This window comes from Lytechinus variegatus, chromosome 5, assembly GCF_018143015.1.
Source record: "Lytechinus variegatus isolate NC3 chromosome 5, Lvar_3.0, whole genome shotgun sequence".
Taxonomy (NCBI): Eukaryota; Metazoa; Echinodermata; class Echinoidea; order Temnopleuroida; family Toxopneustidae; genus Lytechinus; species Lytechinus variegatus.
This window is the reverse complement of record NC_054744.1, coordinates 20,390,364-20,462,452: the sequence shown is the minus strand read 5'-3', so window position 1 is coordinate 20,462,452 and position 72,089 is coordinate 20,390,364. Positions and strand designations below refer to the sequence as shown.

The 72,089-nt window shown below is 36.8% G+C and overlaps 1 protein-coding gene across 1 annotated transcript; it reads left to right on the top strand.

Moving 5' to 3' along the window:
* Positions 1-57,819: 57,819 nt before the first annotated feature.
* LOC121415688 lies at positions 57,820-71,195 on the top strand. The gene is made up of 9 exons (XM_041608996.1): positions 57,820-57,866; positions 59,897-60,009; positions 60,505-60,561; positions 64,229-64,298; positions 65,360-65,404; positions 66,662-66,915; positions 67,373-67,432; positions 68,845-68,953; positions 69,212-71,195. Exons 2-9 carry the CDS (start codon positions 59,914-59,916, stop codon positions 69,691-69,693), a joined length of 1,173 nt encoding a protein of 390 aa, XP_041464930.1. The 5' UTR covers positions 57,820-57,866; positions 59,897-59,913; the 3' UTR covers positions 69,694-71,195.
* Positions 71,196-72,089: the final 894 nt, after the last annotated feature.

Here is a 72,089-nt window from a genome sequence, read left to right as displayed (position 1 = left end):
ACCTGAAAAGGGATATTTTGAAAACTTTATGGAATACACGAAAATAATAGGTACCTGATAAATCAAATTCTCGAACGCACAGCGCAATTGGAAAATGTTAATTGATCCGCCTATGCATGAAGAAGAGGCAAATGAATAATGGATTTATAATGTGTTCATGAATAAATGTAATATCACTTATAAAAATAATCAATGCGAGCGGGAAACTCGAGCGATTTGCATTTTAATCATTTGATGCTTTCAATTTCGTTTAATTTCTCATCAGAGTAGGCCCTGCTAGAATTATGTGAGCGGGAGCCAGGCGCGGATCCAGGATTTCTTAGGGGGCCCTAATTTCAAGTCAAGTAATAATCGTGCCGAAATATTGACTCCCATTGCCGAATGGGTAATGTCTAGTTCAGTTAATTCTAACAGAAACCTCTCTTGCATTGTAGGCATTCTTCGTTCCTGTGGGTACTCCCATTTTTTTTCTACTTTTTGTTTCAGGGTTGAAAAATCTTAGGGGGATGACACCCCTGTATCGCCACGTATGAAAACTGGTTGTGCAATAACTAAATTGCATATTCTGCATGAAAGAAAATTAATATTTTATTTTGGGTAAGATATTCTTCAAAAGATATAAATTAACATGCTTTTTATTATATAGTTGAGGTAGACTCCGTAGTCAGCACTCAGCATTTACTAATTGGGAGTGCACTGCCTACTTAGATCTGTGTTTGGATTTATTATATAATCGTTTGTTATTCGCTTGAAATCCATTCAAAACAGTGAGTTGTCTTGTCAATCCTAATCAACAAACATTGGCTCTTCCGCTCTTGCAAAAATCATATAAAGTATCAAAAGGTTATGTATCTTATACTCCAAATAGATTTTCAAAAGAAACAGAATGCGTGTAAACGGTGTATATAAATAGAAAATAAGATACTAAAGATAAATATACTGTAAAAATATTCTTTATTATCAGTGTCTTTATAAATATGAAAACAATGCTCTTAAGTTCGCATCATTTTGGACGATAAGTTCTAATCTCTCTCTTTCATACGATACTAGCGAAACATGAATTCCAAGGTCCCATGTATCTTGTATACATCAACTAGTTCAAGATGTAACAATAAATGTAAATGATAGCAATGCAGTTTAGGCCTGAGTAAATACACAACAAAAAAGTAAGTCCCCCCTAAATCAAATTGCTGTAACTTTTGAACAGAATTATTTTGAGATATGATATTTCGTAGGTGGTTTTCTACACTCATTAAGCAACTCCTGGTGAAAAATGAGATTGATCGGTTGTGTCATGCATGAGTGATTAAAGATTGAATTGAAAATGACTATTTTTGAAAGTCACAAGAATCGATTTTCAGATTGTGCATATGCAAAGTTGGGCAAAAATTGTTTTTAGGTGAATTTCATGGTGTTATGCTGTTTTACTATCCATTTAGCCACTCCACACACAATTTTGATATTGTATGTTCATGGTTGAGTGAGCACAGTGTATTGTAGGGGCCTCGGGGGGGGGGGTTGCTGGGGGCTTCAGCCCCTCACTTTTTTCCAAAAGCATGTACACAAATGTAAAAATGATCATACGATTGTGATTTTCTGGATGGTCAGCCCCCTTCCCACTTTCAAAACCGTTCCGCGGCCCCTGTATTGTGACGTATCATCATAGGGGTTTATGGTGGTATCCTCTAAAACTTGTTAGATCATGTTAAAATTTGGAAATGTTGATGTCTTCCCCGATTATAGGCCCCTCCCCCATTTCGAAATTCTGGATCCACCACTGACAGACTGATTTGTCCATAAATTAAACTGATCATGAGAAATTGTTAGGGAAGTATGCATTTATGCAGTATAAAGAGTATTCATACCTAAGTTTTCGAATGTGCTCGCTCAACCATGAAAATATTTAAAGTTCGGAACGTGTGTAGTGATAGAAATGATGGATGATAAGACAACAGCAATTAAAGTCACATTTGAAACCGAATTTGCCCCCTAATATTCACTTTATTACCCTTTAAAATGAGTCTTTGACATTGAAAATACAAATTTTCCCACTTTGATGCGTGCTCGCTCATCCATGAATATACAAATCGATTTCATTTTTGCACAGAAAGACTGCCCATAGGTTGATAAACATTACTGCCAAGTGACATTGCTAAAGACAGCCGTGAAAAAAGTTCCACCATATTGAATAAGGGCTTACTTATTCTTAAATATATGCACCTTTAATGTACACAAGTCTATGAGAGAGGAAGTCAAAATTTTAACAAATATGAAATGAGGGTTTGTGTCATGGACGGTTTTTGTTACTTCTGCCAACAAATATTTCATGAAACTTCGCACATGGCTTCAAGGTAACACTATCTAAAAGCCGCGCACACCAAAAGAATCATTCGATACGGCACAGAGTGGGGCTAAGGCCTAGAACTTTCTTCTCATTTGCATAATTTTCGAATATTGTGTGCTCACTGATGCATTAAACATCGGGATTTTCATAAGAATAAAATCAAATGAACTATGCAAGGAGGTTTGTGAAAGATATACAGAGTTACAAATTGCATTTTTCTAATAACGTAAAAACGAGCTGATCACATTCCACATGTTCATTCAAGCGTGAATGTGTAATTAAACGCCTTTGAATCATTGAAGCATGTTAATTGGTCATGAACATAACGAAAATGTTGAGAAAAGATAATTTTCAGTTACCAAAATGAAACAATACATGCCTATGATATTTATAAAATCGTATTTTTGTTTTCAATAAATATTCATTGAACCGTGAAACGATGGTTTTTGTTGAAGATGCTCTCCCCCAAAATAACTGTCATCATATTCTATCATTTTTATTGATAGGAATGTGTACAAAATTCAATTATAGTAATTTTGGACTTGTGTTTATTCAACCGTAAAATTTAGTCAGAAAAGTTGTATCATCTTTTAGAAAGTACCTTTTACAAGCCTTCTGACCATTTTTCATGATGAAATCTGGAATTAGCTCCAATAAAATGGAATCAAAGTAATGATATTTGGCTTGTGACTTTTGAAAAGTGACATTTAGCATTTTTGCCTTCTGACGGTGCTCACTAAAGCATGACGTAAAATACGTCCATAACATTTACTCAGAGGAAAGCTTATAAAATTACTTACACGCTCATGTAAAAATATATTAAAAACTCGCATTGGTTCGGAAATTATTGATGTTTGTTTAAGGGGGACTTACTTTTTGTTGTGTATAGTTTCAGTGGAATTCGTTAAAAAATAATAAAACGTGATTTCCCACTGTAGGTTGGAAACGAAAAGGTGTCGTATCATGAACTGTATATAGCTCTCTTTTACGCATTACTACATGAAACAACAATATAGGAACGATAAAAACCATACAGTTATTTCAGTTATTTGAGTATTTGACGATTCGTCAAAAAATAAAACACGCATCCGAAACTTTCACCTTTACAATGAATGTTTCATTTATTCTTTTACATATTGCACACCAAGAAATAAAGGTTCAAAATTGAACCCCGACAGGTTGATGCAAAATCAGCACCCTATGGGTTAAAAATTTGAACCCCTGATTTGGGGTTCAAAAATTGAACCCTGCGGTTGGGTTCATTTTTGCACCCTGCGGGTTCAAAACTGCACCCCTAAATTTCAAATTGAAACCCTAGGGGTGCAGTTTTGAACCCGCAGGGTGCAAAAATGAACCCCAACCGCAGGGTTCAATTTTTGAACCCCAAATCAGGGGTTCAATTTTTGAACCCATAGGGTGCTGATTTTGCATCAGCCTTTTGGGGTTCAATTCTAAACCTATATTTCTTAGTGTGTGCAAGTAAACTTCAAAATTTCTGTAAATAATATCTATCAATATATCCATCAGTGTTGTAGACAAGGCTCAAACCTCCAAGGCCAAGGCTTTAATACCCAAGACCAAGGCTTCAATCCCCAAGGCCAAGGCATGGAACCCCAAGGCCTAAAAACCTCAAGGCCAAGGCATTTAAAAACTTTCAATATATGGAACAATGAGCCAACAACAAGGCGGCAGTTCAAATATCAGTACGGCGCGGCGCCCCTACATGTAAGTCGATCATCAATTTGCCCCCCCCCCCCGTTCGAACATCAATTCGGCCCCCAGTTCGAACATCATTTTGGCATCCCTTCGAACTCAATTTACCTTCCCTAGTTCGAATATCATTTCGCCCCCCCCCCCCCTAGCTCGAGTATCAATTTTGCGCCCCCCCCTAGTTTGAACATCGATTCGGCGCCCCCCTAGTTTGAGTATCAATTTGGCGCCCCCACTTCGAACATCATTTCGGCGCCCTCCTAGTTCGAATATCAGTTCGGCGCCCCTACATGTAGGTCGATCATCAATGTGCCCCCCCCGCGTTCGAACATTAATTCGGCGCCCAGTTCGAACATCATTTTGACATCCCTTCGAACTCAATTTACCTTCCCTAGTTCGAATATCATTTCGCCCCCCTAGCTCGACTATCAATTTTGCGCCCCCCCCCCTAGTTTGAACATCAATTCGGCGTACCCTAGTTTGAGTATCAATTTGGCGCCCCCACTTCGAACATCATTTCGGCGTCCCCCTAGTTCGAACATCAATTCGGTGCCCCCCTAGTTTGAGTATCAATTGGCGCCCCCCTAGCTCGAACATCGATTCGGCCCCCCTCCCCAGTTCGAGTATTATTTTTGCGCCCCCAGTTCGAACATTATTTTAACATCCCTTCGAACTTTATTTCGGCGCCCTCCTCGTTCGAATATCAATTCGGCGCCCCTACATGTAGGTCGATCATCACTTCGCCCCCCCCCCCCCAGTTCGAACATCATTTTGGCCGCATCCCTTCGAACATCATTTCGGCGCCCTCCTAGTTCGAATATCGATTCGGCGCCCCTACATGTAGGTCCAACATCAATTTGGCGCCCTTAGTTCGAATACCATTTCGCCACCCCCTAGCTCGAGTATCAATTTGGCGCCCCCTACATCAACTTGGCACCCCTACGTCGAACATCAATTCGGCCCCCTCCCTAGTTCGAGTATCAATTTGGCGTCCCCACTTCGAACATCATTTCGGCGCCCTCCTAGTTCGAATATCAATTCGGCGCCCCTAAATATAGGTCGATCATCACTTCGGCCCCCCCCCCCCCGTTCGAACATCAATTTGGCCCCCAGTTCGAACATCATTTTGGCATCCATTCGAACATCATTTTGACGCCCTTCTAGTTCGAATATCGATTCGGCGCCCCTACATGTAGGTCCAACATCAATTTGGCGCCCCTACGTCGAACATCAATTCGCCCCCCCCCCGTTCAAACATCAATTCTGCCCCCAGTTCGAACAGCATTTTGACATTTCTTCGAACATTATTTCAGCGCCCTTTTGGTTCGAACATCATTTTCTTTCCCCGTCTTCCTCTCCCCTTTTCTTTCTCTTCTTTCCCCCTTTCTCTCTTTCTTTTTTCATCCCTCTTTTCTTCCCTCTTCCTCTTTCTTCAGTTTTCTCCTTTTCCCCTCTTCCTCTCTCTTCCCCCCCCCCTCTTCCCCCCTCCTTTCCCCCCCCCCTCCCCCCCCCTCTTCCCCCCCCCCTCCCTCCTTTTCTTCTCTTCCTCCCCTCTTCCTCTTTCTTTCCCTCTTTTTCCCTTTTTTCTTCTTTTTTTTCCCTCTCTTTTTTTTCTTTCCTCCCTCTTCCTTTCTCCTTTTCTTTCCCCTCTTCCTCTTTTTTCTTCCCCTCTCCCCCTCCCTTTTCTTCTCTTTCTTTCCCCTTTTCTTCTCTTCCTTTCCCCTTTTCTTCTCTTCCTTTCCCCTTTTCTTCTCTTCCTTTCCCCCTTTTTTCCCCTTCTCTCTCTTTTTTCCTCTTTTTTCTTCCCTCTTCCTCTCTTTCCTTTTTTCTTTTTTTCCTTTTCCCCTCTTCCTCTCTCTTTCCCCCTCTTCCTCTTTTTCTTCTCCCTCCCCTCCCTTTTTCTTCTCTTTCTTCCCCCTCTTCCTCTTTTTTCTCTTTCTTTCCTCCCTCCCCTTTCTTTTCTTCTCTTCCTCCTTTTCTTTCCTCTCTCTTTTTTTTCTCCTTTTCCTTTCCCTCTCTTTTTCCTTCTCTTTCTTTCCCCTTTTTCTCTCCTTCCCTTCCTTCCCCCTCTTTCCTTTTTCTTCCCCCTTTCCTCTCTCTTTTTTTCCCTCTTCCTCCTTCCCCTCTTCCTCTCTCTTTTCCCCTCTTCTTTTCCCCTCTCCTCTCTCTCCTTTCTTCTTTTCTTTCCCCCCTTTTCTCTCTTTTTTTCTTCCCTTCGTCCTTTCTTCTTTTTCTTCTTTTCTTTCCCCTCTTTTTCTCTTTCTTTCCTTCTCTCTTTTTTTTTAGCCGAAGGGGGGGGGGGGCCGAGGCCCCCTCGGCCCCCCCCATGGATCCGCGCCTGACCTCATCCACTTAACGCACTCCGTACGTAACTTGATTCTGTTCTGAACGGCGATCGTTTGGTCCGTTCGTTCAAACTTTTTTTCTTTCCCGCGAAACGGAGAGCTCTAAAATACTAGTATCAGATTAATCCCGTCGCACTTGATCTAGGGACCCGTCCAATCTAAAGTAACCCGATCAGCTTTCAGCTCATACGAAGTGTGTCACTTGTACCCAGATAATTTCTTTGTGTTTTAGACGGCATTGCTGTTGAGGAAAAGGCATAATGAGGAAAAGTGATTTTTAGACCATGCTTCATTTCATCGACAAGATCGAGGAAAGTTAATTCGAACGACGCGATGTATATTCTTTACGTGTTCGGTTTATCCACCTTATAAAAAGCAGAATTGGAAAGAGTTTTGGAAACATCACTATGGTAAAGGATTAACACGTACATCGAAAGATTGTTGCTGCTATATAAGGTGAGTACAACTGTTCCTGTTATCAGGAGTCGCCAGGATAATTTAAAAAGTAAGATGATAATTTCATTCATGCAATATAATTTTAATGAATGTGACAATATTAAAAGGATGTAACTGTAGTTTTCGTCATAATCTAATTTTCGTCTGGAAATAAGAGTTGTTCTTAATTATCTTTCATTGTTGTATACATACATTCTAAGGCATTAATGTACCCAAGATATACTTGCAAAGCTTTATTAATGAAAAATACACAATGCAATGATTATATCACATAAACGTAACGCTTGAAGGTATCTGATATAAAGGTAAACTACATAAACCTTGTCATCATTTTATTTAGTTTAAAACATAGGCAGTATAGGAACACGGGGGATTTTCTTTTACCACGTTAATACATGATTTTAAAATCACCCTGCTTACTTAAAATGTTTGGCAACATCCACTGTGTTGGGTATATTCTGGGAAATTATCATTGAGCAAATTTATTACCCCATTATTATTTCGTATTACCCAATGTACACAGATTTTTACCACTAGTTGCGTGGAGAGTATGCTGTCCAAGTGATGCTTAAAAAATTTGTCTTTTTTTAAGAGTGTACACTCTTTCAAATATGCAATTACATTTTTTTTAAATTGATATGAAGCACATCCACTCCCCTGCTTCAACTATCAACATTTACATGTGATCTGTCTCTGACTCTGAGCTCCGATGAATATTCCCAAGGAGAGTATCAAACGATGAGTTTGATGGAGTCTAGAAAAGCTGACAAAATCTCTTGAACATTTTAAGCTCCTCATCTCCTTCAATCGATGTCTAGACATAACATGGCTCATGAATGTATAGATGTCTCGTCTCATCTTTCGTGATAAACCCCCCAAGATTAGACATAAACGATTCCATCATAATTATTTAGGATTATGACGATATCAGTGTCGTAATGAATGCAATACGAAGTTAGGGAAGAGAACATGGCGTATACGAAGGGGCCGGGGGGTCTAACACGAACGAGCAAAGTGAGCGAGCGAAACTTTACAAGCTTTGCTTTTTAGTGGATCCCCTCATTTCCATTTATGCTCTATATTATACTGTTTTTTGTGTTTGTTTTACGAAGTAAGAATGTCCTTCTGTAAAATTGTACTTGATTTGTATTACTTTATATTACTTTGTCTTATGTTTTGAATGGAAATGAAATAAAATAATTAAATTGAAAAAAAAAAAACTTTTTTCAAATGAAAATTTTATTTTTGTTACAAATTTCAACTTCATATAATCATTAACTTTTATATTTTACTCTTTTCACTCTTTCGTTTTCTTTTCTTTTCTTCTTTCCCCCTTGCAATTGTTGATATTTATTTCCTTATCAATTTTCTTTCTCGCTGCCGTGATTCTTTAGGGGAAGCTCAATAGCTCCAAGCCCACTATCTCTGCGCCAGTTATCAATATCCTTCAACGGCTTTTACAGATAATGAAATGTATGAATCTAACCAGTTAGGCATCCAGCCGGCTTTGCTTTTTCCAAGGCATATTTGAAACTGCGAAACTATGATACTCACACTTCGTTCCTTTGAGAATTGTAATATTCTATGAACTTAAAAAGCCAAAAGAAAAATAACATATAAACGTGAAAAATAGGGAAGTCTATGCTGTAAAATGCAAGGCATAGATAGTATTTTGTTACCCCCTGGCTGGTTTAAGTGTGTGATGCAAATTCTTGAACATTAGACTTCAATGTGTGTTCGATACAATTATACATGCTTATCAATTTTCAAACAAGAATTAAGCCAAAACATCCAGATTTTTTTTTCTCAAACAACATCGTGCACTGACAGATTATAACACTTATTATCTCGGAATCTCCTACCGTCATTTTTATTAAAACATTAAATACTCTGTTTTGCTACTTACCTGGATTTCCAGGTCATGTACTAATTAATGTTAGCACCGTCCCGTTCGCTGGACAGTAACACGTGCATTGTAAATGAAGTGATTTGACAGATGCTTAATTAAGTTCGGAAGAAGTGAATTCACGGGTACCTCGTCGACCGTCTTCATTTCCTATCTGAAAACGTAAAATTATGGCAAAAAGAGCCATACCTATCGATCATCGACCAATGCGTGCTAGCTCAGTTGGTATACATCAGTGGTTTAGTATGCGGTGACACTATCGCTTCGAAGCCAAATGGATACATTGAATTACTGAGTAATTAGCATTTGGTATACTGCACATTAACGTCTGTACATTCATTTTAATTATCACTGTTTACTGTAAATCAACAGTAATATTAGGAACACACAGGTGAATGATTCATGTGCAGTCCACATACAGATATACCACCAGATATAGCTGTCAGTTGTATAGAAATTTCGTCATTTTCTCAAGTCCTTACATTTTTTTCCTTCATTTTTTAAAGTCATTCGATAGGTCGGGATTGCGTCAGAAATATACTGATATCTTAGCACACTGATTATAATTACCACACGAAATCCCGTTTATTCTGAGGGATTTGTTAATTTCTGCACACGTGCCAAATTAACGAATATTGACAGGGTCACGTGGGATGGGGTCGAGGATGATGGGGCCGAACAGGATATGGCCGAAATAAAGATAAAGTTTATACAGTTACTCATTATTCATCGCAAGATCAAGTTTTGCGTTGCACAATAAAATTCAATTTAATTTAATTAAATTAGTGGGTTACGACAAAACTACTGAGAATATCGTTATACACATTGAATGCAAGAGCCAATGGCTGAATGTAGGTGTTACCACGTTTATAGTCGTATGCTTTATTGAACAAACATTCCTAAAACAAGTCAACATTTGTCGATGAACATGAAATTTGTCGATTAATACAACATCACAGATTTGCAACAAGAGCAATATTGAAAGTTTTGTCTTTTACATACACTGCAAAAACTCCGGTGTTGATTTAACACCAGCCCGGAATCTATTATGTCCACACCAGAGAAGTATTGAAACAACACCAGTTTGGAATCAAACCGATGCTGTTTTAATACTATAATTGGTGTAGTATTAACACGTATCTGGTGTTGTTTAACACTTCTCTGGTGTGGACATATATAGATTCCGTGCTGGTGTTAAATCAACACCAGAGTTTTTGCAGTGTATTATTGTCTTTGTTAATTCATTATTATTTTGCGAAAATGTCACCTTACAATATACTTGTTTGAGTTGACCCTTTTCTTCGTCGATTCAATATCAGGATAGATTTTCCCTTTAAATACCGTATCACCATTGTGAAGTTGGTGACATGTTACATTTATAAATCGGTTATTCAATTTGTTGAGTCCATTTATACAGCTGTTATTCATAAAAGCTAACTAATTACACAATTGAAAACACAGAGATAATGGGAGGCACAGATTCGTTCACACAAAGCTCTCAAAGAATATCGCCGTTGGCGACAATTATGAATTAAATCAAAGTTTAGTGTAAATAATTCAAGCAGTATTGGGACTAAAACTGACTCGTTTATTTGAAATCGTGGAGTTACAGTTTGTATTCTTAGCTTTTAAAACTTATAAAAGTCTTTTGATTTTTCCTTTCTTTCCAAAATAATTTAATGGCTAGCTCGATTAAACTGAAACATTCGCTTCATTATTATACTTTGCCAACATGGTTTGGGCTATGTTCCCTTTTCTTAAAGGGGCAATAGTCTTATCATTTATCTTGAAACATATTAAAAGCAACATGATGTAGCCGAAAACCTTTTTTTTTTTTTTTTTTTCAAATACGTGAACCAAAAACAGCAAGATTCGTCCTATAATCAGTTTAGGGCGGCGCCATTATCAATCTGCAATAATTTAATTCGCTCGAAACAGACGTGGGGACTTCTGATTCTCGTAAATCACTTATTCTGATTTTGTACGACTTCATGATTTAGGTCCAAAGATTGATTTAACCACTCCTTCATTTCGGCGATCCACATATAGGCCTTTTAAATCGATTAGCCTTGTAATATTTGAAATTAAATCATCAAAAAAATCTATTGCGACTCTCCGCAGCTGTGATGTGAAATAAACAGTATATTGCCAATGTCCGGTCATCGGTAGAGGTTTGGTAGATGGAGGAATTCGGCTGGAATACCAGTGGTTTATTAACCAACCGTGAATACTTTTACCCGATGCCTTCTTGGTCTGCTAATCGCCCAATCAGACTGCCCAATTATCGAATTTCGGAGATCAGTAATGAAGCAATTTACGCCGCCAGGAGGAGGAGGACAAGAGGAATTCCTCGGACTCGCCATCCACCATGACCGTCATGAATTAAGTTTGCCTTTTCTTTTCTTGAGACTGTTTCATACAGGGTTCAGACAAGAATTTTTTCCTTTGCCATGTTTGCGTCAGGTTCTTTATTTGAAATTAATTAGCAGCACTAGCGTACCGACTGCCCCCCCTCCATGATGAGCTTGAAAGACCTTTTTTGCCCCCCCCCCCACGAGCTTGAAGACCTCTATTGCCCCTCTGACGAGCTTGAAGACTTTTTTTTTTTGCTTGTCAAATTGTTTGGCGGACGGTGTTGCCCCCCTGTGGAAAATCCTAGGTATGCCACTGATTAGTAGTCTGTGAAAGGGTTAGGGTTCTCCTTGTGAGAAATTCACAATTTAAGGCATTTTCTGGTATTTCTCTTAAGTTGTACTGTGAAGGTGGAATTGTCATGATTAAGGCCTGACTGCATGTGGGCTCTGTATAATTATTATAGACCTTTCATTCATGATATTGGCCATCACTTGTAATCTTAGAAGAGAGTTACCGTAACATTAAACTATATATGTCAGAGAGATAGCGATAGGAAGGAGGAAGTGTTAGGGGATGGAGAGAAGTTGGGATGGGTGGGGGGGGGGGGGTTGTGGTCAGTGGATAACAGATGACTGAAAGAATGAGGAAGATGACCATAATGAAAATAGTAATTCTCGTAGACATACCATACAAACCAAGATGGCATCGAAATGCATCAATTTGTTTGTTGACATGCTGACTGCCATGTCTTAGAGCAAGATAGTTCATCGCAGAAAGTAAAACAAGAAAGCACTTTTCTATTGTTGTCGTTCTAGTTTCCATTGTCCCCTTCCGCACTTTTCGTGACCTTGTATATGTAGGTCATCCATCACATCTGGGTCGTGACCTACTTCTTAATGACATGGTATTCTCGTGTTTCTGACGGTCAAGAGGAAAGGAAAACAATCTGAATCTCAACTGAGGATAGGAAGATGAAATGAAATCTAGATGACAAGTGATTAGCTCGTCTCGCGTTTCACCCCTGTGTGCGTGTGTGTGTGGTGTAAAGGATCTGGTCGGAGGATCTTCCCATTGTGACGTCACCGACGTCAAATGTCAGAATAACACGCTGTGAAATTATACATAAAGAATGAAAATGACACGTATCATATTTACAGTAATTTGGAATTAAGAAGTAAACCAATACAAACACACACTAACCATGCATTATACATTCTAAAAAATGAAGTGCTAATTTAGCTCTTAAAGAGCGTGTATAGTGACTGCACTTCGAAGGGCTGATTTGTCTAGTTCAAATTTGAACTAGACAAATCAGCACTCCGAAGTGCAGTCACTATACACGCTCTTTAAGAGCTAAATTAGCACTTCATTTTTTAGAGTGTAATAACCCTACATTCATTTGTTTCTTTAACGAATATTTACTTGTTTTCTCTTCTTTCACATTTCTTAGGCCTATGTTTAGTGAATTTCTGTAATAACTCTATACTTCCAGGGGGGGGGGGCTGGGGGTCTTCAGCCCCCACTTTTTTTCCAAAAATGTGTGAAAAACGTAAAAATGACCATATGATTGTGATTTTTTGCATGGTCAGCCCCCCACTTTAAAAACCGTTCCGTGGCCCCTGTACTTCTACGCACATGCAACGACGTCTAATAATACACCTAAGCTTCTACTTCTACACCCCTGCCAAGAAGTCGACACCCAAGAAGGTGACCTAGAAGACAGTAGCCAAGAAACCCATCCGAAGGCTTCGAACCCCAAGAATAAACCCCGTTCTATTTGTTTTTTCTTCACTATTCATACTCCACCCATCCTTACATCAACTCATCGATTTCCCAACTCCTATAAAAAAATTGATTATGAGATATTCCGGTTTGACTAAAGTAATAATTGCACCCTTCTGACTATTCCAACTAGTAAGTTTGACTAGTTTGTTTGTAGAGTGTTATTTCTTTTTGTTATATTTGTTCTGTCTCTACTTCTACTTCTGCTTCTATTTTATCTTCTATACTTCAGTACCTTCAAATCCGTTTTAGCTTTTTAATTTCCCTCGTATTTTTCTACTACTTTTGTGTTCTCAAAACTTTCTCAATGTCATAATCTAACTACTTCCTCTTGGACATGTTGAAAGCAAGGTACTGTTCAACCATGCTCATGTACTTGATCTTGTAGTCCAGCCTATATTGTAATTCTACTCCATCGTCACAATCACATTACTACGATTACAGAAGCTCGCATGTCTTCATGATGATAATATCATCTGGGAAAACAAGAGCTATGGGTTCATCCATCAAACTGGCAGATGGGGGAATGGGGGGGGGGGGCGATTTGTATAATGTAATTCAGTATATAAAGACATATCTACTCCATTTTATCCTCCCAATTTGAAGCCTGCAACAGATAAAGAGTTTCAATAACTGCCTGATGCTCTTATGTCGCGTTATCTTGGAATATTTCTCCCACCCTTGTTCATGGGAACCCCACATCCGCCTCAAACATTCATCAGTCTTCACAGGAACTACGCTCTTGTAGAACATGGCGTTCAATATCTTCGAGTGTTATGAGAAGCTTGATTTTAAAGGACGTGAATCACGTAAGGTAATCGAGCTCACTAGAATCACCGCATGCTGCATCGCAACTCAACGTCCACACTGTACAATGTGCATACACACTATAGAAAATAAAATAAAATAACACGCTACATAAAGTACAGATCCAGATCCTGTGGATGTATGTTTTAAAGGAGAACGAAACATTATTAAGTCTTAAGAACACGAATAGGCCTATACAAGACTCGTGGGAAACTTGCACATTTTCGTCAATGATTCAAGTTATTGGCAAGTGGGATAATATTTTGAATTTGAAATGATATCTTTCTCAGTTTGCATTTTGTTTTGATAAGATTGTGCAAGTTTGAAGAAACATAAGTGTCCCTTCTGTAACTATTGTTTAGAAATCATTCAAAATATTTGATCTGAATATTGTGCATGCACCTATAGGCCTGTATATTTCATTGAAAACTCAATAGGATTTTAGACAAAAATATCTTTCAATTTATTATATGACAAGATTGACCTTAAATGACAACCACATCACTCAAACCAGTCTGTGAAAACTCGCGTGACGTGAAATATCCACTTCAAAAATAGTACTCGTCTTCCCGATCTAGAGTCTAAAAATCTGTGAATTTCCTTCAGTTTTTCCTCGACTGAAGTTTTGAAGGGAAGGAGAGAGAGAGAGAGATAAAGTAAGGGACGTTGGGTGTGGATGTGATGATAATGAGTCAAAGTCGAGTTTCAGACAAACTTCGAATTATAACATAAGATCTTGATATAGGCCGATAGTTCTATAGACGGGGGCTTAGTGTGTGAATAAGAAAAAAACCCTTGATAAATAACGAATCGTTGGGTTTTTCGTTTGTTGTTGCGGCGTTTCTTTCTGAATATTTCAGATGTGACTGTAAGTCGGTGTAAAATGATGGTAGATACTGCCCACATTCTCGAATCTTTTACCATAAAGTAAATAAAAACTCACTTCTTTACATGTCATAAATTGTGTTAATGTTTGTGGCAGTTACATGAAACCAGAGGATTGTAATTTGGTGTGGGCCGCAACGTAACTAAAGAATCAAAATACAAGTTTCCAATGTGCGCTTCTGATCAAGTGTAAATCAAATTGTGTCTGATCGATTAAATTAGTTGTGTTTGATCGCAGCCGTTTCTACAAAAAGCCCCTGATTGCCTATAAGCCCCGTCCCTTCTACCATGGTCTGCGCTCATTTAGCCTTATCTCCATTTGGTCTAATACTGGCGAACAGATGGGGAGAGAACCTGGGGGTCATCCCTAAAAGTTTATGACCAAGAAGGGCCATTACTTTTACGCTCGCTCACTTCGCTCACCCGCAACTTTTAAGATATTTTCCCACTACGCCATGTCTTGCCCCCCTCAATCTTATGAGCTCATTACAATACTGTACTGTGGTCTACCAATGCTTAGTTTATCCGATTCTAGATAGACCAAACGGTATTTGATCAAATGTTAGAAAGTATTCGGAGAAGCTTGAGCGAAGACGAAATGACCATTAGATTTTTGGATCAAGACTTGGTTGAACCAAGACGACTGTTCGAAAATGATAGTGGACCATTCTTTGTGTTAGACGATTCGAAAAGTAAGCCAAATGGTCTCATATATATATATAGGCCTAAATGATAATTAACCCATGAAAACTGATTTTAAACTACTATGCTAAGAATGAAATCTCCATACTATATACTCAAAATAAATTGTTCCATTCTCTGTGGTCATCTGGTCAAAACACATTGGTTCAACATCAAATTGCAAGCATGATGAATTACTCGAAACCTGGAGGCGGCCCAAGTGGATTAATACAATCTAATCCTCGATCTATATCTTAAATTGTTCACCAAATATCACTACACCATTTATGTTGCTAGATATATTCTTACAGATAAAAACATCACAAATAAAAAAATGATAATATGTGATACGAGCTATTAGATAATATACATCATGTGAAAACGTCTTAAAAGCATTATGAATAACCTTTAATCACTACGTTACACATCGGATACATTTATCGGTAATTACCATTATCTCATGTTCTGCCTTCCTCAGTATCAAGCCAACAATGATGAGGTAATTTGGATAGAGTCCAGTTATGACAGGGGTTGAGGTGATATTTCACTGGCAATTGTCCTAACGACAGTTTGAGGACATTTATGATGACATTTTCTGCAAACAGTTTTGTCATTTTACGATTGCATGACTCAGAAACGACCCTGGGCAATATAGGTATTTATATGCATTTCAGTATGATTAATTTTATTACTATTATGATTATCATTAACTGACTAAGTTTGATATTGTTGATGATGATGGAAATTCTATTTTCATCGATAATACATTACTTCCAAGAAACACCTTCAAACAGAATCATGCACCTCACCCAAGTTTCCGTCGATTTATTTTCAATTGGTCTAATATGCCTATTCGTCCAATTACCAACTCCTCTACTATCATTTGGTCTACCATCGGTTCGTCCATTATGCACATGGTCTAATAGCCATTATGTCCACTCACCAATCCATCTACTAACCAGGTGGTCCAATAGCACCATTTGTCATTATACATGGTATAGGACTAAATGTAAATTGGGCGGAATGAATGAAAGTAAAATGGACATTTAAAACCAACTGGTACACTGTGAAAAAATTGGGCAATATTTTACCCAATATTTTGCCCAACGTTGGGCCGATAGTCAACCCTACCAACTACTGGGCAATATTTTACCCAACGTTGTTGGGGCATTAATGTGCCCAACTGTTGGGTAATATTTTGAACTACATTTTGGGGGACATTAATTTGCCCAACTTTTTAATAAAGTTATTAACCCAACATCTGGGCAAGGCCTACACTCACTTCGTGTACCTGGTCCGTGTCGATCCGGAGACCTTATCCGAAAGTGCTTTGCATGCACAATAACGCGGCATACAAGTGCAAGTGCATATCTCAAGTGAGTGAAGCAAAAACAAAACAGCGTCAGATATATGTCATGTATGTAGGCCTATTCTGACAAATTCCTTACAAATTATGCTTAACGTAAAGTCCAAAATAAAAAAAATTAAAAAAACGTTTAAGCAACTCATCTATGAAAGATTCAGCGAGGCTCCCCAGCCCCCAGTCATCTAGAAGCTCCTCCATATCTTATCGACCGTGTGTAGCATGCTGCAAGCGCAACTCGTGATCGTAAAGTTTCGCAACATTTACCACTCAGCAGGGCAATTACTAGCCCAACAATTGGACATCTGTATTTTGGCAGCGGCAGAGTAAAAATTTGCCTAAGTATTGGGCACATAATGCCCAACAAAACAATAACCAACGTATATATTACCCAACAAAAAAATGACCAACGTAAATTTACTCTTTTTTTTCACAGTGTATAATGAGACGAAATGGTAATAGACGAACTGGTGACTAGACGAAGTGATGATTGGAACAAGTGGTTATTGGACTAATGCTGTCGCTTCTGGTTCCCCAACCCCTACCAAATTCTCTTCCTTCAATGGTCTCACCCCCTCCCTATCTGTAAAGAAAAGTTTACCCAATATTGGGTAAAATGGGAACATACATGTTTGCTAGGTAAAATGATACCAAAATTGGCCCTACTTTGTTAATTGTACGCAATGTTGCGTCGAAATGTACCCTTAAAACATGTCATTTTGCCCAATATGGGGAAAAAATTACCCAATATTGCATGTTCCCTTTCTACCCAATATTGGGTAATTTTTTTTTACTCAATATCTTTTAGAGTGCATTGAGGCGTCCTCTTTGTGCTACAGTCGCACCTACGAAACCGATTTCAGAACATTCAAATCATAAACGTTATTCCGAACGGTATACGATCGGACGTTCTGGGTCCCGTAACAAAAAGGTTAACGATTAATCGTACGCTCGATTTTCACGATTGAATGTACATTGTAGTCAATGAAATCAATCGTAGAAAATGTTCTACGATCATTGCTAAGATTTGTGTCACGGGCCACTGGAGTGGGTTCCGTTGGTGAGACTGCAGCTTTACGGACTTAACGCTTCGACGACGCTCGACGAATTCAAGAACACAGTTAATCTATTGAAAATGCCGGTCAAATGACAGTATACAGCTGGGAGGTCTTTGTCGAAACATCTTAAACACGGTCAACAGTTTCGCTACGGTTTCGGAGCTGACGAAAAATTTCAAATATGTCGTTTGTCCAGAGTCAAGGACGAAACTGCCGTTTTGATTCACCGATTATCAACAAAGACTCTGGGTTGTTCACTGTCATCATGAAAGGCATCTGATAATACATTTTCTATGTTCTTTAATCCGTCGTGCGCTCGTGCATGGGGAAACTTCCTATTAGAGGAAAGGGTGGACGGTATCACTTGTTCTTTTGGTTCCCCCACGTCAGAGAATGAACCCCTATCTAAGGGGAGCAGCATAGATACCCCGCAGGGGGTAAGATGTGACTCATCTTATTTTGAAGGTTTGTTTCTGAGGTTTGCTGATGTCAGGTGTTGTTCCTCTTCCTTTACTTGCTCTTTCCTTTTCAGCGGTGAAGAGATTGCTGTTGTTTACTTTTTCTTGATATATAAATGTTTTTCACATAATATTTCATCCAGAAATTAATTCCGTACTAATCATATTCAGGAAATAGATAATTTTAGGACTTAAAGGGTTGCTCCGGCATGAGTATATTTATATTTCAATAAATGGAGTAAAATTCACATAGCGGAATGCTCAAAATTTGATCAAAATCGGATAACAAATAACGAAATTGTGGAATTTTAGAGATTTGCATTATTCCGGTGAATCAGTTCTTCATGAATATTCATTAGGTGGGCTAATGACATCATATCCCCACTTGTTCTTTTGTATTTATTGTATGAAATTAGGTTTAATCTAAAACAATTGGATTGACAACTGATTATGTTTCTTGCTGCAACTTATTTCATCACATCGGATTTACAAATATATGAATTACAAACGACATATTTGCATTTTTGTCATTTCCTATACTTAGGACGAAACTGTTGCGTCCCCATTTACAAAGTTTCTACAAAGACCTCTCAGCTGTTTATAGTCATTTGACGGGCATCTTCGATACATTTATAATGGAGACACATCATTTACACATTTATGAAAAAAGTGAAACAATTGTGATTTTATGTAATAACATGAGAAAAAGGATAGTGGGGATGTGACATCATCAGCCTACCTGATGAATATTCATGAAGACATGCCTAGAACTGTTTCACCAGAATAATGCAAATCTGTTAAATCAATGACTTCGTTATTTGTTATCCAATTTTGATGAAATTTTCAGCATTTTCCTTTTTGAATTTTACTCTATTTATTAAGATATAAATATTTTCAGCTCGGAGTATCCCTTTAATGCGATACTGATATTCTTCACCCTCAATGTTCCAAATGCAGAGCTTATTTCGTTTTGAATAAAAAGAGCATATAATTAATGTTGCTCGCAGTACTCTAAAATGGTGCATAAGTCTTCATAGGGTGCAAAGATTCTTCTCGCATGAATCGTGTTGTATTTTGAGAATGCAAAATTGAGCCTTCATTTCCTAAAAGTTTTTTTTTCCCAACAATGTACTCATTATGCATGTCTCGTATCCCAAGCACCCCCTTAAAAGTTGCAACAAACCAATTTCGAACATTTGAAAAGAATGAATAACAAACATCTTAGGCGACATCAAATGACCTTCTTCAGCATTCTTTGTCTCACAGCTGTAAACATTTTATCTTAAGAATAGCAAAATACTGACCTTAGACAACAATTATAAGTATAGACATCTTTAATTGCTATCTTTAATAAACTTTATAAAACAAATGTTGTCTTAATTTGAAATGTGGTCGATCTTAATTGGGATTTTGTTTCGCTGAGCCATGTTGGGCTCTGTTATGATGACAGGTACATGACGAAGTGCCAAGTGTGTGTTAATGGATTAATAGGGGTTTAAGCAAGATTATCGACATCTCATTTTTTACTACGTGGTTGTGTCATCGATTCAAGGATAGCTCGAGGAACGATCTCGTACGCTATGTGCGCTTTGAGTATATGCAGTATAAGCCTCGATACGGTGTCCGTTCGTTATTACACGTAGATTAGTAATTCTGAAGGCTCGTTATTGGAAAGATTAGTCATTCTGAAGGTTCATTATTCCTGAACAGGAAAATGCATATACCAAGATGTTTGTAAACTGTCCGAATATTCAAACTGATTCTTTCATCTGAACATTAATCCGAGGTTCTTAAACTTCCGAAAAAGAAATAGGGTTTGTTTATTTCAAAAGTTCGTTAGTCCGATACCGGGGTCCTAAAATGAAATTTGGTTAATTGATCAAAAAATACGTAAAGAACAACTACCATAAACTTTCTTTATATTCGGACTATCAAACTAGGGAAGTGAGAGTGCCACTTCCCTTGTCGAACCTTCAGAATATTGAGCATTACTTTTTTTCTGATTAACAATACGTCCGATTGATTCAATTTACTTTATCATCGGAGTATTAAATATTTGGAATATAGAATATTCAACAGTCAGACCAATGAAACTGACTCCAAACCGACCTATGGTACATCATTAGTTAGTAATAACGTAACAGATCCGGGCCTGTAACACAAAGCTTACAGCGATGGATTGCAAATATGAAAGAACACCTCCGATAGGTTCCTTGCCAGTACGTTGAACAAAATTGACCTTGACTGGTCAGTACAATTAACGGTTGATCGCTAATCTTTATGTTACGGAGCTAAGGAGAGCGTTTCATCAACATTTTTGTCCGACAAGTTGTCAGATCTGACAACTTTCCTCGAATCTGATTGGCTGATAGTCACTGTTACTATGGCAACAGGGCTTGTCGGATAAAACGTCCAGCGAGTCCTTTGAATTCATGAGACCTTCCCTGGAGTTGGTTTTTGCCTGTGTGACTTGGACAACATGGCATGGGCTTTGGTGCGCGACTGCCCGCATGGCCATATACAGTGATGACTAAAGGCAGGAGATTCCTGTAGCCATCCGAGAGGCAGGTGCTTTGGGCAACAGTTGTTGAGATGGCGCGACTGTCTTCCGTGTCTGAAGGGTTTGCCTAATGGAAGTCCACGGGTTTCTACTGCAGTCTTTGCCTCCTCGTTCACTTGAATGCCACGGCTATTGCAATCGGATTACTTTAAACTAAGATATCCTTAAGGCAATTCTGCCAACAATACGAAGTGAATACTCTCGCCAATAAAACTTTTCAGAATTTTCTCAACTGGGGGGGGGGAGGTTAATATTGTACATACTGAAATAGTCATGTCGCCATAACAATGCTGCTTTCTATACTGTTCTGAATCGAGAGGGTGCTTTACGGAATATATTTGAAGACATAGTTGTCTGCCTCGAACTCAAGTTATTCCCTTACTTTGTGTAAAATCTGAAATCTAGAGAAGAGAGAGCGACGTTATTGAGTTCAGTTGGTAAAAATATGAAGATGAAACAACGTGAAATTCGATTTTTGGGGATTTTTTATTTAGCTATATTCTAAAGAAACGTGATATCTTTCCAATTGTTTCCACAGGTTCACGTGTAGCGAAATGTGTTGAAAAGTTGGAAAAGGCGATGAGGGATTCCTCGCGCTATTCGATTTGTGAAGGACGATCACTAACACCCACCATACCCATCGGCCAATTAAAGTTGGCACATTATTTCGTTGAGTTCAATGGACTATCATCTCCCGTTGATAGACGACTAAATTCAAATCCATAACACCATGAAGGTGGGGTGTTTTCATTTCAGGGTTTTATGGAACGAAACACATCGCAATTCATCAAAATTAATAAAGAGTTGTTGAAACGCACAATGTGCTCAGGGCGAGTATACGAATATGATTTTCATGGGCCTTCTAAATAACCTCGATTTTCCCTTCTTTTTTTGGGGGGGGGGGCGGGGTGTCTTCGTGTATTTTTTTTCAAGGGGGCTTCACGTTCGTCTTGGGCTATAAAATATCTGACAGTGGCAATGAAAGAACTGTCGTCGTAATGAAGAAAAATTCGAATTAAAAGGATCAGAAAATAAATGTGTAAAAACAAATAAAACAGTAACTGTAAAAATTGGGGACATTTTCGTTTGAATGAGGAATCGAACTTGGTGTTGATCGATTTTTATCACTGGTTATTTTATAAATGTTTTGTCATAAAGAGACCTTTGCAATGTTGATGATGTTAAACCCAAACAAACCTAATCTTTTTGGCTCACCACTGACGCTTCAAGGTTTAAAAGTTATGCTAATGGGGAAAATCTATACACTTGCTTCATAAATCTCGATCGGTTGCATTGTTCAATTTGAGGGGGGAAGGGTGAGTGGACTTTTTAAATACCCCCTTCCTCTTTTGATACCATTGAATATAATAAAGATCCGGGGTTGTGGTGTGAAATCAAAATGATCCACGATTGGTTTCGTAACCTTCCTGCAAGGTATATGTCCATTTATTTTAAAACGCTAAAATGAATCATCTTCATTCGAAATAAAGGAACTATTCAACGACCCTAAAACAACCATTTACGCCATAAAACGAGCTTCCTTCCTTTTAAGCTAAAAATACAAATGTGTAAGATGGTTTGAAGAAAGTGTACACTTAGTCCTCATGCTCAACAGAGGAACTTTAAACTTTCAATCCCCCGATTGGTTAGGAGATGTGGTCCCCATGTGTAGCTTTTGTGGTTAGGTGACGAATTGGGGCGATAATAGAAAACATGAAAAATTTCCGATAATTGTTCCATTGTTGTATGGTAATGACTTTCCCTTTTTTACGACCTCGGAATTCCGTTGATTTGATTATGTTTATGTGACGTGACATCGGGCCCTGGAGATTAATCTAGCATTAATGCTCACGATGATGATGCAATTTATGAGCATTTGATATTCACCCCATCAAACGTGCACTTTTTGGACCCACTCGACTATTGCATAATAATGTAGACATATCATGGCATAGAGATGTTTAGCTTAAATGACAACGCCCGCATTCCGTTCGAATATCACGCTGCAATAAATAAAAAAAGAGTGACACAGGGCCGGTCCATGACACTACTTCGTACCCCAAATAAAACTGTAAGTGTTTCTGACTGATTTATTTAAATATTTGAAAATACATATATTTTTTAGGGTGGTGGGAGATAAACTTTCTGGTTCAGGTAATCACGTGTAGGGAGAAAAGTGCATTGGCCCATCGGTTAAACTGATCAGTCACCAAGGAACACTACACGATGCTTCTAATATATTGTCATCAATATAGGCCTGACAGGGAAATAACAGATCCCTGGTCTGAGCATAATGAGTAACCAAAAATGATTTGGATTTTCAACGCCAGGCTTGTCCTGCAGCCATGGTTTGTGGGCGTTTGTAGGTTTGTCACCTGTTTTAACCCCCGAATCTTAAGATACAATTTACCCCTCTCTTTAAACACAAAGTAGGCCTATACAGTGCGTCCCAGAAAAAACGAAACCGAGATTAAGCGATGATTGATCATAACTTAATCACAAATACAATAGACAAATGACCTACCAATGTAAAGCTTAGAATCTCCTCTTTCATCTGAACTTATTTAGATTATTCCTCATCCGCGCATGAGTGAACAAAAACAATTTGAAGAGGGGATACCAAAACTCATTTGGCGGGGGGTATCTGAATTTTAAAAAGAAAATCACATGCCTAAAAAGTTCAATATCTGCTCTTTTATTTGATACCTTAATCACAAAAAATGGTCATGAAGTACAAAAGTTATGTTCCCTCGAAACAAGGCTTGTATTTCCATAATTTCATTAAATAAACGTGTTTTCACCGGTTTCCCACAGAAGCTATCGCTTGTTAACAAAAGGCATGGCTGATCGTCAACAAAACTGAGTGTCGGGTGAGTTTGAACGCTAGCCTGTAAAACCTCTTCATTTTATGAAATTAATGAAATTCAAGCCTTATTTCAATTAACCAGAACTTTACTATTTCTTTATCATTTTCTGTAATTGAGGTATCAAATTAAAGAGCAGATATTGAACTTTTTAAAAATGTGGTTTTCTTTTTGAAACCCAGATACAGCCCGCCGAATGACTTTTTGGTATCCCCTCTTCAAGTTGTTTTTTGCTCACTCATGCGTGAATGAGAAATAATCTAAGTAATTTCAGATGAAAGAGGAGATTCTACGCTTTACAATGGTAGGTCATTTGTCTATTGTATTTGTGATTAAGTATGATAAATCTCGGTTTCGTTTTTTGTGGGACGCACTGTACATGTATCTTGATAATTATCATCTACTTCGAGATAGTCTAACTGTGAAAATTAAAAAAAGAGTATGAAATTGAATCATAACAAAATTATTCATATTATGAACTGATTTTTGTTGAATGAAATTAATGTGACGTAAAACCCAGTCCAGGAGTCAAAATCGGCCGAGATTTCAATATCATGACATAGTTTTCGGAACAGGGATATTCTAGAACTATATGCAGGTGATATGGTTTGCGATATCTATTTTAAGGATTAAAATGATACCCGGCACCACATCTCCTAGCATCATTCATCCTCTTATATATCCTCGTTCTTATTACCCATAACAAAGTAAGCAAGAAAACAAAAATAAAAATTCTGGATTGCAAAGATAAGTTCTAAAACATTCACAAAACCCTTGGGTACATCTATCCTTCATGAAATGTTTCTACGATACCACACAGAAGAGCTGGACCTGCATGGTTGTCCTCCAGAGAAATGTTTATTTATCTGACATGGATAATTCTCCCTGCAGCAGGACTGATAACTCGTTTAGCCGTATTTTGAACCGGGAAGATAGGAGCTAGGTAGGTTTTGGTGACGCCATATACTGTCATAATAATATCATTGGAGGGTTGTTAGAATGCTAATGAGCAAAACACGTTATGGGGTCAATGACTATGGTGTCCTTAAATTGTGATAGCCAAACCACAAGGAAATAAATATATCGAAATTATAACGCGATTTGCTCATCATTAAGTCAAGTGCAGTTACATTCATAAAATTCATAAAAGAAAGCAAAATATCCTTTGTTTTATTACCTTGAACAAACTTCAAACACTTTGTTAGCAGGAACTAATATTTCATTTAAAGGGCGGTGTCACGGGGGTGATCGCCGCCCCTGTTGTTTTATATTTCAAGAGATAAACAAATTCGTGATGAACAAAGAAAACACAAAGTTCCGTTTAGGTCACCTTCCCCCACCAACCCCCCCCCCAAAAAACACAACTAGTTCCACCCCTATTTCATTTGCAGTTTGTAATGTTTGCCTGAGTGTTTCACAATCCATATATTATTTATAGCTACAGTATATAGTTATATGCATAAAACGGGTATCGATTTGTGTTCGTTATTTTGCGAATGATTAAGGCATGATATCGAAAGGGGCAGAGAGAGAGCACAGCGACCAAGCGGAATAAGGGTGTATAAAGGTATTGGGGAAGAAGTGGTGGTGATTGCATTTACATTCGAGTTTAGCGAGCTCAAATACTCTTTAGGCTATAAGGACCATCGTGATTACATTTTGCGAGCGACTGAAGCAAGAAAAACAATGAATTAAAATGTCATGAAAACATCTTTTGCCGATAATATTGAAATGGAATGTTTTTAAATCTCATTATTAAACATTATCCTTTTATGGCTCCCCGCTGGACGAGCTGTTTACTGTCCCAGACAATCCTGTTTTTACTATTAAAAGTGAACAGAGAGCAAGAAAATACTCCAATCAAACAAAGACTCTGAATAAAAGTAGTACTCTAGTCTAGACGAAGGATGCCGGAGTAGACGAAAATTGTTGCTTCGTCATCAAATTGCACTACAGACTTAAAAGTTATATTAACAATATAGATTGTTAAACTTGCTTTCTAGCCCTATCTTGACTTTCTCAAACTACCGTGCATAATCCGGACTTTTCGCATTTAGTACGGGGAAACTCTCTACAACGCGCCAATTCCTTTGAAAATGCAAATTAAATCACAATGGACGGCTGAGAGGCTTTTGTCGAAAGTTGGTGGACCAGGATTCTCTTGACTTTGGACAACGACATTTCACTTGTTCGTCCGGTGCAAATCTTCGGATGATCTGCTGTCCCAGTCCACCAAGTTTCAACAAAAGCCCCTCAGCTCTCACGGTAATTTTAATTGCATTTTCAAAGGAATCGTCGATGCGTTATAATATAAATCAATGAAACATATATTTAAAAAAAGAAAACAATCTAAAATAGCACTCGAGACAGAATTAGCAATATTTTTTTTCTTTTTGATGTTGTTATTTTGTCTGTTCGGTCGATTGTTTTTGTTAAGATTTTATTTGGGGGTGGAGGTAATGGGCAAGGTGATTTAAAAGCGATTTTCAATTTTTGTTCAAATTATTCTGCTACAAGACACAGAACAAACTTTCCATCGTCTTTTTATTTCTTCTTTGAATGCCTTTAAAAAAAAAGTTTTCTTCCCTTTTTCTTGAATTTTTTTTGATCACTTGAAACTCTCTGGGGCTTCTACCCTTGCTGAAACTTACAATCAAGGACATTCAAATCAAAGATACCCCACAGGTTGGTGACCGTTGTCTGAGGAATACTTGTCCTAGACCCGACCAGCAGTTGTGACTTAAACATCGGACTTTGTGATTAAAAAACAGCAGATCTAAATTAGGGGGAAAAATGGATCCACTTAACGAACAGGTCATGACCTTATATAGTATGGTTCAGTTAAGTTGACCAACGTTAAATTGACCACCATTTTCAATTTAACCTTGATGATTCGATCACTTCAAGAGGCGAACAAGGAACAGGTGAACGAAGGAAGGCACTGACCAGGCTGCCAGGGCAGATCACCCCTTTCCGATGCTATTCATAGCGTTACAGTCACACCAATGATGCTGACTCCAAACCGACCAATAATATGCCACTGAAAATAACGTAATCGCTGTGATCGATTGGGGTATAGATTTCATTGATATGGATGTGACGTGAAGCAAGGTCAAGACAGGTCGGACTGTAATTGTTCATCGATGATCTTCTTAATCATATCTCTACCGATATGTTTGTTTCCTGGGAAAATGATGGATTAAAAAATATCGGAAGTGATTAATTGGGGACGAGGTTGTGACTCGGTATGAGACTGCCCCCAGTCATTGTTATTCTGATGACAGGTTATATTCCTTGAAGACACAAAAACAAGTATAGAGTTTGGTCAATTGAATTGAATGGTCAAGACGCAGCCAAAGAAATACACTGTCCAGATCCTCTTATACAAACAAATCAGTTGATGATAAATACCATGTACATTCAAATTAGATCGGCCATCTTTGTAACTTCGAATCTTTACTACATTATAGTAGTGAAAGTGATTTTCTTTACCTGAAGTTGCTAAGAAAGCATGAATGCTTATAAGCAACCACAGGACCAACGGCTCATGGTCCTCCCGAGGGATCTTATGCAAATGTATGAGATGGAGTGTACTGCACTTATGCATTCAGTTGTTTACATGGATTATTGGCATGCACGCATGTTCCATACCGACACCCGCAGCAGCCTGTCCACCCCAGTTATATAATCCTGTAAATTCTATATTCAGATGATATTATGAAATTCAAGTACACGCAATCATTGCAGAAGTTTATCATGAAGACGCAAATCTTATTGTTTTCCTCCTTTTCTCACGTAATAACAATTCATTTTGGTAACAGAGATTTAAAAGAAAATGTTCGAAATAAACAATGTGTTGACCGATGAGTTAAAATCAATCAATTCGTATTTTAGAATCTACCAGAATGTCAGTTGATAATTGATATTGATGACAGGTTGCTTTGAACGATCTTTTTAAAAAGTGTATAGCTGCTTGTTCTTATATGGAGGTATCACCATTTTAATATCTCAGTAAGATCGACTGTCCTGCATGCTTGCAACTCCGTAACACAAAGGACGGGAATTCATTGTACATCTCAGACAACGATTCTGATTGGTTGAAAGTTGGTATGATGAACATGTATCGATGCTCTTGATTGGTCGTTATCATTCTCAGATTGTTTAGACACCATTGAGCCATAAGTAGGTCCATGATGGTGCTATAAGGATGAGATCACCCCCCCCCCTTTGTTGACAGTCATAACAGTATAGATCTTTACCAGCCGCAATTCTGTATTGGAAATGATATACTAAATACTGTTGTAACTACTTTACGCATGAATTTGGGGGTTCAATGGGATGAATTAATGTGATTTATTTTCGTTATAGGCAAAATGACAACATTCGTAGTAAATTATGGAAGCAATGATGGAAGTGTTAATAACCATAAACATGTCAAGTCTGGGGTAGCACTTCCCATCAAAGAAAGCGTCCTTAATTTTTCATCTGCAGGATCTCGATTAGGTCACCTGTCAACCCATCTATAAACAAACCCCTGTCTTAAAATGCGTCAATCCAGCTCAGCCCCCCCCCCTCCATCGAGGGGGGGGGATTGGTAAGGAGGACCGCCCATATATGTGGTTAAGATTTTCCAGGTGATAAACAAAATGATTAAGAAAATTGAACTAATAAAGAATAAATAAAGATGACTGTGTTGTGTTGAGTTTCTTGGTATTATATACTTAAGAATGCATTTTATGTAGAAAAAAAGAATAATAGGATCCGTGATAGCCTTGTCTCACTAATGTCCATCGTCTATCAAACACCTTGACAATCTTATTAATACATCCCTGCTTATCCATAACACGACCTGCGTTTAGATATTCTATCACTTGAATCCAAGGGTATTCGAATAGAATTACACAAACTTTGTTTTCTTTTAATCAATCTTCATCAGGATAAGATCGGGTACACGGTCACAGGATGTTGAAATAGATGCTGACCATCTGACATGAGAAAGTGTCGTTCGAGGGGTACATGTCCACATTTCCCACAAAAGGATAACGGTTTAGAACCGAAAGTTTCTTATGGATAGTCAAAATGTAACACACTTTTTTTCAAACTTAAATAAAAGAGCCTGCATGTACGGGGCCGCGGAATGGTTTTGGAAGTGGGGAGGGGGGGGGCGGGCTTACCATGCAAAAATCATAATCATCTGGGGCCCGTTGCATAAAACTTTTTACCTGAGAAAACTCTGGTAAAAACTGAAAACTAAGGTTAGTCTGATTTCTGCCATTGACTTTAACACAGGGAAAAACTCCGGTAAAAAAGGTAAAAAGTTTTATGCATCGGGCCCCAGATGGCCATTTTACGCTTTTGTACACGGTTTTGGAAAACAAATGCGGGGACTGAAGCATCCCCCCCCCCCCCCCCGTTTCCGCGGCCGATGTACATGATTAAAGCTCGAAACTGGAATACCTTGGAAGCTTCAGCGTTTTGGACTGTAAAAACCAGAGAGGCTTTCACATGATGATGGTTTTCATATTTTTGACAAATTACGAATTTTAGAGAATCTCAAAATAAGTTTCTTTTGGTGATATTTAATGACCCAATAAACAGTAATACATTTATGTAATTTGGAGTCTTTTGATGTAAAAATATTATGAAATATAACAATTATCCAGTTCACAATAATTTACCCAGCGGCTTTAGGCGATAAAATAACTGAAAAAAAATGGTAAAACAGTAAATTTCATCTTCTGTTCCTTTACAGAATTGGTACATTGAATCTCGGTTATTCAGGTGGTCGAAAAGGACGTAACTCCAGCATGAATCCACTGGTATCCATCACATCAGCCTTTCTGTTACTCATCTTCTCTGCTACATCGGTATGGTCACAAGGTTTGCCAGTGGCCAACTGCTGGTTAGATGCACGTAAGTCTGTCTATATATCTCTCTGTTCGTCTGTATGTATTTAAATCTTTATATATATATATAGGTAAAAAAGAGGCACTCAATATTATGTTTGTACTTACGCGATGTTTGATGGATTTTTAAAACCTGATTTCCAAGAAACAAATGATGCATGTAATTATTCAAAATGAACAAGCATTAGTAATGAAAGAAAAAACTCTCGGAAAAAAAATCTTTTTATATTTCATCCCATTTAAACCCTTTTTAAATTGAACTTTTGATCATTAGAATATTTTAAACATATTTCCTTTGTATATTAAGACTATAAACGTACATAGTCTATTTTTCAATGTATAGAATAAATATATTTTTATATACAAATTTATAATTGATTTCATACGTGAAGGAGGTTTACTACCACTTTCAACTTTCAAGCATATTCCATGCTTGACAGCGGGAAAGCTTGCCAGGGGCATACCTTGCATTGCAAAAAGTATATTATTCACAATGTTGTAGTTCATTCGCTATTACCTGGTTAGTGGCGTAACGTGTCGGTATATAAATAAGTCGTCGCGAAATAAACATCATCAAATATCAACATAACAAGCCTACTTCCTTGACCCATTAATACAGAAAGTGTGATTTATATGTGAAGCACCCCCAAGTTGTGTTCCAAGTCAAGGGTAACATTGGTTGGTAGTAAATTGATTGATTAACTCTATCATCAACTGATCGTAACACCACAAATCAATGTCAAAGCGAGGATGAAAACATTAAAAGACATTCCAAGAAAACCAGGCGAATAGATCATGTCAAATTTTGTTCGAAGCTTGGACAAAAAGCCCCCCCCAAAAAAAGAGATGATATTAAAATAAGAAAGGAGAAAAGTACTATTAAGAACAAGTACAGATGATTATTTAAATTTATCTTATTACGAATCCGGTGAAATATGACTCACCTTTCCTTCTTTTATTATTTCTGCAAAATTAGAATGTGAAAAAGTGACCAAACGTATTCGTGATCATGTACAATTTTCGAAAAGTGTTGGGTGTATGGCGCGGGTGGCGCAGGAGGGAGTTTGTGAGGGGGGGGGGGGGTAACGAAATTAAAATAATATAACAATACGTAGTGAACGTGAATGGTTACATCAAGAACATGGAGAACAATAATCTTTATAGTTCCAATTCGAGGAACCCAAAACGTGCTCAGTTAGCAAGTGAAGTATTCTCATTTTATCTGGCATTGAGTTCTATGTTATCATCCTGATGATTGGTCAATGTGAACTTAACGTGTCATGTGTGTTATCTTTAGGTTTTCTGCAACGACCTACTTGCTGATGATAATTCAAATTGATGTCCAAGATCAAACCTTTTTAGAAGATATAATTCAAACCACCATCGTGGTATTTTTGGTCTACTTTGGACGCCTCAAGTACATGATCAGACATTCACCACAACGGTGTGAAAAACGATTTTTATGTACCAATCTTCTTCAAGCTATATTTCTGTCCTTGACTCTTTTGTTCGTTTGTCTGTGGTTTAATTCTTTAAATCTCTTTCTGGCTAGTCCCTATAGAAATACCTTTTTTAAAAAGATGAAATAAAAATCGGCGTTTCTTGATTTACCATAGGACCTGTTTGAACATGTTGAAAGAAAGGAAAGATTTAAAAAAAAATAAACAAATATTATATACCTCGTAATTATGCACATATAAGAGCCGTGTTGTATCTGTTCTTCTATTCTCACCATGTCGTCTCTTCGAATCCCACCGCGGCCTTGCATCCTTTGGCAAAGCGTCAGTCCACATTTTGCCACTCTCCACCCAGGTGCCAAATGGCTACCCATGCAGCAGTGGGGTTTGAAAACCATTGTACATAGCTTGTCCGGTGATGGTGTGCGCCTTAATGGTGACTGGCTGGAATATACGCCAGGGAGTGGAAGGTGTGTATGATTTTTATGCGAAATGAGTGATTGAATCTGATAACTGGGGTGATAATCAATCTGTACGGGCTTTATACGTTCAGTGTTTTCTTAAGCGCCTTACAAAATAATAACCAGATTTTTGTTATTATTGATATGTCTACACTTCACCATTTTGAGGGGTTTGGTTTATTGATAGAAGATTCATTTCAATTTTTTTTGAAGATTACATCTGATGTTATCGTGAAGGGATACATTCTTTACGATCCTATTTGAACGATGGTATTTTCTTTTGTAGACTCTTTTTTTTACAAATTGATATTTTCCTTTAAATATTTTCAATTTCAGAAACATGACGTATTTTTGGGCTGTTTTATTGAGATGATCGAGATTGTATATCAATCTGTACGTGACCAAGTATTCGACAGACAAGGTCGACCCCCTCTAGACCTGAACCCATATCACGTGGAGTTAATTCTAACCTAATTGCATTTTACTCAGTTACATCAGGGGGACAGAGTGTCACTGCACTCGCTTCTATCATCCCAAGATGAATTATAAGGATTAAATTTGAAGGTAAAAAATGCTCGTGATACATTATTAAATTATCTTTAAGATAAGAGATTAAGATATGCAGAAAATACTGCACCTCCCTTTTGACTTCGAGACCAAAGAACTATCCCGTCGTCGTCATATTTGTACTTTACACTTTCTCTATCGTCCACAGTCGTGAATAGTAAGTAACTTTGACCGGCGGCTATATCTTCTATAGGCCTTCTACATTATATCCCCTGGCCTTCGAATTTTTCTCGTATGTTATTCCTATTGCAAATTACTGTAGTCGTATTCCCTAATTTCTGCATGTTAACTTGACCATACTCCATTAGACAATGTCCCCAGATATACACAAAATTATGAAATATATTATACTGGATGACAGAGGTTTTCATTCTGTTACACGATAACTCGATTGAATTTTGGGCGTTTTAATACTTCGGCAACGTGGGAGATGTTGCAAGAAAGGTTGACATTGACGATGTCCCGCATGACATCATTGTCTTGGCAATATCACTCTGTCAGTAGCCAGTCAAAAAAGTGAAATCCATTGAAATATAGGAGTAACACTGACAGAAGAGTTGGCAACACTTCTGCATTTTGTGGATGAACCGTGATATGTCGCAATCTATCCAACCTCTTTATCACTGATATGATGATTTAGGTCATTGAGAACTTTGTTTTTCTTATATCCCGTACAGCTCTGAAACCTTGGGCTTCAGATTTCACCTAACCACAGTAGGCTAATAATTGTAGACATGACCAGTGGAATAAAAGCAACAAAAAGTGGTTTTCACGGATCAAGTTTATCCTGAATAATATCCTCTTTTCTGTCGCATAAAAATCAGTAGGCTTATGAGGTCTATTAGGATACATCCGATGAAAATACCTTTTGAACTGATTAGGCCAAAAACTTTAAAAAGGAAGCATAACGAAAATAAAAAGTAGCAACAGGTATAGTGTGAAAGGAATAATTTAGACATGATTTAAGTGACAAAGTTCATATTTGTGAGTTAATGATGTTTCTTAACATGGGCGTCTTGCTTCGGATATGATGTCGAATTTTTGCGTCATTGTAAAAGAAGGTGCTGCAGCCGTTTATAATTATGTTTCTGTTTGTTTCTTTATTTTCCGATTATTAAAAAACACAATACATAAATATATATAACATAAATAAATTACATAGATGGTATCAATTGAAATAAACAAAGTGAATTGCAAATATGTTGAATAGATAAAATAATCAAAAGGATTGCCCATTTCAGAGTCATTAACATAATTACTCTGTTCTTCCATGGGGTCCATAAGCCGTCAGTCACGTTGTTATCAAGAGAGCGAAGATAGCGAGCAGAATATTTTGTCGAATGTATAACAATCATCCTAGAAACCACCTAGATGACAATCAGTGGCGTACCTGAAAACCTTTTCTGGAGGGGCCAAAAAAAGTAAAAAATTCCATGCTCACAGACCACAAAAAAGAGAAAGAAACTTAAAAAGGTTACTGCTGTTTTCTTAAAGATATTTACTGTTAAAAATTCTGACAAAAAGGCTCATCATAATTCTGTTCCTCCCCCTAAGTTATTACGCTAGAGATCGCGGGTAAGTTTGAAACGCTTTTCCACATCAATGACTGGGTTACACTATTTCCATAGTTACACAATGCTTAGGACATGGAGGATGCATCTTCAGATCATCAGCTTGCATTAATCAAAATAAAGTTGTAAAACATCTGAAAGAGAAGTTATGAGGAAATATCTGATCCCCGGATCTGGTCTATGATCACGGGGCTCCATGCAGAATTCAAATTCCAAGAACCTACAGAATGCGAGCATTATAGACAGACGTTGTCTCAACACCATCGAGTGTGATGGATTGGCATCGAATGTGGAGATGATTACCATTCAGGCATTCATTCACGTAATCATGTACCTCATAATGTTCTTTTGATTACCCTGTCCCGTCTGCGAGCATGCATTGGGATATAAACGGTGGAGATGTTCCCCGGAATGATCATGCTGCAGCTATTATAGTCGAGGCACCAAGATTCCTCAACGGAGAATGAAGACCTTAAGAATTCGGCGTCATTGCTAAATGTCTTTATCTCTTTATCCTCTTAAAGAGTTATGTGAACTTCTGTGCATTGTTCATTACAATGTGGGCATATGCATGTAAATGTACATGTTTAGTATTTGCCAGTTAATTTTAACTCAAGATAAAAACAAAAACAAAACTAACTCATGCGAATTGATATTACTATTGAAACTTTATGAAAATCGATGAGTAAGTTTCCTTTGGCACTTATGAATACAACAATTCTATTATTTATCTCATGATTGCTAACAAAACTGGGCTGACATTGAATTTGAATGACATTGGAAATAGTTTGTAGCGAAGCGAAGGTGTAGGGAAACTGAAGTCTAAATTGTTTTATTTCATATCATTATTTCGTCGATTTGTGATAGGTAACTTTCTGTAATCGGTTAATTTTCTTGTAGTGAGTATTCTTAGGGAAGTAATCAGCAATTTTTCAATGTCAATGATATTTCTTGAGGTGTTGGTATTGAGCATAGGACGTTCAAACACATGCGTCAACGTTGACATACCAAGGACTAAATCGTTCACACTACCACGAGAGTTTACGTTGATTTTGGTTTTTGCAAACGAAAATGCATAGTGTGAATGCATAATAATATATGTGTATACATGTAAATGTGATGTACGCTATTACATTCCAAATTATTATCTCTTTTATCCTTTTAGGACTATAGCTTAGTTAGAATCTTAAAAAAATATTATTCACATTCTTAGACCGACTAGTGCTCTTCGATTAAAAATTGAAAAAAAAATCATATTGTATTTGATCGTTTCATGATTGCCCGGGAGATTGCATGGACTGTCAAACTAAATTGACTACGATTGAAATTGAATATAACAAGTCTTAACGCTTAAAAGTCTCGCAAGTCAATGTATTTGTCGTTTCCGAAATTTCTTTTGAATTGTATCACTATATTTTACATTGAAGTCATTATTATTTGTTTAAATAGATGCAACTTCTGAAAGTTCGGGCGAAATGTATCTGATATTAGCACGATGTGAGATACTCATTGCTCCACTTGATTAAGATTGGCGCCCCGACTGTACACTCTTAAAATGTTGGGGAAACATACTATCCACACAACAATTGGTTGAAAAATTTATCCAACTTTGGGTAGTTTTTAACCAATACTGTAGTTGTCACCCAAAGCACACATTATTGGTTAAAAACTACCCATCAGAATTGGATAAAGTTTTAACCTATATTGTTGTGTGGACAGCATAGGCGGCGAAAGCAGGGGAGGGGGTCGTTTCCCCTTAATTTTTTTGTTGATAACCTTTATTATTTTTTTTTTTTGGCTTGTCAAAATTTTATGGTGGTCCCCTCCTAAATATTTTTGGTTGATAACCTTTTTTTTTTTGCTTGTCAAAAAATGTTGGTGGTCCCCCTTTAAATTTTTGGCTTCCGCCGCCAATGGTGGACAGTATGTTCCCCAACATTTATAAGAGTGTACAAAATTTAAGGGAATTCAATTCGCAAATACATGGCAGTGCAGACAAACCCTTTCGATAATCCACCATTTCCAGTCGTAACATGTGTTCTCTACCTCAATGTAAATGAAATTAGGAAAAAACCCACCAAGGGATGACCCAATCTCTTACTAAAATAGTTGTTTTATCAGCAATTATCGTGATCTCAATCACTGTATTAAACTCAATTGAGTTGAACGCAGGCTAGCATTTAGTCACAACTTCATAATCTATATTAGGATAATAATTATGTTCATATTTAGTCAAGTCATGGTACAGATAGAAATAAGGTCACTATTAAGCGTTCAACTTTGAGTACTTTAATTGTGAGAATAAAAGTGGCTGCCGTGAATAACGTCACTGATGCATGTGCCTTGCTCTGTTGCAATTTCAGAAAAAGCTCCTGTACTTCCTTTTCGATGGAAATGGAAAATTAAGAGAAAAATGTGATACAAATTAAAAATGATAATGATAAAAATGATAGTGATTGAAATAAGATTACATAACTAGAAGATACCTGTTGTTTTCTAAAATGTATAAAACAATAAATACACCAAATGGGGAAAAAATATAAGTATATAAAGGGCTATATCAGAGGCTGCATGAAATTTTTAATTAATGGAATAATAAATGAAAAGATGAATAACCAATGAATCAATAAATAAGTTATGAGAGTGCAAACTTGGGAACAGATGATAAATCCACTGTTGTCTCGTTATTCTCACTTCAAAGATCTATCGGATATGTGGGATTCATCAATAGAATTACCTTAATGAGCACTTCCTTTAAAATCAGTTAACGATAATCGAAAGAGTCGCGCAATTGCTCTCCAACGATCTTTTTTATACTTGTCAATCATTTATCGCTAAAAAAAATTATACATTGTCAAGTAATTAATAGTGACGCTTTCTGCGATCTGAAAGGAAAAGGGACGGGCCCTTCTTTTAATCTAAAGTCGGCAATTTTTCACTTGTTATTTTCAGATTTGACAATGATTGATTTTAAAAACCTTGATTGCAAATTAAGTGATGCGAAAACATGATTCCATAATTAGTATTTAGTGTCGAAATATCAGACAAATCATGTGACCGGAATTATCTTGAACTGGGTGAGGACGTCTGCGTTTTTGTGTCGACGCAATTTGTCTTGAAGGCCCTAATTACAAAACACATCGAATTCGTAATATTTTCACCAGAAAAATAGACCATAAACAAACTTCACGTTACAGAAAGTTTCATTTTCAATTCCAAATAAGTTGATATATTGCATTGTGATGGACTTCGATATTCAATGGGAATAAACAGTGTGAACTCAATTGGCAAGAAAGAAACACAAGTCTTACGTGCTGCCATGTTCAAATTTTGCGGCATCTTTTCATTAAGTCAAAACTAAATGTAAGTAAGTAATGTAGGGAACATTATTGGATGGTCGAGTGAGGTGCTACTTGGATGTTCGATTTCATTAGGTTTCTCCTGTCGATGGGTATTAAATCTCACTTTTATTGCATTACGGGTTGTAAGTTTGAGCATGGAGCTATAGTATTAGCTCCATGGTTTGAGCTAGACTGGGCCTTTACTGCAGACGAACTTGAAATAATAATGATTGACGTCAATTAAGATAATGTCACATAGCAGACACCACAAAATGCCCTCTGTCCATTCGATGATGCCGCAAGGACAAGTAGGCCCTAGTGGTTATTTATTTTATTGAAAAGTTAATAAAATATAAATTGACAGTGACCAAAAGCAAAAAATAGCATACATATAGAATTCTTGTCTACATTATTAACCAAGCAGACATATCCACATACTTAACGGTCTTAATCAATATTTAACCATCTGAAGAACAGACCTTTACCAAAGATAAGAAACTCAACGAAGAGCACATATAAGCATATTGCTTTACGTCTAAAAATGCAATCAAACTCCAAGTACATTCGATTTAAAATTGATTTTGGTCCTTTAGAGGCCCGGTGCATAGAGAGGAGTTCTATCGAAGAAACAGAAGCTCTTAAAATTGCGAAGGACATTATTTACTACAAATATAATAGTTTAAGGTATATGTTGATAATTAATAATAATGAAGAAAAAACGCAGTTTTTTAAACATGCTTTATCTCAAACCTCTAACAAGACATGTTCTCTGCCTTTTATTTCCACGTCGAAAGCAAAAATCTTGAAAGTATTTTCATACATTTGCTATAAGTATTTTGTTTGTTTGGACATATGTTTTGATCGAATCGGAACTTTTCGCAAACATTTCCCTTTCTCCTGGACTGAATTACGGTAGCTCGCAACACACAACTACTTTTTATCCTGGAATTATCTTCCTCGGAAATCGTAAGGTCTCCGAAAGTTTAAAACGCAGATGTGCATGTTGTTTTGACACATTTATCGCAAATCTGTTCAATATGGTAAACGTTGGTTCATGAACCTGTAACTTGAAACATTTTCTTCCAGTTACATAGTATCTTCCAGTAGCATAATGACATGCTTTCAAAAAGATCAACAAAAGTAAGAAGATGCATCGCGTGCTCTCACGCTCTCTATCGCTCTCTCTTGTTTGGATGGGGTGCATGGGTATCAAAAAAACTTCTTCTTCAGTCTTTTTTTCGTATCAAAGTTATTTTCAAATGACTATCGCTTGAAATGCCATATATCATAAATAAATGGAATAGGGCATATGATGATAACGGATAAAAACAGGAATTCAAGCTTTATACAGAGAGGGTTTGAGGATGAAGGAAACATTAAATACGTTACCATGGAAATTTTACCTAATATCTCATCTATTTCCATCCTTTTGAGACTCACCCCTTTGTATATAGCTTTCGGAAGTGATTAAGTAGGCATGGCGGAACTATATACTTCCTTCCTACCTTCAACGAACAAGAAAATTCTATCAGAATGTCTTGCATGTGCACAGGAGGAGTATATGATCTATGTTCTTAACATTAAAATCTGTGCATGATTACATCCATTTCGCTTAATTGTCTGTATCGGCATGAATCTCATTCAAAATCATTGGTCATTCTTGTCACCAAAATGCAATGCTATCCCGATATACAAAAAAAACCAACAACACACAAATATCCTTGAAAATAACAATGAAATTGCACAATTCGAATTTTTTTTCGTTACAAAACTGCGATGTAAACAAAAATAAAGATATTTCATGATACGGCATATGATACTGCACTATTTAAGTCTCTCTAATTGATAAAGAGTGAAATGTTAATTTCTCTTTTCACCCCCTCATAACTCATGAGAAATGATTTATTGGGGAAATCACTTTTATACTCTGTACAGTCATTTCATTTTATTTATTTTGGGGGAAATTTATGATAAAGTATACGAAAGTTTAACTGTCCTTGACAACCAGGGTTTTTATTTACCTCTAGCCTCGAGTGCTGGAGCATGTCAAACATGTGGCTATCCAAGTTTTCCTGATCAAATTAACCATCTTCCACGTCTCTGCTGATTTGTTCTACTCCATCCCGTGGAGCTGTTTCCCACCTAATCACTGATAACCCCCCTCACAGTGGGAACCTATCTAAGATTAGCCATCTCAAAAACGTCTTTAGATAGAAATAGAAAAATTATAGCCAAAAAAAGAGAGAAAATAATGAAATTACAAAGCCAACCATGAATGATAAACTGTTTCGAAGTTTAGTTCGGAATTTGATATTCGGGATCCATATATTTTCATGTAAAGACATTCATGATACATCGCAGTTAGGCAATGAATTAAATTAAGATTTGTTTTTAGCTATGAATATATCAAAATGATCTTTACTTTATGCTGAAAATTGTGTTTACAGTGAAAGTGTTTATTCTAGTATCTTCACAATTTATTTCATTTATATGCGATGAGAATACAGGTAAAGTTGATTTGGCTTGCTATAAATCAGTCTTTCGTAATGCATGAACAACTTTGTAAAGCGTTCCACATATTTTCAGTGACGTACTCATGAATGGTTTCGCGGTAATTTTTGTTAATACCAAATTCTAAACCTCAGCCCACATCTTTGTCATTGGTGAATCCACCGCCAACCCGAGCCCTAATTCTGTTTGCTAGCTTAACCTCAACCGCTTTTCTTTCTTTTTGTATAAATAAGATCCATTTTTTTTTTGCCCAGACCCCTAACCCTCCCACCAAATAAGTCACTTATTTCTAATTTCAAGTTTGAAATGTATTTTGGTTCTTAATTTTCAGCATCGGGGGAGCAATTCATGAAAATGCTCGTCAGTCGCTTTATCCGACAGTTACCATAGTAACAGTACCTCTCAGCCAATCAGAATCAAGGAAAGATGTCGGATCTGACAACTTGTCGTATTAAAATGTTGATCAAATGCTCCCATGTCTCGTTGTGTTTACACAATAGGCCTATGTGGTTAAAACGAAATAAATTGCCCAATGATATATAGGTAAAGTCTAGTGGTAGTGAAATGAAACTTGACTTTTGTCTCTACCAAAGAATGATTAAATTGGGTTTCATCAGGGCCTATAGCTCTACCCCATTTCATATGTGTCAATATTTTATTATTCATCGAGAATGTAGGTAAAGAGTTGGTAGTAGAGAATTTATGTTGGTGGATTCCGGCACATGCTCCATCCCATTCAACTAAACAATATTAATATTGTGCATCTGCCCACTTTTTAGTGTGCCAACCATTTTGAAATGAAAAAAAAACATTCGCTATCTAAAATGATTTATGGTGTATCTAGATTTCAGAAATATGCAGAAGTCGCCTCTGGATCATTCATGAGTTTCATTTCCTGTTGCTTGTCGCATTTTTTGCGATAGATGTTTTCATCTAAGATGCAGGTAAATGTATTACTCTCATATATTATATTTGTGATCCCTCTTTCATGAATTTTCAAGACCTGCCGAAAGAGTGTCAATTATGGATTGATGTCGTTGACAACACTTTATTGGCTCATGGTAGTGATATGAACTGATATAGGATGTCCACCCGCCCTAAAAATCAACACTAATTACAAAGTTTTAATATTGTCTACTAAATGTTATTTCCTTGTTTGTGGAACGTTTTAAAACAGATGATGAATCTCATCAGATTTTAGATAAACCTTGCCAAATCCCGACATCTTTTGGGCATCGATCGTTTGACATATCATTTAAGATCAAGCAATCGCATGATAATTCGATATAGGTCTTTTAACTTTTAGGCAAATATCAAATGTTTGGCATTCTATACACAAGTTATACATTGAAAAGGAAACGAGATTGTCAATAATAATTTTTCTCCTTTTTTAAGAGTAAATTATAATTAGTATGCATATGTTTACCTCTGATTATTGCCATAGCAAGCGTTATCTCCTGGTGCAATTCTCAATTGGAACTATTTTATCTTGGTAGAATCAAAATCTAATCTTATATGAATGAATGAAAGAACATCAGATATTTGAGAGCACTTCTCTACTCACCCCGCCCCCAAAAGAAAAACAACTCCTAAATTGTTAACATTTTTCACCTAGATTTTAGGCAAAATAAAAGAAAAGAAGTGAGAAGAGAAGAGACGAAAAGAACAGCAAAGATAAAAAACTCTTAAGACATATTCTAGTTAACTTCCAAACTGATCTACATTTATATAGTTTTTTTTTAATTTCCTTTGCCAAGGGGCGCGAGCCCGCGAACCATTCTGGTGAACATAATTAGACAAAGTAAAGAAGCGTTGTGAGGAATGACTGAAATCTTTGAACATGCCTATTGGCCCCAAAATGGCGTCATCATGACGCAGTCGAGCCGTCTTGAAAAAGAGCAATATTTGCATCATAATTGTAGGCGTGATGGTGAGAAAGGGAAGGTAATGTAATGTATCTTTCAATAGCTCCTAATGAATGTGGTTAGGCAACATGAATGACTTCATGATTCGTGCCAAGAATCATTACCATTTCACCTGGGAATAACACGTCAAAAAACCTCAGCCTCGAGAAATTTAAAGACAGTGTACTGGAAGATTTGTAATAAATCGTAAAAAGAAAAGGAAATCACATGTTTTGCAAAGAGTGCACGCGTAAGACGCATATTAATGCAAGTGAAATTAATCATTTGAAATAATTTACAGTAATAGCATTAGTTTAAATTCATCCTAAATAAAAGTAGAGCTGTCGCGTTGTATGCACTTTTTCACCCCCGCTATCATCTGTATTCTTGTGAAGCTACCATTCATCGCAAAAAATATATTTTTAGCTAAATTTTGAGAAGGAGGACATGGAGAAAATATAGTGCAGGGGGGGGGGGGTGTTGAATAGGCATAAAGACGTATCCTATGGTGATTGAACGGAAATGGAGTATCAATAAAATAATATCCATCTGCATTGAATCTCTTCGCTTGCCAAGTTTTTTTTAAAACATGTTTGAAATTTGAAAGAAACAATGTTATTGTTCAATCTGTCATCATATCATCTCGCTTTGCCCTATAAAGGTTGAGGAGGTTGCCTCTATGAACATTCCTATCATTCTCTGGCATATGTTACCGTGTGGTGATATATAGGAACAAACAATGCATTAAATGTGATGACAATAATAATACTTATTCGCATTATTTAGAAATATGTGATACATATTTCCAACAATCGTGACAATCAACAGTTGACAACTCAACATTTATGTTCATTTCTTATTTAATGTCTTGATATTTGGAACACTAGTCTGATTTTTTTTTCAATTAATCATTTTAAAAAACTTAAATGACATTCGAAGTTCATTGTCGATTCTGTCAATAGAAGCTCAGCGTGATGAAAATATTATATATATTTTTTTTATTTAATGATTGATAGATTTGGATTTTTTATCAATATAATATGGAAAATAATACTTGAATTGGAATTTCATTTATATTGTCTATTCATCATTTTCTTATTCTGCTACCTTTACTTCTTAGTGATATTCCAATAATTGCATCCCAAAGACAGTTTGAAATCCAAACATGGATTTTACTCATCAACAACCTTTTTCTGTTTTTTATCGACAAATTACCAGTTCAAAGTGTAGAAAGGGATAACCTAGAGGCAAGAGCTTCTGTTGAGCACGAAGCGTCTCGGATGGTGGCGCCGTTCATGATTAAAGTATAAAAGCTCTTCTGTCTTTTGCGTATACCCATCTCATTCCTTGGTGGTAGATGGTTTTAATTGGAAAATGCTGAAATCTAGACAACAAAACGGCATTTGTTAGTGATATGTTCCTTGGATGGATGATCCCTGGCTTCCTGGCTGATTAACTCTTCAGGAATGTTTTGAAAGGGGGGTTCCTTCCATGCCTTCGGTTGGTATTCGATGTGTGGTCCTTATTGGTTCTAATGGAATATGCCCAATCACGAGAGGGAGGGGGGGGGGGGGGGCGGCAGTGTCTCACAATGGTTCGTTATCGTGAGATCATAGAGCTATAGCTCCATGGTGAAATCATACATCTAGCATGGAGTCACTCTCAACTCCATGGATGTAGGATCTCCAGAGAAATATTTCACGAAAAGACTTGTCAGACGTTTTATCTGACAATTACCATAGTTACAGTGCTTCTCGGCCAATCAAAATCATGGAAAGTAGTCATCTGACCACAATCCATTGCTGATACACGGGAGGACAATGTCGATTAAACATCTACCCAATGAGGGGGGGGGTGGGTGTATGCGTGTGTATGTGTGATGAGACGCATCGTCAGATCGGCCCTTCCTCGTACCCATCCCTCTCTCGTTTGCCGCTTCTATACCCCCCCTTCTCACCACGGAGGTCTTCTGCATGTTATCATACCATTCATGTTGCCGGTTCTCATCCTTACTAATGATATCAACTGCCGGGAGTGACAGCTTTAATGTTGTGTACAAACACCACGTCTGTTCCCTCTTGGTAGTAACATTCATCAAGTCTCTAGGGTTATGTTCATACCATGTGCACATTTGATAGAGATTGCGGAGCTAAGTGACGTCACGCTAGGTGGATTTTTCTTTCTTGGGGGTAGCCCTATGTCAAATTGTCGAGGAGTAATTCTGTGATTGAGTAGTGAATGTTCACCTTAAGAAGAAAAATCTCACTCCGTTTATCATACACTCTAAACACAAATCAGTCAAAAATGACTAGATAGTAGGGTCAGCTGGGTGCAACTGTTATTGCTCTCATATTTGACTATTTTCTAATCGTATTTTACTAGAACAGAGTTATTTCTGACTAGAATATATGTCAGAAATGTGATCATCAGTGATTGTCATATCAGTTGCACTGATTACTGGTCTAGTCAATTTGACTGATTTGTCAAATTGACGTACGATGTAGGCCTACGATGTAAAGGCATTGAAGACGCTTTAAATGTCATTCGATCGTAATGAGCTTTTGAAAAAAAATGTTATCATGTGTATAGGAGATTTCGAAAAGATGAAGTAGAGGAGGTAGATAAAATCAGTCTGGTTAATGATCTCGGACAGAGCATGCGTACATCGAGTTTTATCTGAATCGAACTCGTTGCCTTCCGTTGTGGCTTCGAAAGTCCTCTTTTTTTACGATGATAGTTATCAAAATCATGTTCCTTCCTTGAATATCTTGAAGCCACATTAGACTATCAAAAGCAACGCATAATAGTAATTGCTGTTTATGAGAGAGTGGGGGCATCAAGAGACCCAAAACAACTATTTCAAAAACAACTCTCTCCCGTTTGCCCTCTTAGTAGCATTGTCATTTTTCATTCCATTTGTCTTTTGCCTGTTTTCCTTTTCCAATTTATCTTCTTTCCACTATTTCACTAACTTATGTCTGTAGTACCATCTCCCGTTATACCTCTCCACTCTCTCCTTCTTCAAGCTTCTTGATTTCTTTACCTCCTTCAAAGTCAACAGTCATTATCTAATGACATCATTAGTCCCCGTGGTCCAACATAATAAATTGCGTCAGTTCCTTCTCAGACATGACACATGAGTGTCCTAAATTTTATTGATGCCCAAGACATTTTGTTCTCATCAAGGCTGGAACATTTTCATGGATTGTGATGGCATTCAGATGGGAAGGAACATGATGATCCAAGATCGTTTTCCTTTTTTGTAGCCGCGTCTTTAAAGACCCTCCCTGATTTTGCAAACTATATTTAAGATGCACAATAGTCCCAAATGAACCAGAAATGCATGATAACATTAAACACGAGAAGTGCCACCATTATTCTCGATATCTGGAATATCATTTGCATTATATTATATTTGAAATAATTAAAAACTACTTAACTGAAATAAACAATGCCATATTTTCCTATTCGATTCCGATGAAAGATTAAGTGTTTTGCTGGTTTAATTTGATGTTATTTATTGAAAACATTAGTTTCAGCCTAGAGTATACCACTTTGATATTATGGACAACATGATCTGGGTCTGTTCCACAAAGGACTTACGATTTCTGGTCATGGCAATAGGGGTTATACGAGTCACTCAAATTCACGGTTTCCGTTGTGTTGTCGTTATAATGGCAAAATTGCCATATTATATACGATAACAGAAACTCTTGATAGTATTATCTTGACAATGATAAAAGCGAAATGTTTAGTAGCACAAACGTACCTACGGGGGGGGGGGAGGGCAGGGGGGCAGTCTGCCCCCTTGACGAGTCACCCATGCAAGGGACCTTTCCCTCCCCCCCTGACGAGAAGTTGAAGAATTTTTTTTTTTTGCTTGTCAATTTGTTTTTCTGCTGTGAAATGTCCTTTGAGGACCTTTTTTTTTTTTGGGGGGGGCAAATTTTTTGCGGACTATTTTGCCCCCCCCCGTGGAAAATCTTAGGTACGCTACTGCCTATATATGGTGGGAGATCTACAGCTCACAAACTACAATAGAGATGAAAATATCAGATAGTAAAGATGAACTTCGGATGACATTAATAACAGACTCGATTGAGTCATCATTCACAAACAAAATTCTTGAGTTTAATCTCTCTAGACATGATCTAAACATACCTACCTCGCGTGTCAGAAACTGACTTTATAGGTACTATTTTAATGTCATGCATAGCCCAGACTCCTCTCTAATTTGATTTGATACAAGACATTGCGGATTTTCTTGAATTTATAATCATATCCAGACGATGTGTTATTAGAGTATACAAGGAAAAAAAATATTGAGGGGGTAATTATTTTTTGCGCTAGACCGTATGATTTCAAAGTTAGACATCCATCAGTTTTGGGCAAGATGCACTGGAAATAACGAAACGATTTTTTTCCTTCAATTTAACCTTGTTTCTTTGTTTTAATCAAATTATATGGATGTCGTTATCGTTAGTCTATTTGTTTATGTTATAACTTTCATTCAGTTTCATTAATCATTATGCATTGGGATATGATTTTTTTGTTTTACATAACTACTTAGACATTATTGTACCTACACTCTAAAAATGAAGTGCTAATTTAGCTCTTAAAGAGCGTGTATAGTGAATGCACTTCGGAGTGCTGATTTGTCTTGTTCAAATTTGAACTAGACAAATCAGCACTCCGAAGTGCAGTCACTATATTTGTGACTATTGATTTGTCTAGTTCAAATTTGAACTAGACAAATCAGCACTCCGAAGTGCAGTCACTATATTTGTGACTATTGATTTGTCTAGTTCAAATTTGAACTAGACAAATCAGCACTCCGAAGTGCAGTCACTGCACGCTCTTTAAGAGCTAAATTAGCACTTCATTTTTTAGAGTGTACGGGGGGGCAGAGGTGGCAGACTGCCCCCTGACGAGTCACAACTGATCCCCGACGAGCCACAAGTGTCCCGCTCCTTTGAACTTGAAGACTCTTTTTTTGCTTGTCAATATTTTGGCGGACGAATTTGCCCCCCCCCTTTGGAAAATCCTAGGTACCCCACTGTACTGACATATATCTTTTGTCATTTTTTATTGGTTAAGATTGGCTGATTTTTATATTTTATGAATAAATTAACCGCCTGTAATATGAATAATTATGTCAAATACTATGATTTCTGTATTATGAATAATTATTTGCCTTTATAACTGTGTTTTTTTGTTTGATGTATATCGTAACATTTGCAACATACCATTACTTGTATGATTGAACTGAAATACTATTTCAAACAAAAATAATAAAGCTGGCTACGTTTAAAATATATTTCCCCCTTGTCGATGTTAATTGTTTGCATCATGCCATTTGGGCCAGCCCCGTCAGATAAATAATGTGAAAGTAGTGTTTTTGACGAATTGTGATATTGAAGATTAGGTGAAATGTCATTGTCAATTCCATCATGATTATGATATGTATGAAGCGTGCAAGAAGAATTAGAAACATGCGACAAAAACCATTGTGTCAGGGCCTCGACAGTTTTAATATGTTGAGGCCTGTCAAAATGTATTCATCACTTTAGCCCAACTTTAAAGGTGAGTCCACCTCAGAAAAATGTTGATTTGAATCAATAGAGAAAAATCAGACAAGCACAGTGATGAAAATTTCATCAAAATCGGATGTAAAATAAGAAAGTTATGACATTTCAAAGTTTCGCTTATTTTAACAAAATAGTTATATGAACGAGCCAGTTGCATCCAAATGAGAGAGTCGATGATGTCACTCACTCACTATTTCTTTTGTGTTTTATTGTTTGAATTATACAATATTTCAATTTTTACGAATTGTACGATTAGGACCTCATTGCCTGAAGCACAAAATGTTAAAATAATGGAATTCCACGTGTTCAGGGAGGAATGAAACTTCATTTCACATGACAATGGCGAATAAAAATAAAAATATTTCATATAATAACGTACAAAAGAAACAGTGAGTGAGTGATGTCATCAGTTCCTCATTTGCATACCGACTGAGATGTGCATATAACTGTTTTGTGAAATGAAGCGATCCTTTAAAATACCATAACTTTCTTATTTTACATCCGATTTTGATGAAATTTTGGGTGTTATGATTGAATTTTTCCCTTTTTATTCAAATCAAGTTTTTGTTGGGGTGGACCTGTCCTTTAAAAATTCGAATAATCAGTGTCACCACTGGTGTATACCGGTGGGGATGAGAAGGGGGGGGGGGGGGTTCGTTCCTCTCAAAAGTACAACAAAAATCATATTTTTGTGTGTAAATCCTTGTATTGTAATTTCAACATAATAAATTTCGTCTTATTTTCTTGAATATCTATGACAAGCAAAGTTTCCTAAATGAAACCGTTTCATATGCATACACAAATACAGCCATGTATTTTTCGAAGAGATTGAAAAACTAAAAAAAAAAGGGTCGGGCAGGATGGTTCAGTGTTTAAGTGCCCGGTTCATAAATGGGAGGTCGAGGATTCGATATCCGCATGACCTTCTGCCTCCTAACAAAGCATTAAATATTTAGTGTCGATTTGGATGTACAATTCTCTAGTTTGGAGAAAGGTAATATACACAGGATACAAAGCCTGCTGCTCTGGCAAAGCAGTTTCATAACTGAAATTGCTAACCAACTAAATCATGTAAATAGAGCTCTGTGTCTCTCTATAGTTTTTTTTCAGTCGAAGTCAAAATAGTACACATGTGCTTAATCTTTCTGTTTAGATAATAGTAGTCATAATTATGTAACCAATGAACAGTCCAAACTATTCTCTTCCATAAACTGAACTGACAGATAATGGTTGCCGAGTGGACTTCTAGTTGTTTTGACAGTTGCCTATCAATACCAATGCTATAACTTTGGCCTAAAAGCTTTCATGACATTTATTCTGGGCAATAAAAGCAAATTTCCATTTATTTCCTGAGTGGCTATTACCGACAGAAAAACACAGTCTAATCCGTGGTTCTCAACCATTATCCTTTCTGATCAATGGCCTACTGCCCCCAAACCTGATAGATAGATCCAGTTTGTTCTAATTCTCCCTCCTTCCGGATTCCATTTTGAGATTTATTCAAAATAGTAAATTCGAGAATCAAATTTGGACATGTTGGGTGATATTAAGAATATATATAGCAGCGCTAGGATATCGACATTATTTTATTGTGCAATCCTGAGCTGTATATACGTGTATTATACATGTATTAAGAACGTTGCAAGTGCATCGTTTTAAATTTATTATTATTGATGCAAATATTGAATGCTATAAAATCGCGCTTACGAAGTAGTTATTCAGGATGAGTACTCATTTATAAAAGGGTTTTTGTTTCATGGGAGAGTTTGATATTACTTATATAGGACAAGACTGTTAAAAAAATGAACATTTGACCTAAAAACTATAAAAGTATATATAATTCTGTAAATTCTTAAAACAAGATTTTTTTCGCTATTTAACAGGCAAGATATATTTCAAACAATATTACAAGAAATGTGAAAGTTTCATGCACCAAATATCAATATCTGTAATTTTAGAGAATCGATTTTCTGTAATTTTTACACAATGCACGTTTATACAGTGCAGTTAGACAGGTGTTCTTGAGAATTTCCTGCATTAATTTTTTTAAAGGAGAAATTGTATACATCCAGCATAATAACATAGAATAAATATATTATTCTTCTTGAAATTAGACCCTGTATGATGTTTAAAGTTAGGCATGTCATCTAAACAATGGAATCGGGTTACACGCTTCACACATCGAATCACATTTCATTTTAATTAACTTGAGATATTTCTTAAAAGGTACCAGCATATTCGTGAGGTTAAAAGTGGTCAATGTTCATGACTGAGTATTGTCCATGAACTATTGCTTGAACATTTTGGGAAAAAAATTGCGAATGAATTCTTTTATCATTGCGTTGTCCATGTTTGTCATTGCTAATATCAAAAATGATAATAATCATACCTGCTTGTATAGCCTTTAACTCTTTATCAGAAGTCTATAAGTGCTCTACGGTAATGCACCATTACTCTCGCTTTAGCAGAGCAGCTGTTAAGCGCGCTGCGTTTCAAGAAAAAAAATTCCTGCCAGGTTGGCCAATCCATTCACTTCACCTGGGTTGACTACAGCACAATGTGGGTAAATTTCTTGCTGAAGGAAAGCATGCCATGTCTCGGAATCGAACCCACGTCGCTCAGATTGAAAGACGAGAGTCATAACCCCTACACCAAGACTCCCCTGTGACCAGGGGAGGAGCCGTGGCCGAATGGTCAAAGGTGCCCGACTATAATGGAAGTCCAGGGTTCGAATCCCGGCAAGGCAGACTTCCATATGCATTTGTGATACCAACAACTAGCTATCTGTGTTGATGTGCAATATGATAAGAAAATGAATCCTTAACACAGAAGTTGATGAAGTTCAACATTTGCACCTTGGGTAGACAGCATGAAAAGAGCTAAAGGACATTCAAAGATCAGGAAGCGTTTTGTAACCTATAAATACAGTAGATTAAACAGGAAATAATGCGATCTTTGAAAAAGTTGGAGTTCCTATTTTCATTAGCACATTTTTACTGCCTTGTTTGTTCCGATTCAAGCCAGGATATAGACAAGACATTATGCAAACAATCAATTTTGAAAGAGAGAAAAGGAATATTGTTTTAATATCAATGGCTTAAAATTTGATAATTTTTGTCAGTATAGTTGTTTTCGAGTCACCTCGAAAAACGCGGGAAAAGGGATATGAGAAAAAGAAAAATAACATAAAATTGGAAAAAAAAAGAAAAAGTAAAGAATGTAAAGAAGAAAGGTAATATGGAAGAAGGGGAAAGAGAAAAAAATATGAATATATTAAAAAGAAAAGAAAAGGGAAATAAGAGGAAAGGGAATGAGAATAAAACACAATTTGACAATTGAGAATCATCACAAAGGCAAATATTTATCTATTTATATTTATAAGGGGATGAAAAAAGCACAAAACATGTTAGAGGTATGTAGCCTCTGCAAGATTTGTCCTAAAGGATCATTTATTTGAGTCCACCTTATACAAGTTAAAGGTCTAACGTCTAGGTATAGCATGTATCGCTAGCTTCCTCAATATAACTAACTTATCACCTCAAACTGGTCACAGTAATGGTGGAAAATATCCTCATTTGAACCACATCCTGTCTTTAAAAAAGAGCTTTCAGCGAGGTAAATTTAGTGTGGACCTTTCACCAAAGTCATGCTATGTCTCATTCCGAAGACGATGGAAGCTGATAATTCTTCCTGGATGAGAGATATAATGTCACGGTCATAGTGGACGGATAGGACACTTCCAAGGCCATGTGATTGGTCACGTGACAGGTTTGAAGGATGTGTGATTTCGACTTCCACTGTCTTTTCTGGCAACGCGGTTATACATTTATCAATACTCGATTATCGCCTATCATGGGTATGATAAAGTCGTTGACAGCATCACTGCCATAATGAAAATAGGGGTATTGATTAGATTGCTTTATTCGGTACTCTCGTTTTAAAATGCATAGATTAATTTTATCTTTCTTCCACCCTACATCCCCTTTTAATTACTTTTATTCATCATTGGGAAAAGTAAAGGGGCGATCGCCCCCTGTCCACTTCCCTTTGCCCCCCTCCCCCCCTCCGAATGAAACACAGTCAAAGTCAATGACACGAGGGACTCCCATAGAATATACAGACTTGACAGGAAACTTTAAACGACTCTCTGGCTCTTAGAAGGTTGTTGGGGTGTTTTTCCCAGAGCCTTCAAGAACTAGGAATCGAAGCTGATAAAAAAATATCGAATTGGGATTTGGGAGATACAATCTAGGAAGTTGTTGAATTTGGAAACGGATTTAACGCTACATCCGTAGGTTGGAGACAACTTTTGACCCATTTCACCTACCCTCGTTCGCGCCCAACCCCTCTCTCTCTCTCCCTTCTTATATCTTCCCATTGAACCAATATTGTTTTTATTACTTTTTTTGATACCCCTTCTCTCAATCCTTCTTCACGTTCCTTATAAATGTATATTTATTTTAATCCCATTTTCTAGTGTTTTTTTTTGGGGGGGGGGGGTTCAGATCCGTCATTCCAAATATTTCGAGAAAGAATCCATCTCTTCTTCCCTTTCCTTATATCAAATCTGTGCATATGTGTTTGTTGTTTGCCTGTATGTATATTTTCTACACCCACACCCACACACACCGCTCCCACACTTACACACGCCCACACCCCCTCACCATTACGGGGGCACACAGCCCTGGAATTGCGACTAATTTGCGTATGTTATATTTAGCCCCTTGATGAGTAATGTGATGCCTATATACTCTGATAATAATAACGTGTTTATGTGCTAGGTAGATGTAGACTATTTGTGATATATTAATTTGATTGCTTTATCTCCCCCCCCCCCTTTGACCAGTTTGTGCGTTGCCCACATCCCAATCCCCTTGAATTCCATAGATATCCCCACCCCCATGTCATTTCGGACATTAATCATGCCTTTCTCTGCTTATAGTTATCCTTCAAAAAGTGTGACTACTAATCACCAAACAATCAGCCATAATTCTATTAGAAGGGTCTCACTCCATCATCTTCATAATCCAATTTAATGTGTAACGAGAATAATCAAAGGTGCTGTTCTTAGGCTAGTAAGGAACAATGATTCAGTTCAGTTCATTTATTTAAAAATTCCATATAAATATATAGCACGAATATACATGTTAAGGAAGGGAATTTTCATATTTATACATGTATATGGTATATAGTTTTTAAACATTAACATAACAAATGAATTTAGGGTACCCCCCCTAATGGGGGAAATTTATCACTATTAAAATAAAACCAGATACAAAACTATATCAAAATCAATTTGAGAGAAGAATAACATGGATACCACATATACCCTATACAAATCAGCTTTAGATGAGAAAACAGAATGCATCTAAAACATTCAAGATGTCAGCAAATAGCTTTTAAGTTTCTATTTAAATAAATGAATTGTTTTACATGATCGAATTTCAATCCAAAGACTATTTCATATTAAGGATTTAGATTAGGTTTGATGTCATCATGAAGCATCCCATGTGTTTGAAAACGATTGCATGGACCGGAATAGACGGTAGACTTTATACCGGGGGGGGGGGGGGGGTTTGGCTTGATGCCTATACTCTTTAAATGGATTGTTCAAAATAATCTATTGGAGAGTATGTGATCGACAGAAATGATCAAACAATCGATTTACTCGATTCTACCAGAACTTTCGTTGATAAGAATGATTACTCAGACCAATCCTTTTTTCAAAAGAACATTAATAATTATTAATTATCACAATTGGATAATGTTTATCTACATTAATTCGATCAGAGTTTTGAAAATGAGTACTTTCAGTACTAGCGTAATCCAGCTATTGGCCGTTCACTGACCTGCCAACTGATGGTTAAAATGAAATAAAAAAAAAACAAACACAAAAACCCGTTATTTGAAATTCTCATCTGTTGACCAACATAATCGATCGGTTAGACATATAAGAGAGTACCATTATCATGTGCCTGTTTTGAAGAATTTGTCACAAATCTTAGACCATTTTTGCCCATATTACTCATTCTCTCGTGACATTCCATTTCCATCCGATCTTTTGATTGACCATCATCCTTTGCCATGACGTCATCAAACTAAATTGATTCAAAATGACATCAGAGCATAGCGAATCCTATATTCTAGTCGTCATGGGAAGCCATAGTAATCCCGCTATCTGAGGTAGCTCACAAATGGGAAGTTGAGACTGACCACGTGATGGCAGCGAACCAATCATCACTCAATTAAAGATGGCGTCTCACCTGTTCTTCCAAACCTGTCTGTACTTCCCACGTTTAGTTAGTTGGTTAGTTAACCCATTTAGGTTGAATATTATGACACGTGCAGATGGAGCATTGTCAGTTGACATGCACATTTATTTGTGATATTATTGATTTGTAGTGCCTATGGTTTGACAAGCTTAGTATCACTTGACGTCCATGAAACCCTTATACATCTGGGAATTGATATATCAAGTTTGATTTCATGCAACAACTCCTCATATCTATGTTATATCATTGGGTATAGTTATAAAAGATTCGTTGATGACGTAGTATAATTACAAAATCCTTAATCCATCATATCCCATGAACTCGAGGAAAAATAGGTTCAATTTTGCATCTTACCGATGCCATATCAAGAATTTGAAATTTGAATCTGCAGGGAGCACTTATAAAGGTGCAATTTGCACCTTTCAGAAAAAAAGGGTCCGACATGAAACTTTAAAGGAGCTCCCCTTGCTGGACGAAGCAAAGTTTAAAGGTGCTTTTATTTCCGAAAGGTGCAAATTTGATGTCAAATGGTACCTTTTAACATGTTAAAGGTACCATTTGATGTCAAATGGTACCTTTAACATGTTAAAAGGTACATCCAATGTGAGATTGGTCTTCACTTTCCATAAAATTAAAGACATTCAAGGTGCAATGTTGAACCTATGAAGCAAGACCGAACTCGGTACTGTTACATTAATTCAGGGTTCTAAATTTCACCTTGTTATAAAAGTGCGAAGTTACTTAATCCAAGTCAGCATAATTAACATGATTTCTATCTGTCGATTTGCTTTCTGAATCTTCATTTTATGATTTTTTAATATTCTACCATTTTTTACCAGCTCTAATTTCATGGGGAGATTCAAGATTTACCATTTAACCGTAATGCTTCACAGTCATATTAAGGAATCCGAATCGAAGCCGATCGATTGTACGTCATTCGGAATAATAACTTGATCGGTCTGGAATCGGTTTTTGTCTGTGTGACTGACCTTTCCTTGCTAACCATACACGATGTGTATATACACGAGCCTTTGGGGCTTTTGGCAACGGTCTGGTCAGTCGTGATGTATAGGATATCAGCAATCAAAGACTATTAGGACGTCTGAATGTCTCCTAATCGCATTTCACGGGGAGGGGTAAACATTCCAAATTATGACCATGTATCTGGAGGGGTTAAACATGTCTGATGATGGGACGACATCACAATCATTTAACTTAGGAGGTCATGACCTCCTGTCATATGTATTGTGAAATCATGATCATACCAATCTCACCGAACTGGCAAAATATCACACCAAATATTGAAAATCAAAGAAATAAAATAAGTTGGTGGCATTATGTGTCACAAACTGCTAAACACAATTTTGAACTAGACTTCTTTTCACACTTCAACCATAGTATACTAGAACATCAAATATGATCTGTTTTATATTTTTGTCAATCTGATTTACCACATCATATCTTTGTTATATAAACCCTTTATCGGCGGAATATACAAACTTATTTAAAATATATAATTTTCTTAATTGGTACAATTAATACGCCCTATACACACAAATGTTATTTGAGTTTGAGAATAATTTTTAACTAGCATTCAAACCAGTGTCCTCACACAATGTTTTGTGGGAATACACTCGAACCATGAAATATACTTTCTACCCTTTTCATATTGAAGAAGAGATGATAGCGCAAAATTCAAATCTTTTAACGCCTTTGAAGATGATTCCAAAGATAGTGATGATGTTAATCTAGGATTTCGCTGAATGGTGTTGAGACATTCAACACAGAAACAGATATGCTTTACAGATAAAGGTCGAAAACAGATCCAGACAGATAGGACCCGCTGACTGAGGCAAATTCAAATAAATAAATAAATAAAAAGTCTAAAAAAGAAAAAGCCGTGAAATTAATTCTTTGTTCTTGTCCAAGATGTAGGCATATGTACGTGAAAACACCCAATTATTGTTAAAAGAGGGATAAATGTGCATACATTCAATTCATTTGATTAAGCGTTTACATTACACAGGCTACATCCAATTTCACATGAAACAAACAAATCAATATTAAAGAAATATAATGATGAATGTAAATACAAAATGTAATTTATTACATATTTGTTTGTAATAACTAAATGGTCAGCTATGCATCTCCTTTGAATCTATCATTCCATTAAGTTCTTTTTATTTATTTGATACATTGCAACATTGATGAGATTATTGCACATTTATATTTACTCATTAATAAGTAATAAATCTGCCAATGCTTGATCTATAATTAGATTTTTGCTGACCTCCCGAATATGATTTTCTTTTGTTCTACCGATTTCATTTTGCATTCTTCTGTTTTTTTATGCAATATTTGATTGAATGCGATTTAGATTCGTCATAATGAAAACCTTTGTGTAATTTGATATACTATGTATTGAATGATTGTTTTCTAATTACATGTATGTACTCTTTGTAAAATATCCTTGTATGTTCTCATATTTTGTAAACATGTATATTTCAGCCACTGGCTGCCAAGCATGCATATATTGCCAATAAACCATTACTATACTATACTATACAAAAACCCCAGAAAGCAGCAGGTGCTTTATTGAGTCGGCTGTAAGATTAACAACAAAAGACCAAAAGAAAAGGATGATAATTATGTACATCATGTATTTGTGTTAGTAACATGTATTAACTGTACACAGTATTAACTCTTATTTCACCCAACAAAATGTGAGTTTTACCCTTTCAAAATAACGTAGAGTGTACTATTTTATCAACGCAATGCTGTTATGTGGTATATTGGACGTGAGCCTATATACACCACCTTTTAAAACCTTACCATTCTCAGTTCAATTTGTTGCAAGTTCGGATGATGAAAACAAGACTATGGAAAAGAAAAATGACCTTACTGAAAATTACTGTCATCACTTTGGCCAGGGTATAACACCTGTTAATTAATCATTATTATTGGCTCATTCAGAAGCTACGTAGTCCTATTATTGGTGAGCCTGACTTTAGTAAAGGTGGATCTCCCCGGGCCCTTACAGAAATTGACCACAGAGCGTGTGTAGGCTATTACTATCAGTGTAGACTCTCATGAGAGCGAGCAATGAATTGGCGCCTTCTAACCTAATAAGGAAATAAGGATTTCCCTCCAAGAAAACCGAACTTTCCTGATCGCCAACAGACCAGGTTTTGTGACGTTATAATAACTGTCATTCTTCCAGTTGTATTGCATATATTTGAATTGTTTAGTCAAACTTTAGTCACTGTTCAAAAGTAACATAATGACTAATCTTGTGCACTGAATCAGACATTAAAGGAAATGTGAGCCAATTGTATAATTACTGCCAAAAAAATCTAAACGCAAAAAATAACAAAAATGAAAAATATTAGATGAAAATGATAGAGTAATAGGGAATGAGAAATGAAAAATGACATTTAAAGGAAAAATAATGAAACTAATAAATATGATTTAAAGGAACTTGTCAAAGAAGGAAACAAAGGACATTTACGATACATGGTTAAGAAGATCTTTATCTATCAAATCCTGAAAACGCATTATACAAAAAACCTTCCAGAATATTTGAAAATATTATGCTTCAACAAAGACTTATCATTTTGGTTGCGTTAACAATTGCAACTTGAATATTTACAATATACATTATTATCAACGGCATACGTGGAAAGATTTGGAACAACTTGGCAGACATTTATCTGCACAAATCTTATTTCCATTCTATTTCCGAAATCATGTCACAAACTATGTCTTAATGTAATACATATGGGCGTTGACTTTCCGTCACCCAGTCTGGGTTGTAGGTTCTGACCATATCTTTATGGACACACTTCAAAACCCTAGCCAGAGTGTGTTCTCTTTAAAAATCAGTAGGCCTATATGAATTATGTAATTTATTTCATTTCATTAACTTCATTCGATAAAGGATATAGGTGCAGTTTACATAGCGACGATGCAAAGTATCATTGCGAATTGCATATTATGATAAGTAGCATTTTGCATAGTTTGAGAGAATTGCGTGGTTTTTTTTTCTTATAAAAGTTATTGTACTTTTCAGTCGATCACAAGTTTATTATTCATTCGGCATATTAGGTATCCATGCACAGACGATGTTAATTGAAAGCATAAATTAGTACAACGATCTCATCTGAGGTTCGAAAGAAATGAGAATTGAAGATAAACTTGCAAGACTTCCGTTCGGCTCCAATGGCTGATCGTAAAATCACTCCAATGGCGTAACCATTATCAAGAATTGACTGTAACATTATTTTATTTTATAATTATTACATTATTATCTCAAAAGGTATATTTAAGACTAGCCATTTATAACACGGTAGATGCTAAAGAGGTGACACGAATTTGCGGCGGAAGTTGTAACACACACACACCCTCACTAAGAAAAAGGGGCTCGAATTTGAACCCTATTTAGCATCCCAAGGGCCGGCCCGCCCAAGGGGTGCTAACGAGTGCGATCATGCCTATTTGTTCACTTTTGAGAGTGTATGCACGGTCAATGCGAGGTTACTTAAAATGAATATATATTACCACCGTATTTTTGATGGATTTTCTTCCCTTTATATATTTTCAGCGGAAGTTGTTTCTGAATATATCAACGTCGACATCGTACCTCAGAACGTTACTGGACCGGATGGTCGAACATCATGGAATCTGTTTGCAAGGGTCGACTGGCGACGACCGGCAGGTAAACTTTGATGGTATTTCCCATTCGTATATATTCATGAGTCAATGTTAGGTGACCTTTGGCATTCCATATTTAATATTCATCACACTAAGAAAAAAAAACTTTTTTACATCATTCAATTGCAACACTGTGAATACCTTTTTGGTGAACACCCTACGAAGTGCTTGCAACAGAATGTGCAGTAATACTTCGATCACATTTGCTCTACGGCGGCCTTACGAGTCGAAATCAGCCGTTTTAACATTTGTTTTGTACCAGCTACAGATAGCATGGATAGGTGGTTTGAGTAAGAATGAATAAAACTGCTGTTTTGGACTCGCCGTACGGCCATCGAAAGGGAATTGTGACTGGGACATTAACCCTGTAATTTTTACATTTTGAACGCGCATATTGATGAACCCTCTGTTGCACCTTTTCGAGTGCAATTGGGTATTTGAGGTCACGATCGGGAAATAGGGGGCATTTTGCACCTCTTTCAATAAAGGTGAACGATTGCACCAAAAAAGGTGCTGGCAGTGTTGCTTTTAGGTTGTACACTTCGACCTTTCTTTTTCTAAGTGTGACGAGTCACCTCTATCGACCTTCCTTTGCAACCACAAAATAATTGTGCCAGGATCGAGAGAGGAGTTCTGAGATAATTCCGTGGATTGAGTAATACATTCACCTTTAAAATCAATGATAAAGCAAACCACAAAATCATTTTCAATTTTGCAATTCGAGAGAGCTAAAGGGTGTGACGCCAAATGGTTGATGAATAATTTCTGTCTCCAATGCCCTAAAACAAAAAAGTGAGTCCTGAAAATATGTGGATACACCTCTCTTTTATTTGACATTGTCAGAACCCGGCCCAGTGAATAATAACGCTAATCCAAATGGCAAGCTGTATTTTTGCCCATCCTGTAAACTTATACCCTTTTCATAAACCTATCCTCCAATTAGCCGCCTAAGAGTAATGCGGATAATTCAATAAAAATTGCGTTCATAAACTCCGAAAATAAGCCGCATTATTTTTACGAGCGCCCGTCCTGAAAAAGGGGGATAATCGCCATGACAACTGGACACGCCCCCTCCGATGCGGTTGTGTTGGAAAAGGGTGACCTTGTGACCGCACCATGGCAATTATCCGCATAATTTGGAAATGCGTTCATAAACTCAAAATCTTGTCCCGATGCTGCTATTATGCGGATAATAGCAGCATCAGAGTAATGCGGATAACTCTTGTCCTCCTCCAATTTTACGACCAAATTATGCTGCTATTAGCCGCCTAATTCATTTTAATGGGGTTTATGAAAGGGGTATTAAAGGACAAGTCCACCCCAACAAAAACTTGATTTGAATAAAAAGAGAAAAAAATCAACAAGCATAACACTGAAAATTTCATCAAAATCGGATGTAAAATAAGAAAGTTATGACATTTTAAAGTTTCGCTTCATTTCACAAAACAGTTATATGCACATCTCGGTCTGTATGCAAATGAGGGAACTGATGACATCACTCACTCACTATTTCTTTTGTATTTTATTATATGAAATATGAAATATTTTTATTTTCTCGTCATTTTCATGTGAAATGAAGTTTCATTCCTCCCTGAACATGTGGAATTCCATTATTTTAACATTTTGTGCTTCAGGCAAGGAGGTCCTAATCATCAAATTCGTAAAAATTGAAATATTGTATAATTCAAACAATAAAAAACAAAAGAAATAGTGAGTGAGTGACATCATCGACTCTCTCATTTGGATGTAACTGGCTCGTTCATATAACTATTTTGTTAAAAATAAGCGAAACTTTGAAATGTCAGAACTTTCTTATTTTACATCCGATTTTGATGAAATCTTCAGCATTGTGCTTGTCTGATTTTTCTCTATTGATTCAAATCAACATTTTTCTGAGGTGGACTTGACCTTTAAAGATTATATTGGTTTTCTTTCATATTTGTTTCCTTCTCATTAAATCACAAACGACTTGAATTATAGCAATGCACTGTAAATATCATTACATCATTATCTTCTATTCCATTCCCTTCTCAGGATTGGAGCCAGATGATATGTACGTCTTGAAATTAGCAAGTTTTGATGGTATGATGGCAGGAGAAAGTGTATTCAGTGATCCGTGTCTTGTTGGTAACGAAGAGATTCTGGTGGTAAGGAAACCCAACAATTACTATTCTCTGTCTTCCCCTTCATAATTATTTCCCTTACTCCGAATCAATAAATTTCAATAATTGTTCATTTTAGTTCTTTAAGCAAAAGTTCGATGCGGTTTTTTTTTAAGAGCACCTCCAAAATATATTCATTTTCCCTAAAAATGCATAATTGATTCTCATTAAAATAATGTCGGCCATGGCTAGGTTTTGATTAAAAAAAACCCCGAAAGCAACCACCTAAGAAACCGACAGTTCACCAATGTTGTAGTAAGTCCATGGTCCACCCAACTCTAAATTTGTAGATGGTTGTAATAGAAAAAAAAATGAATACGTACGAATGAAAAGTATTTTAATGGGGTTCGAAAATCAATTTGAATAATCCCTAAATGTGACTGTCCTGTCACTCCGGAATATTGTTGCATAAAAATTGAATGAGATAGTGAACTACTGATGAACATTTTCCTCCTATTTTTCTTTCCTACCCCCTCAAAGTCAACAGAGGAGCATATTTTCAACAACCTGAGTTTTGGACAACTTTATGAACTCGAGGTAAGCCTAATAACTACCGAAATCCCATGATTATTTGACAGTTTTGGTTCTAAAGGTATTTCGTTCTCAAAGTTTGAATTCTTTGTCGAAGCAAATTAAAAAGTATGTCATGAAACATGTATTGTGTGAAAGATGCAGAATGAAAAGGTGCGAATTTTGAGTGTAACTGAGGCGTAGCACCCTTAAAATGCAACTCTGGAAGCTTTACACCTTAGATCAGATCAGCCATCAAATTCAAATTCTCACAACGAATCATTCAATGAACTGAATAGAAATAAGAAATAACAACGGACTCTACATTTTTTGTTGTAAAACATGAACTACAAAATTATAGTCTAATAAAACTGAACCTGGGACTTTGGGGCTATGAGGAATTACAATTGATTCCAATTTATATACAGGCCTACAATCAAGAAAATAGGCCTTTCTCTGAAACGTTTGTTGTCAAGGTTGTCTCGTCATGACCTATTTGGATATCTGTATACTGAGTAATTTTGGCTCAACTGACTCGAGTCTTTACTCATGAGGAACCTTATACATTGTGATCTATAATGTATCAATTGAGACAAATTTAAAGGGTTTGATTGCAAGAACATAAAATTGTGTGGCTCTTCATTTATGTTTTTAGTATTCAAAGGCAAAAAGACAATAACCCGAGATTGAGTCTGCAGACGTACGGGCTGGAAGGGGTGGGGAGGAGGGGGGGGGGGTCTATGAAAATGCGTGATATACTTATATGATAATTAGTCAGCTTCCAACTTTACCACGGGTTAGCCATCTCTTGTACATGGAAAGGCATACACAACCCTCTTTCCCTGAAGTTTCTTTCTGTAGTTTCCCATTGCCTTGTACTATTAAAACGATGTCAGCCTTCCATTTCAATCAGACCCCAGAAAGCATTAAAATGTACGACAATGAACATTATCTCTCCTGAGACTTTCTTTATATAAACATAGATATATTTTAACGGGGCAATCATTGTAGCAATAATGGATCCCTATGGGCTTGGGAACGCGTAACCTCTCACACCTACAAGGCTAGAAATGACTCGTGTAAACATGTCAAAAAACGTCATCTCTCTCTCTATTCTACTTTTCCGCCTCTTTTGACATCTCCAATCTGACATTTTCCCACCACATGATGTCATTTTATCACATCATTTTCTTTCAGCAATGGCGTAATGAGGCAAAAGTTCTTAGGTGACGGACCGTAGGATATGATTCATTATTCGGAAATTTTGGAGCGATCAAAGTGAGCGAGTCAAAAATCAATGAAAAATCACAAAAGATCAAATACATTTGTTTTAAATGAACATGATGCCAGAGAAAACGTGTTGGAAATCAATAATTAAAATGTTGAAAATGCAATAAATTAAATTGGATTCTAACTTACAACTTTGTAATTCATTTCTTTTGTTTTCTCTTCCACTGTTTTTTTTTGGGGGGGGGGCGGCAGTCAAATTCTCACAGCATTAGGCATATGCCAGTGACCTTGAGTGGTCAAACGGGAAATATTTTTTTTTGTTCCTTTGCTCAACGAGGGTTCATGTCGAGGCATACAGGAAGCCGAACATGAAACTTGCCCTCGCCATGGCTCCAAAACCACCGGCAAATGTACCCAACACTTACTTACTATAAACATGATAAATTCAAATTGATTGTGGCAGAATCAAGCAGACATACTTTTTTACTATTTTTGGTGAAGTTGCTATAGTAGGTAGGCCTATATATAGTTAATGATTCATTTGACAAACAGGGATGAATTATGAAGGAAATATATTGAAATCCCGATTACCATCCCCATTGCACCCGCACCCCCCCCCCCCCTTTACCGCCCCCCTCCCTCGGCAATGCTCCGTGGAAATTCCCTCTCTCCCACTCCCGAATGGTCCGGGCGAATGGTGAACTGTCGTTAAACTATGCAACGCCAAATAGTTTCATATTAAACTTTCTTTGTAATTTCATGTGATTATGACATGGGAATAGAGGTGGTTTCTTTATATCGTCATCCAGCTCGAATCGTATAATGTTTATGAGGTCATTATGATTAAACAAATCATACCCTTGTTATTCGAACGTTTGCAATATCTTCCCCCTCTTGAGAACTATTCCACCGAATCAGAGCAGGTGCTTCTGGCATAAACAGATGATTACGACGCGATATCGAAGGCCGATAGGGTTCCCCTGGTATCGAGGAGGACGACGACCTCCTGGGCGACACACGACATTGGTTGATCCAGTTTGGGGTTGGGCGGGGACTCGCCCCTAAATGACCCACCCACCAGTGTAATGATTTTTACGAGAGTAGAGAAGGACCTGAGTCACCGCCCCCATGGTGGCGTTTTAAAAATAGTGATAATCATCATTTTTAATTGTCATTTTCTTCTGTGACAGTGACGTCATTACTTGGCAACGAGCCCTTTTTTTTTCTCTCTCTTTTTTTTTTTTACATTGTTTAAGTAAATTTTCTGGGCCCCTATATTACGAAATCATGGGTCCTTCAGAGACAGACAATGACATCAAGTACAAAGCGGTGTCGAATCTCCCTATTTTTTTTTTTTTTAGGGGGGGGGGGTAAAACAGAATGGGTGATATGATAAATCATAATTACCCTAGAATGAGGAGAATTAATTTGATGAAAATAGAATTACAAAAAGCATTTCGCAAACTTCAATTTAAAAAGAAAGAGGGGAAAAAGACAAAAAATTGACAAAAACAACAACGAGCAAAAAGAGGAAATAACCGCAGGAAATTGACATTGAGCAAGATAAACATGTTTGTAGAGATGTGGTGGGAGCAAATGTTGTTTATAGGGATTGATGTCTCTTGTATCTGGAAACCAGAGAGATGGAGAGGAACCTCAGGTATCAATTCAAAATGTGACGTTTAAAAGTGCATTTTCTTCCAAATACACCCATCCAACACAGCTTATTTGTTGCTACCTGTCACATGCAACGTACTAATCATAGCATTCTTGATTCCATTTGTTGTTTTGATGAAATAGGGGGGGGGGGGGCAAACACTAAGAACGCGTAGGTTGAGACGACTAGACGGATGCCATTGACATTCAGGTAGAACAATGAAACGACAAAGATAATCAGCTCAAGACCCTGACAAAAAAAAGAAAATCGCGAAAGGCTACGCACTATATCGCAATGAATTATATGACCTTTCCTTTTAATGAACTGCTTAAATACGAGCAACATTACTCTCATAAAAATTAAACCAAGGCATTTTTTTCAATTCAAACTCTTTATAAAGTTATGCACGTTATACTATCGACTTCCGATGAAGTGCTACAATGTAAGCCCAGACCTTTCCATGATAGCTTAAAATATGATATACATTGTATCATAGCTTGCACTTAGTTAAAGGAATTAATCAACATCTTCATATTTCATCAGAAATAAACTGATGAGACTAAAATGTTTTAGCAACCTTCCTCGGCATGTCATAGTCCAGTCATTCACAAGGTCCGTGTGTAAAGTCAAACATAACTTGATGAACATTTTTATAACCGCCCCCCTAGATGGCAAAGACTGATATTTTTGTATTCTTGCTGAGCACTCTGAGAAAGTGTGAGGGGGCTTAATTAGACTAAATATTTCTATTGATATCACCCTTATTATATGGCCTGTGACTTTTTTTATTATCTATTTCATATCAAGATTCATCTATTCCGTCCTGGAAGACAGCAAAAATCTTTAATGGGAGCTATCACAGCATTCCAGACACCAGGTTTGTGTAATCATGGCGTATGTGTAATTATGGAGTATTTTTTATTAAAAAAAGAAGGGGTGGGGCTGTTGCAACTTCCTCTGTCATTTTCCATTAATACTCGAAGAGTGTTTCATTTACCATGCTTGATATGCCCGCTGAGGTATGATGCATCCTAGACATTTCTCGTCTCTTGAAAACTGGGGGGCACAACCCCTCATAATATTTCTAATCCCGAGGATGGGGGGGGGGTGCACTGGTCCTGTCTGCCACTCCGTGATGCATCACTTGTAATTAGCAATCGTTATCCTTTATTTGTTCAAGTTCACGCTTTAACCAAATACAAATGTGCCAATTCTCTTTTTAAAGGAGAGCTGTTTAAAAAAGTAATCTTTCATTTTAATGTTTAAAATACTGAGATATTTGGTCAGTTATAAATAGCTCTAGGCAGGTATGATGAAAGGAGGGAAGGACCATAAAATCATGATGACGGAAATATCTGACAGAACAAACGACAGGCAAAATCTTTGACAAATGTCATGAAAATAATTGCAAGGCCGCGTCACTCTTCTTATAGAATATAGACCAGCTATTCCTACCCCTTCCCCAACATCAAATTCATAGATAATGATCATCTCAATTTTAGTATAATGTTGCTGTCATTGCAGATTTCTTTTTTTTTTAAAAAAAGAGAAAGTGAAGATTTCAAAACACAATGGGGCCTAATTTGTAATGAGTTAGACATTTCCGTATTCGTCATGGAAAATAAGTTGTAAATGCCAATATTGCATTGCTTGATAACTCACATGTCACAATTATGTGATACGTATGCGTTTTCACTTTTCACAAAGGTGGTTTCTGCAGAAACCACCTTTGTGAATTCGGGCCTTTATGTTTATTTATGGTATTTATTTGCTATTTATGCTAATCATTCGTTGTCGCATGTTTTTTATACGATTGATTTACATAAATGATGTTTACTTGACATGAAAATAAAATTCAAATATCTCGTTAAACAGGAAAGAGACATCGGAACTCCAATTTACCTTTATTAAGCAAACTATTTTTTTTTCATATCGTAGAGTGCCTTCAGGTTACGGGTGATATGGACTACTGCATGAATCGAGGTAAGATAAGAATTCTCAAAAGATATAATCTTTTTAGTTTTTTCCCCCATAAAAACAATTGTTTTAGGAATAATGCATCGAAAACATTCAATGAAATAAAAAAAGAGGTTTTTTTTCTCTCTTTGTAGGTCCATGTTTGATCCATCTCGAATCACAGTGTTCCGACATGGAGATGCTATTCTGTTTGCTTGTTTGCATTTATTTCCATACAAAAGAATAAAATATATACATGATACAGATCATATGGAGGATGGCCCATTTCAGCGGTAGTAACAGAATACCACTGTTCTTCCATGGGGTCCTCTGAATAATATATCCATGGTTCCTAAAGTGCTTGGCATTGGACACACACACCAAGCATTTAGAATAAATTACAACCCTTTTAAGAACGTCATAAAAGTCCAAATAAAATCAGTTGTGGTCTTAAACGTCAGTTTTATGCCGTGTATTGGTTTTATAATGCATGCATTATTTTCATAATGATAGTAATGATGACAAAAGGTCCATCTATTAAACCATGTCCATGATTAAACAAGGTTATTCCAATCCGGATGATTTTTTTTTTCAGTTGGTTCTTACCGATATACGTGACAGACAATAGGTGCCTTGTTCGCAGTGTAGACGTTCGTAGATGTTTTAAACATCACCCCAAGTTTCTGACTTTATTTTTTTGGGGGGGGATGATAAAGGCTGGTCATTTTACATGTTTTATATAATGCTAGAAAGGCAGCATCACTATGTAAAGTGAATGGTGTAATCAATTGAATAAGAAATGGAATTTAGAAATTGAAGATGTTTCTTTGCAAGTGTTCATGCAAAGAAACATCTTAAATTTCTAAATTTCCCTTTACTTCAATTTGTTACATTTTCGCTGAAATAAAAGACGCAAAATTCAAACTCTTGCCATTCTGAACATAATTTTAGGGATATTCTTTATTTCCACTGTTGGAGGTAAGATGTTCGGACAATTTTAATCTTTAAATTATCTGTAACTGTTCCCAGTGCAGTGTATGGGTAAATCGTACTATTATCAAAGTTTAGATGGCAAACATTACTGGACAGTACTTACTTCCGATCGTAAGATTGGTCATAATTGATCCGTTCTGTCATGTTTATAAGGTACTGTTCTAGGAAATTACATTCCTGGTTTGAACTTTATCACCCCCCAAAAAATGAATATATAAATGTAATAATAACTCATGAAAGCATAAGTCCGCATTCTCTCATTCTTGATATGAATTTGCTTTATTACGACAGTCTTTGTTCAGTACTCTGGCGCCCCCATCGACCCCCACGTGAACAGTCTCTGTCGCAACAGTTCAACTCGTCTCCTTCGAGTCTCTCTCTCCTGGCTCCCACCCTTTCAAGTCAACGGCAACATCTTCCTGTACTCCATAGACTACGGTGTGGTGGTGACCCCTGCCCCGGATGTAGTCGTGGAACCTCCTTCAATGTCATTTCTAACATTGAATATTTTCCCGCCAACTCACGCGAATGGGACAAATCAGACGGTGAGATATAAATGACGACGACAACAACAACAACCACAACAAAAACACAAAACGACATAACAAAACATTCCAAATACCCTTTACATTTTTCTCTGGGATAATCATGGCTATGTAGGCTTTGTGAGGAAAATATGATTTACATCTAAAAGATTTCGAAACCATGACGATTTGGTACCAGTACCAGTCCACATAGTAAAGTACAGTAAGGTCTGATTACATTGGATTAAAGAAAACAACAAATATTTAAAAATCTGATATAACTTTAGAAAACTGCTCACCTATATGGTTGTTTGCAAAAATATTTGAATCTTTGAATTCTATCTTCTCCCATTCCTGATAAAATATATTTACACAGCCATTAGTTAGATGAATAAATAAATAAATGAATGCTCAAAACAAATGACGATATGAATGCCTGAATTCAAAACAATATTAATCTATTATGTTTCATTCCCAGGACTTCCGAATGTCTACAATGCTTCAAGGTCTAGAAGAAGGAAAGTTATATTACGTCAAAGTAAGTACCACTTGTTCAGACACAATAATCGTGTGGTAGATGCTCTTTTTAGGGGGGGGGAGATGGGAACAGAATGTTTATGTTTATTTCGCATTCTCACTTTTCCTAATAAAAAATTATAAATTACGAGGATCTACTAAAAGCTTTTTGTAGACAATGGGGATAAGGTGAAGTCTTGGGCGTATATGTTTAATATTTTCAAGTATATTATATTTTTTAACTTATGGGGAGCATTTCATCAATATTACTTTGTTATATTGTTGTCTGACAAGTTTTCAGATTTAACAACCTTCCTTGAATTTAATTGTCTGAGAAGCTCTATTATTATGGTAACTGTCTTATAAACAGGACTTCCCGGATCCGGATAAAAATATTCGACAACTTTCACGAAACGCAGCCGCTCCCCTGTCATTTCCCGTCTTAAAGAGCATAAAGCCTTCATTCGTTCAACGTAAAAGATTCCACTGAAAACAGCCCATAGTTATGGAAGCTTAAAAGTGCCACCGAGATGTTGAGATAATTATCTCGGGAAGTCGACATCTTGATAGCAAAGGATAAGATGACGAGATCCCAGATCTCATCATGTCGACATCTTTAAGAAGAGATGATGAGATGACAAGATCCTGGATCTCATCATGTCAACATCTTTAAGAGATGATGAGATGACAAGATCCCAGATCTCATCATGTTGACATCTTGTAGAAGAGATGATGAGATGACAAGATCCTGGATCTCATCATGTCAACATCTTTTGGAAGAGATGATGAGATGACAAGATCCCGGATCTCATCATGTTGACATCTTTTAGAAGAGATGTTGAGATGACAAGATCCCGGATCTCATCATGTCAACATCTTTTAGAAGAGATGATGAGATGACAAGATCTCGGATCTCATCATGTTGACATCTTTTAGAAGAGATGTTGAGATGACAAGATCCCGGGATCTCGTCATGTCGTCATCTTTTAGTAGAGATGATGAGATGACAAGATCTCGGATCTCGTCATGTCGACATTTTTTAGAAGAAATGGTCAGATGACAAGATCTTCGATCCATGATCATGTCATCTAATCATCTCTTCTGCAAGATGTCGACATGACGAGATCCGGGATCTTGTCATCTCATCATCTCTTCTCCAAGATGTTGACATGATGAGATCCGGGATCTTGTCATCTCATCATCTCTTCTACAAGATGTCAACATGATGAGATCCGGGATCTTGTCATCTCATCATCTCTTCTACAAGATGTCAACATGATGAGATCCGGGATCTTGTCATCTCATCATCTCTTCTACAAGATGTCAACATGATGAGATAATTATCTCAACATCTCGGTGGCACTTTTAAGCTTCCATACATAGTAGCAGTAATTTCCCTTCATCTTAGAATAAAGATAATGTTTTCTTGTCTAGATAACACCCATTGTTGATTCGCCGGTCGATGGGGGTAAATACCCCGGTGATGAGGTCGAGCTGACGTTCCTTACGGCAAACTGGACAGATCCAATGGGCGAGACGACAGGTAAGTCGCCATTCTCCAGATCATCGGCTATGAATGCCTGGGCATGAGGTTTTAATAAATTAAAATATCAGGATTTGAATAAATCAATGCTTTTATGGCGAAGATTCAAGGCATGGACCTATAATGATTACTTAACACATTGAGACAATTCTATTTTATTTAGATTATGACATTTCCCCCTTCAAAACTTACTAAGATATTAAAGACCTGTCGTTGATTCAGAAGAAATTATGTTCGTCATTTTTTTTACTTTCATAGAAATAAACCTTGCCACTCCACTCTGTGAGTTCCTAGATGAACCGACGCTTGTACCAACTGAAAATAATACATTCACGGACAACCCTACGACAGAGACGATGACCACGTCAGCGCCGCCTCCAACGATCACGTTCGACAAGACGACGTGGACGGCGATGTCGACCGCGACCACGCCAGCTAGACTTCCGCCGAACTCTATGGAGCCGGCACACATCGCCCTCATCGTAATATTTTCGATACTCATCATCCTCGTCATCGTCGTCTTCATCGTCATAACGATCAGGATGGCGAAGACCGGCCATGTGACTAAATTACCGCAGCTATCACAAATACCCGCCATGTGCAAACGGCAGAGCCACTCGGACGGAGCCGAGAAGAAAAAAGACTTGAGTATGATAGAAAAAGGGGTGAAGACGGTCGATGAGAAAAAGCCCAAACAAACGAAAAGCAAAGCAAACGGAACTGCGAAGTCATCGAAATAACATTGCCGACCGTTTCTCCTGAATCTTGCGGCAACATAAACTTTTACGTCATATATTTCTGAATTCATGATCAAGACTTTATTGAAGACTCTATATAAATGAATTGAATGCTAATGACTCTGATCAGAGCAAGTATGCAAGATTATTGTCTTCCTGGATGATTTCCGATGTTTTTTTGAACTGTGATGAACACCTTCGACCGATCAACATAGACTTTCCTGTTTGTGATTTTCTGAATTAAAATTTTGATATTCATCTTGAGGTCTTCCTAATGTCATTGTGAATGATAAACAAATCAGGAAAATTATATAAAAGTAGGTTGTTTACATCACTTTATGAGTTGTGGCTATCAACAGCGACGAAGAAAATGATTGTTAAACTCGAGGGCATGCCCACGTCATGTCTTCAGAGCAAAACTAATAAAAACCATGTGCCGCGATTCTGTGCTTAAAAACTTAAATAATTATAGTAAATATATACATAGGGATGCAAGAAAATATTATATTTGCAACGAGCTCAACACACTAAAAATCCATATTTTGTGCCATTGGAATTCATTATTCTTTTGTCAATATGAAACCCTCGTTATGAAAGACAATTCACATCATGTAGTTGATACACACATACAAATCACTCCATTTTCTGAGTCTATTTTCCATCCCTTTCTTCCCGACCACGCCCCCACTCATTCACTCTTATTTCTTGCAGCATTCGTACTATAAAAAAAACAAGGTCAACATGAATAACCATTGTTCGTACTGGCATTAAAATATTAAGTTAGCATTTAATTCGTATAAATTCACATTACCTGTACAATTGACTTTGTAAATATGTGACAAGTTATTTCTTCACTCTTTCAGCTTTGTCAGTATTTTGTATTCGTAGGTGCTATTTATGACTTTCTGTAAAAGCCTTTATGAGAATGTAAATATTGTTTTATGAGTGCAAAAAGGGGTTCTCCTTGGACGTTATGATCTGGATATTACAATCATGTTACAGTGCTTAAAGTTGTATATCTGAAAAACACTATTTCGGATAGCACAATTAATGTCGTGCACTTACATTAATTACTCTTAAAGGTGGTTAAGAATGTTTGCAACCACTTATTTCATTCGTTTAAAAAATACTTGTTGGTTAAAAACGAAGACATTTTTACGACGGCCGCAGAATGATTTATTTAAGGCATATCAATCCTCTTAAGGGATTATCCGGGCTGAAAGCATGTATATCTATATAGAGTAAAATTCACAGAGTAAAATGCTGAAAATTTGATCAAAATCGGATAACAAAGTTATTGAATGTCAAAGATTTGCATTATTCCGGTGAAACAGTTCTAGGCATGTCTTTATGAATATTCATTAGGTGGACTGATGATGTCATATCCCCACTTGTTCTTTTGGATTTTAGTATATGAAATTAGGTTTATTCAAAATTTTCCTACCAAGAACTAAAACAATTGTATTGACAACTGATTAAATGCATTAGTTATTGATTGCCGCAATTTACACATTATCAAAAATGAAACATTTATGATTTCATGTAATAACATAAGAAAAATGAAAGTGGAGATGTGACATCATCAACCCACATAATGAATATTTCTGACGATGTGCATAAATTATAATTGTTTTCACAAAATTTTGATAAAATTTATATTTCAATAACTTCGTTAATTATCCAATTTTGATGAAATTTTCAGCATTTTGCTCCGTGAATTTTAGATATAAATTCTTTCAGCCCGGACCATTCCTTCCAAGAGGATTTATAAGATGCTAGATGCAGATCAGTTTGTGGGTGATAGGCACTCCACATTGAGTCACTGGACTAGAGATTTTTCGCAAATCGTCGTATGGAGGATTTGACAACAGAAGAAATGTTGTGAAATGCCCCTCATGACAAAGTACATCCATTAGTCTTTGTCGAAATTTGTGAATAAAAACAACTGTTTAGTCCTTGACTCTGGACAAATCTGCAAATTTTCGTCAGCTCAGAAATTTAGGACGAAACTGCTGTTCTGGTTCACCAATTTTTGACAAAGACCCCCAAGCTGTCCTTGTCATTCACTGTAAAAACTGTGGTGTTAAAACTGACACCAATTGGTGTTAATAGAGGACCACACCCTGAGGTGTTAAAATAACACCCTAGAGATTGAACATAACACCAAAGAGTGTTAATGTAACAACCATAGGTGTTGTAATAACACCTACAGGTGTAAAACTTACACCACCAATTTAACACCGGTGTAAAATAACTGGTGTGGCCCTCTATGTACACCGGTTAACACCACAGTTTTTGCTGTGTTGGCTTTTTGATATAGTTCCCGTGTCCTTGAGTCCTACGTACATCGCAGAGCAAAAAGTTCACACTAGACCCTTATCAGAAATTATTTACTACCG

Coding starts and splice junctions, on each gene's coding strand:
- LOC121415688 (XM_041608996.1), top strand. CDS start 59,914: ATGTACGTCTTGAAATTAGCAAGTTTTGATGGTATGATGGCAGGAGAA. Junction 60,010..60,504: donor GTAACGAAGAGATTCTGGTG/GTAAGGAAACCC, acceptor ACCCCCTCAAAG/TCAACAGAGGAGCATATTTT. Junction 60,562..64,228: donor GACAACTTTATGAACTCGAG/GTAAGCCTAATA, acceptor TTTCATATCAAG/ATTCATCTATTCCGTCCTGG.